A 72,089-nucleotide genomic window follows, 5' to 3' on the forward strand; every position below is an offset into this window, starting at 1 on the left:
ACGGGGCGAAGCAGATGGTTTGGAGAATTCTCAGAATCAGAGCCCTGCCTCAGCAGAAGAGGTTAGCAGGAAACAGAAACAACAGAGGGACCCACCAGCCTGCTGGTTGGGAGGTTGGGGACGGGCAGGAACCCCCTTCTACGCAGCCCCTAGAGACCTGATAGAGTCCTGACGTGGGCAGCAGGTTGAGGGACATTTATGTGCCTGGCATTCAGCATTCATAGAAATCTTATACCTTTTTCACTTTCCCAAACTTCTCTGCAGCCTGCTACACACCATACTAGTTGATGACCTTGCCTCATACTTCATTGAACAAAATAGGTATAATTAAACAGCACCCTCTGTGTTTTCTCACCTCGCAAGTCTCCACATTTTTCTTCATTCTTTCTTTCTTTTGTTTTATTCTTACTTACATAGACAGACACTTCCCCTTTCTGAGAGAGACCAGTGCTCCCTTTTATTTTATCACACTCTGCTACATTAGAAAAGACTTCATATCTTTGGTTAGGTGTCCTTGCTCTTATGTCTTCAACTTCTCTCTGAGAAGTCATTCCCACAAGTATTTGATATTGAAAAACGCTTGATTTTCCTGTCATTAACTCCCATTACCTCTCAGAGCCACGGAAAATCTTCTCAACCGGTTTGTTCAGGTATGCCATATGAGTTTCCTAACTCTCCATTCAGTCCTACTTTTCCGGCGAAACATCTCAAACACGAAGTACAGAGAAGTGTATAACACATGTGGTAACATGCAGCTCAGAGGGTAGTGCCCCATGACTAATTGTCTTCCAACCACATTCCCAGCCAGGCGCTACCTTTTTCTGTTATTTTAAATTTATCCCCAGAAATCAAATCATTTTAATTGTGTGTTTTTCTCTCTATCTAAATTATTAAGATTATTTAAAACACATAACCACAGTATCACTTTCAGATTCAGGTTTCTGACACGGAATTGCGGCCTCAGGCGAGGTACTCCAATGAGTGGAATGCTGCTGTGGCAGGATTAAAACAACTGCAGAGCCCTGGATTCCCAAAGCTTTCTGTACTAACCCACTGAGCTCCACTTACCCTTTTCATCTTGCTCCCTCCAGGTCCAATCAACTCCTCCCACGGGACCAGAGCTTTTTTGTGAGAGACTAATAATTCCATCTTGTTCAAGTCACTAGGCCGGATCTCAGCTTTGACTGGGAATTAAATGCAGAATTCTAATAGATAAGAAAAAAAAATGAATGCACACAGAGAATGGCAGTGATTTGGCAATTGATGGTAAACCACACCTGAGGATATTTATGGGAATGAGCATTGAGGTGGCTCACTTAAGGAAATTTGAACATATTTTAGAAGAGAGTAAATTTGCTGATAGTGCTCCAACCAGAGAGGTTTTATCGGTTCAAATGGCCATGGAGTCTAACAACTTTCTGGGTTGTTACAAAAATTTGCATCTCTCAATGGATCCCATGAATGGAGATTGTCACCCAGAAGTCACCTGGTGTAAAATGAAGGTGGAAATTCCAAGACTTCAGGGATGGGCCTACTGAGTCGTGCCTCCTAGTTATATCCACTGAGAGAACCCAAAAGAAGTTTCTTTTGCCAAAAAAGAAAACTTTGCTATTTGGTAAGGGAATCATATATTTTTCCCTAATAGAAACACAAATAAAAGACAATGGTATTTTTAAAATGTTCTGTGGTCTTAAAGGGGATAGGAAACTTCCAAGCAGTCCACTAAATGTCCTGGAAATTGTGAGGTTTCCCCTCAGGCCAGTGGGAATGAGAACTAATCTGGGTGCTGTTGCTTCAAACCCTGTTGGCTGTTTCTTTCCCCAGCCTCGGGGAACTTCTCCTAAACATGCTGAACAGTATTCTCTGAACACACAACAGGGACCTCCTGCAGGTCTGGGTAGTTCTCCCTTCTCTTGTCCTCTGCCCTGTGGACTCAGGTGCCTTCATCTTTTCTGCCTGGATTCTTCCGCCCGGCTTCTTCCGCCCTGCACAATGGCCTGGAAACTCTCTCAAAGCAATAAACTAGGACCCTGGAAGGGCTCTCTCTCCTCACCCACTTGCCATTTCTGAAAGATCTACTTTCTGTGTTGCCTGCCGGTCACTGTCTTAAAACCTGTTTCATGTATATTGTTACTTTTCTGTTTGTTTCAGGTAAATCGGTCCCTGTTACTCTATCTCAGAAGCAGAAGTTTCCATGGTTTATTTAAAAGTACATCAATCTCCAAATAACTGGAATTTTTCAGACATCTTTGCGTTATTGACTTCTAGTTTAATTACATATTGATCTCTGAACATTATCTATGATTTCACTTAAGTGGTAATGGTTGGCTTTATGGCCCAGGAATTGGAATATGATCTATCTTGGCGAATGTTCCACATGCACCGAAAAGAATGAATAATCTGCTACTGTTGGCTGGAGTGTTTTATAAATGTCAGTGCATTGGCCAGGGCTCTCCAGAGAAAGGTAACATGTACTTTTGGTCTTCAGACTGGCTTGGTACCTCCTCTGCCTCATGGGTATTATTATTAAACAATCATAAAAGAAAAAAGTAAACTCTTTGGTAGTTTTCCCCTACTCAGAGGCAATGATATAATCTTTGATTTCAACTGCCATTCACATCTTAAAGTGTTATAGAGAAGAAATATAGTTTGTTACAGTTTGCCAGTTATATACTTCTGTTATTCTTTTGTTCATTCTGATACTCCAAATTTCACTGTAGTAAATTTCATTTCAGCCTAAAGTACTTCCTTTACATATATACATCAAGGAATTGACTCATACAAATGCGGGCTGGTAAATCTAAATTCACGGGGAAGGCTAGCAGGCTGGAGGTTCCGGCAAGAGTTGATATCACAGTCTTAAGTCCAAAGCCAGTCTGGAGACAGGGCTACCTCCTCTTCAGGGGCCCTTAGTCTTTGCTCTTCGGGTCTTCACTGAATTATAACCCACATGCACTATGGAGGGCAGTCTGCTTTAATCAAAGTCTGCCACTTACATTTTAATCACATCCACACAAAGTCCTGAATAGCAACGTCTAGACTGAGGTTTGATGGAATACCTGGGCACCCTTGCCTGGCCAAACTGATGCATAAATTCAACCATCACAGTCTGTTAGGTCAAATTGGTCAATGATGTCCGGGCTTCTAATCACTTTCTAGTTATCTTCATGTTCCATTCATGTTAATTAATGAGAAAAGGTCTCCAACTATTACTTAATTTTTAATATATTTCTCCTTCAGTTCCACTAGTTTTACTACATGTATTTTGAACTTTTGTTTTTAGGGGTATACACTGAGGATATTTATACACTTTTGGTAAGCATAGTGTTGCAAGATTTTATATCGTCCCTTTTTATCCCTGGTAATGTGGTTTTACTTTTTCTTTTTAATTGAATTTATTGGGGTGACACTGGTTAATAAAATTACATAGGATTTAGGGGTAAAATTCTATAACACATCATCTGTGTGCTGTATTGTGTGGTCATCACCCCAAGTCAAGTCTCCTTCCATCACCATTTATTCCCCCCTTTCCCTCTTTTACTGCCCCCACCCCGCTTTTCCCCTGGTAATCACCACACTGTTCTCTGTGTCTGTGAGTCTTCGTGTTTCTTTTCTTTTTTTTTTTTGCTTAATCCTTTTACATTTTTCACCCAGCCCCCCAATCCCCCTCCCTCTGACAGCTGTCAGTCTGTTCTCACTGTATGAGTCTGTTTCCATTCTGCTGGTTAATTTTGTTCAATTTGGTCTATAAAATTAAAGCAATCTCAATCAAAATTCAAGCAACACATTTTTGTAGATATTGACGTTGTGATTCTAAAACACACTGAAAAGGAAAAAGAAATGAGTAGCCAAAATAATTCTGAACTCATAAAAACTGATTTCAGCATTCAAGCAGAACTCACATTTCCTGACTTAAGCACTTATTATAAAGTTGCACTAATTGAGACAACGTGGTAATTGGAGAAACTGGAGTAAATAAATACATATATAAGTAGATTGGAAGAGAGAGATCAGAAGTAGACTCACAAATGCAGCCAATTTATTTTTGACAAAGATGTGACTGTAATTCAGTGGAGGCAAGACAGTTTTTCAAGCGGCGCCTTAACCGCCAGCCATAGGCCAAACAGAACAAAACCTTGATACATGCCTCATATCATATACAAAATTAACTAAACTATATATTATAGATCTAAAAATAAAATTTAAAACTACCAAAGGTCTAAAAGAATATATAGGAAAAAATTATGTGACCTTGGGTCTGGCATTTCGTTTTTAGATGCAATACCAATGCACGATTCATTTTACATTAGAAACACGTAGCATATTGTAAGACATTGAGGGAAGAATAGCTATGAGATTGTTTCTTAAATCCAGAAATGTTTTGTCAGAGGAAGTAACACTATCCATGGCAAGACCTGTCAATTTATGGGGTGATGTTGAAGAAACGAGAAGGGAAACACCTGATGATAATGGCAATAAAAAATTCCAGTTCAACGCCAAGCAGAAAACAAAGGTTTTGCTCAGCACACTCTGTTCAAAAAGGCATAGCTGCTACATTCAGTACGACTCCCCATAAATTATGGTCCTGATAAGGAAGCAAGCAAGCAAGAAAAACCTTTAGCCCGCCAAAAATTATTGCTAGCAGTCTTCAGCTACATGTCAACTCACATTGCAAGTGAGTTTCTCATCCTCTGGATTGTAAAGATCACGAAGTCACGCTGACAATAGACGTTACAATACTTTTAGAAAGCTACTTTGAGTTGATTTCCTGTGCCATCTATTCAATAGGATGCCTCCTATCAGAGTTTAACTTAGTGGAAAAGCAGAAGCCATCAGATGAATTTCCTCTTACGGCTCAGGGAATGTATTGCTCTGATCGCAGCAAATTGAATGCTTCCTCAAAGACACATCTGTTGGTATTTTTAAACAATATTTTTTTATCTCCATCTTATTCCTGATTACCTTATACCTAATTCTAAGAATTTTGAGAATACACTGGATTGGTAACTTGCATAAATATCACTAAGTAAAAAACATTCATTCCTGAGACTATGAATTGAAAAGAAAAAATGTGAGATGTTTTCTTTCATTCCTGTAGCAAAATGTTTAATTTTCTGTTGCTTTTGAGTTTAATTCATTAATTTTGAAGCTTTAATTGGAAATCAGTTTTGATTCAGAAGGTGGGAGTATTTCTGCTTGGATGATGATTACCACCCAATACGCACAAAAGAAAATTCTTTGCATATTATGTTAAACTCGGGCTTGTTGCTGAAGTGCTGTTCAGTGTTCCTAAGCACATAAGTGTCAGATAAGCTTCTCCAGGCATGACTGATAGCGCTGTTGGCCATAAGTTTAATATTAATGAATCAGCAATATATATTAAATGAGGCATCGTTAAACAGAAACACACATCAAACAAGACTATTTATTGATCAGGTAATAAAAATATCGTCACTAGAAGCTCACAGAAGACCTAACCCTATATTTTCCTTAGCAGAAACGGTTCACGATTCACTAATTCAGTGTTCATGGCAGCTTTATGGATAATAACTACCGTAGATAACAAGACGTGACTTTATATCTAAAGTTAAAATTCAGGTAAGTGCTTTGCAGGAGAGACTTTTAGTATTAGGTGAGTGCTGCTTTTTTCTTTTGTTCATGTGGAGACAGCATGTGTTACGGTAGATGGTCAGAGAAGATGTTCTGGAGGATATGGTGGGGTGTTAAAAATAAACTTTAGAAATAGAATAGGCCCCCGTAAGTGTAAATGAGAGTGGTCCGATGCAACAGGCCTTTTGGTGAGAGAGCAGGGTTTATTCTTGGCCCTGAAGGAAGCCAACACGGCTGGAGCTCAGGACTGACCCATATTCATCACACAAGTTCTAGACTTTGCAAAACTTTATGGATCCTAATTCTAAATACTAGGCCGTCCTTGAAAGAGGCGGATAGTAGCAATGACACAGTCTTTTTCTATCTTCGAGAAAACTACCCAGCAAAAAATACCTAGGAAATACTACATTAGACTTTAGTGGTGGCAGAAGAGATTAAACCTACATTTAAGGCTATCTACGGTAATTAGTAATTGAAAGGCATTTTTCTAAAATCACCTGGAAAGATCTAGGTGGTACATTGCAACTAGACTTCTACAAAAGCACGAAGTAAGGCCAGTAGCTAATTTGACAGTTTGATTATGTAGTGACAAGAGGTCAGGCTACTCTAACCACACGAAAGAGAAGAGAAAATAAACAAAGCTAAATTACTTTTCATGTTATAATCCATTTGGTGAAAAACCCACTTTATATTCATAAAGTGGGAGCTCGTGTTTCTTTTTCCAGGAGAGGAACGAGGAGGGATAATCCACCAGAGAAAAAGCAGCCATCGTCTCAAGGCAGAAAACATTAGTCTCTTTCCATGGATGGCAGTTTTGTAATTTAAAAAGTTGTAAATGTTTAATTTGTTTCCCTAATCATTAGAGCTAGCAGTGATTGTTTGTTAAATCCTCTGTTTTAAGATAGTATAACCATATTATTGCTTGCTTTATATATATTTTTTCAGAAAGGCAAACATCTCCAACACTGCTTTTTCTTAAATTATTGTTTATATATTATATCTTTTAAATAAATATTTACATGATTCAGAATAGATGAATTTTGACTCAAAGACTAAACATCAGAGAATGAATTCTGAGAACTATTAAATTTTTGAACCACAAAATGAACAAGTAAAGAAAATATGGGTGGCCACTAATTACATAAAGCACTTGAAAAATTCAATATGAATTTTAAATTTCTACTTGCAGAAATTTCTGAAGTTTAAATTTCTTATATCAGCCACGCCTGTGATTAGACAAGAAGGCTGCTTTTTGCCCTGGTATGATGGGTGGTGATTTCTCAGAGTGCGGAAGGTAATGCTTTTCAGAGAAGAGACAGTTATTTGCATACTACTCTTTGCCAAGTACTCTGCCTTCCTTTGACTTAAAGAGCACTTCAAATATTGTGCAATTAACTGTTATCAGCTATTGTGTGTGAGTCATTTCGTCTGAAATAAAGATAAAACAAGGACACTGGAAGTTTGTCTGAAACAATTCACAGGTTTGACGTGAATGGAAATTCAAATATCAATCCCGGAGTGACAAGTGAGCATTTAGGCCTTGTCAAATGCAAAAGCTTGTGATTCATAGGAAAAAAGTTATTTCAGAAAAAAAGAAGGAGCACAGGAGAAAGCAGAGAATACTATTTGCTTCAAGGTTACATAGGACACTGTTAAATTTGAGCTTTTTTTTTTTTTTTTTTAACCTCAGAACCTTGAATACCAACATTTTTAAAAAGCCTAAAATTCCGTTTGGAAGAAACATTCAAGTCAAAAAGCATTGCAGTGGCCCTGGCTGGTGTGACTCAGGGGATTGAGCACCAGCCTGCAAACCAAAGGGTTGCTGGTTCAATTCCCAGTCAGGGCACATGCCTGGGTTGCAGGCCAGGTCTCCAATAGGGGGCGCATGTGAAGCAACCACACTCTGATGTTTCTCTCCTCTCTTTCTCCCTCCCTTCCCCTTCCTCTAAAAATAAATAAATAAGATCTTTAAAAAAAAAAAAAAGAAGCATTATAGTGGAGTGTCCTGAGTCCAAAAGCATTTCACATTTAATGTGAAGCTGATAGTTTTCTTTCCTCTTTCTTTTTCAAATGACTTGGCATCTTTACAATGTCGCTAAAGCTTGCTGAGTGCAAGTTCCTTCTGCTCATTCCACTACCATTGTCCCCCAAGCTCTGTTCTTATGCGTGGTCGGAGTATTTGCCACCTCTGTGGTAACATTGGAAAGAACTGGGAAATGTATAGAATCCTAACACCTCCCAAGTAGGTCTGGAGTTTGTATGCTATATTTCACTTTTAGAGACTATCTTTAAGTTTAAAATATTTTCTACATGTTCCATGGCAATGGCTTCAAGGAGAAGAATATATTAATATATTTAATAACTCTAAATAGGATGCACTAATTTATCAACTACTCTTTAAGGAGACATTCAGGGATAAAAGGAACTAAATTATTCCGAACTAATTTTCTCCCCAGATATCACCTCTTCACCTCTAATTTATTGTTCTTAGTGACAGTAATGCAGTCTTGTCTTTTCATCTCTGTTCCTTCTAGACTATAATTGCAGGTTTTTTTCAAATTAACCTATTATTGTGTGTTTTTTCATAGAGATATAGCAAGGAAGGCACTGAAGAAAAACTCCTCCCAGAGTTGTTCATGAAAAATAACATGTCCTCTCTTTAGCAGCAGATATAATTAGGCGAGCTTAACTTTCCTCAAGCTGATACCAGTAGGCATAGCCCACCCCCTAAACCTTTATATTTTATAGAAGTAATTTCTAATTTTTATAATGAGCTTTTCTTCTGAGACTCTGTGGTCTCTTTTGACTCTGTTTAATTAGTTAGAGGTCTTTGGGCTTCATCTGTGGGATATAATCTTTGCGTAAGCAAGACTCTTCAGGTTATTGGATTTATACATTTTCACCATGTTATTTAAACGTTGACTAAAAACAACGAAGTGCACATAACGATGAAATAGCAGAGAAGGATCGATCCGTTAGGAATGTTCACACCTGTGAGTAACACCAAGCCCAGCTGCAGGTGGTTTAAGCCATGAGGGCGTTGCTTGTGTTTCCCCTTCATGCGTTTTGATGGCAGGTGACCACGAGGTCGCGCTGATAACTCCATGGCCTCACTGAGGTTCAGAGTCTCTTCCTCATGTCTCATGTTCATTGGGTTGGTTTTTTATTAAAAGTGATCTTTTTCTGCCTATCCCTAAAAATCCTAGGTAATTTAAGATTAGATATTCTTCCAATGGATTACATAATGTGAAATTGTAAAAATATATCCCTTTACCCCACAAAGAAAAGAGATGAAATCACACTGGCATACAAGACGAGTTCAGGAAATGAAGGAAGCATAATGTGCTAGACTTCCTGGAAATACTTCCACACAGATCATCCTTGCCTCTCCCTATAAAGCAATGTCCTCCACAGTCTGATGAATCAAGAAAACATTTTGATTGTACCTTCTGGATTAGACAAAAAATGATTTGAAAATAAACATATCAGATCATGCCTTAGTGAGTTCTAAATTCCTCCCAATGCTCTAGCTCATCCTGGCCTGGCCCACCTCACGTCTGAGCTTATACCCATTGTTTTCTCTGCTCCACTTTGCTCCAGCCATGCCAGCTTCCCCACTGGACATACTGCATATGCTCGCACCTCGTGTCTTTGGCTGCTTCCTCAGTCTGTAAAGTTCTTCCCATTAATATCCCATCAACTCTCTCCTCACTCCCTTTAGGTCATTGTTTAAATCTTGTTTCTCAGAGAAGCCTGGGCTCACAACCCTTTCTGTACACCCAAGCCCAGCTCTTCCACCGTTCTTCTTGCTTCTACTTTTATCCTTAGGACTCACGTAGCATCCTCTTTGTTTAAATTTTTTATCATCTAGAGCCAAATGCAAGTTCAGTGAAGGCTGAGATTTTTGTCTCTTTGTTCAGTGTGATAACTCTGGCACCAAGAACCGTTCATAATTTGGGAAATTCTCAGGATTTGGGAGAATTGAGCTTTGTTTCAGGGTCTCAGAGAGAGTGCAAGTTGTAAGTGGCATAGCGACTAAGATTGTTGCTAAGACACAAGAGATTTTTTTCTATATGTGGTTTTCCATTTTCTCCCTTTTCAGATGGGACTTTGTATTGATTTTCTAAAATGTTTTCCTTTCTGCTGTTGAATATTATGTGTATTCAAGGAAAACACCCAGACTTAGCTATCCCAGTCACCATCTCGTGAGCCCTTTACTCTGGGGTGGAGGGGAAGGGAGTGTTGGCTTTGCTGCTGCACTTCTCTCTTTCCTATCACCCCACTCAACTTCTGTCATGTCCACGCAAAAGAGGAGCTATCCGAACAAAGCCAGGTTTCTAAATTAATTAAATAATTAAATTTTTAATTGTGGTTTCAAAACAGTCTTAATTGCCATCATCACTGTACAATTGATCCTTTTCACATCTTTTACCCTCCACCCAATTCCCTTCCCCTTGGTAACCACCAGTCAGTTTTCTGTCTCTATAAATTTGTTTTTGTTTTATTTTGTTTATTCATTTGTTTTGTTTTGATATATTCTACATGTAAGTGTAGTCACATGGTACTTCCTCTGTCTGACTTATTTCACATAGCATAATGCCCTCAAGGCCCACCCATGTCGTTACAGATGGTAGCATTTTCTTCTTTTTTATGGCTGAGTTATCAAAAAGACAAAACATAGCAAGTGTTGACGAGGACGTGGAGAAAAGGGAACACTTGTGCACTGCTGATGGGAATGAAAACTGGTGCAGATGCTATGGAACGCTATATGAAATTTCCTCAAAATATTAAAAATAAAACTACCATACGATCCAGCCCTTCCACTTTTGGATAGTTATCTAAAAAATTCATAAAGATATATGGACTCTCATGTTCACTACAGTCTTATTTACCATAGCTAAGATATTAAAACAACTAATAACACCTATGAAACCTAGAGTAGTTGGAGAACAGATAGAAATGAAATATTCTGAGGTATTTTAGATAACATTAGTTCAATGTAACAAAGCATATAAAAAATGGACTTCAGGAACAATTCGCTGATCTAGGCAGAAAGAATGTGAAGAGTGATTCCAGAAATATGGAACTTCAGAGAGTTGAAAAAACCATGAACAGTGGGAAGCAAGATTGAAATAACTTTGAATGGCAAAGATCTTCCCACTCAAGCCTGAATTCTCCAGATTGCAGTTAGAAATGTTGAAAGGAATAGATTAGGCCAAGGTGGCAAAAACAATTTGTGCTTGATAATTATTTCTAGGGGGGAAAACACCTTTAAGTAAACGAAATGGATTAAAAATATACGTAAGGCCTACTCATCAACTGAAGAAATGAGATCAAATTTAAAAAGGCTTGAACCATTCAAGTTCTAGAACAACTTTACACTGTCATATGTGGCAGTAGGAAGCACACGATGAAGGCCACACAGCTCATAAGCAGGACAAAGTCACCAAAACCAACCTCAAATGTACCAACAAAGGAAAATGGATACAAGGAAGCTCAACAGGTGATCCAGGGGTCAATGGACATGAGATGTCCTGAGTTAACATGGGCATGGGATCCTAATTTTTTTCAGGGAGCAGAAATAGAGCAGTTAATGAACTTGGCCTCCTTCAAGGTAGGTATGCTTCAGAAGACTTGCTGAAAGATTTATAAATTCCTATGCCCTGAGACTACTGTGTGTTTCCATTGCTTCCCTTTGATTGTGATATTCTATTGCTGTATCTGTTCTTATTGAGTACATGGGAGGGCTGTGGCCGGGTATTTCCTCATTTTTATTTTATACATTGCTTAACATTGGTCATATCTGGGCATGAGGAAAAGACCACATTGTGTGCAAACCCTATTGGTTCTGTGTCTCTGAACAATGCCGAGTAACACAGATTTCCCCCCTAAGCTGATATCATATCATTCTAGTTGATATGATATGTAAATGGACCACATTACCATCTATCCATTGTTGAACTTCTTATACCAGAGTCCCTTAGATTGAGGTATATTCTGTGCGATTTGATATTCATGCATAAGATAACTCTGTGATAACCTTGACTAGTAAGTGGTACTACACCCAAAAGCTGCAAGCTTTGTAATAATTCCATATAAGGAATATGTATCAGTTCCAGTAAGGAAAAATTGTTGCTGTATATATCAAAAATATTTCTACCATCAAGAAAATAAATGCTTAAATAATGAGATAGATTATGTATTAAAAATAATTCCTTCTTTTGCTCATATGACCACTTCTCCAATTAAAATCCACTGACAGAACATTAACATGAACACTAAAATGTATGCTCTGACTAATGAAAACAATAAAGCACCTCACTGGTTAATTAATTGATGCATGAAATTATCATAACAATATTAACATGGAATTTTAAGCTTCTTAACACATAAGACATAGAAAAGCTGTGTTACATTTTAAATTGCATTAACAGTTTTAAAAGGCCACGGTCACACAGGCATATGGGATGACTGACTGTAAAGTATACATTTGCCAGAAATCACTGAAAGAGGCTCCACCTTGTCAAACACCCAGTGTGCTCATGTACCTAAGATTTTCTGGTAAAAACTTTCCAACTTTCCAAGGCATAGCCCTACAAGATAGTTTTGTGCAAATATTAAAATTTTTTTCAAAAAAATAAATAATATTTATATATGTTAAGCAAAATTTTAGAAAAAAAATTAAAAATTTATTAAATTTATCGGGATGACATTGGTTAATAAATCATACAGATTTCAAGTGTACAATTCTGTAATACATCATCTGTAGATTGTATTGTGACTTCACTACCCAAAGTCAAGTCTTATTCCATTACCATTATCCCCCCCTTTACCCTTTTCTACTTTCCCCCACCCCTCTTTCCCTCTGGTAGTCACCATACTGCTACCTGTGCCTATGAGATTTTGTTTGTTTGTTTATTTGTTTGCTTAATCCCTTCACCTTTTTCTCCCAGCCCTCTTACTCCCCTCCCCCCTGACAGCTGTCAGTCTGTTCTCTGTATCTATGGGAAAGTTTTAATATTTAAATTCTATACTTGTGATGTGGAACATTTTGTTTTATGGAAAGAATCATTTGATAGAGTCCCTATGTTTAATTAAATCAATTTATATCCTCTACCAGAATCAAATAAATATAATAATATAACCATAAATGTAATTATTATTTGATGAGTTATCTGTTAAAAAAAAAAAGAAAAATCTTTGCTAAGAAAGGGTAAGGAGGCCAAAAGATTGTCTGTGGAATTAATTAGCTATAATAGTAATACATTTTATTTGACAAATTTATAACCAAGACTATCTTCTAAGAGAAATTGTTCTCTTTTTATGTCTACTAACATATATAGTGATAATATATTTATTAAGCATATTATGGTCCACTGAGCTGAGTTAATTGAAGTCAGTTCCAAATTCAATAACCATAAAGTGTCTCTTTGAATAAGTGGATATATACTTTCATGAACAACTAAGAAATAATAAGAACATGGTAAATATTATTTAGAAATAACAAAGGGAATATTATTAAAAGCAGACATGAAAAATGAACATTAAAATATGCATACACATCTCCAAAATAATTTTTCACATTATATGTAATGTGCAAATTATCAAAATCAAATGGCTATTTAATGATTGATAAACATGTTATTTGTATGTTTAGAAAAGGTTTTACTTTGCAAATAGTTTTTGAAAAGTATTTTCAAACATCCATACAGATTGTTGGGAGATAATAAAGCTTTTGGCTATTCTTCAACATGTCCTTGTTTGGACAATAAATTTTATAGTTATTAAATGATATCAGTTTTTGAAATAAATCTATATTTCACTATAATTCCAATTACAATTCTATATATATTTTTGTGGAAACTAATTTTCTTTTTTAATATATATAGAATGCTTAAAATGATTTTACTGTATACTATGCTATATCTAATGTACTCAAGGCTATGTGATGGGAGCTCATGAATAGGAAAACATGAATGGAACAGAATCAAGATTCTAGAAATAGAAATATGAATACATGGAGGTATCATGCATAATGAAGCTGGCCTTGCATACCAGGGCGATGTATCAGACAGTAAGTATTTCAGAAACATGGGGAAATTCATGTTGACTTTATCTCCCGCCATCCAGATAAATCAATTCCATGTGAATCAGAGACTTTAACATGTAAAGCAAGCCTTAAAAATTCAGAAACAAACTTGGGGAAGCTAGCTCTGTGACACCAGGGTGGGGAGAAAAATTTAAACTCTCCTTTGTTATACACAAGCTATAAAAGACAAGATTAATGGTTTTTCATAAAGGAAATTATTCATAAGGTCTTCCTCTCATCAAAGCCAACATTAAAAATGTAAAAGAGCAAAGGACAGGGAAAAAGTACTTACAATGCAGTTTCTGAGTATTTAAAGAAAAGAATCATCCTACTCTTCAATTAGAAAAAGACTCAAGGTTATGAATAGGAAATTCACAGAAAGGGGAAAATGCAGCGCAGATTGGGAGCACGTGGCGGAAGTCTGACAGGTCTCAAGGCCTTTAGGAGGCTGAGCAACGAACACTTTTACTGCACTGCCGTGGAGACGTACAGAACTGGGTAGAGCAACTCTGGGGGGAAATCTGGCAGTAGTTAATGCAATTAATTGTGGATACAGCATATGATGCAGCTCTCCTAGTATATGACTTCAAAATCAGGAAAACTACCCTATATTCCCATATATTCCCAAGCCTCTGTGTGTGTGCGTGTATTTCCAGAAGTCTGAAATCGAAGTGTCAGCAGGTGGGTTCCTGCTGAGGACTGTGAGGGAGAGGCTGTCCCACGCCTCTCTTCCAGCGTCTGGTGCTTGCAGGTGAGCTGTGGCATTCCTTGTCCTCATGGAAGTATCACTCCAATCTCCTCCTTCATCTTCACATGGCATGCTGCCATGCGTGCATCTGTCTCCGTGTCCAAATTTCCTCTATTTATGAAAATATCAAGCATTGGATTACAGCCCACCCTAATGATCTTATCTAAACTTGGTTAAATCTGCAATCACTCCAATTCCAAATGAAGTCACATTCTGAGGTCCTGGTGGTGAGGACTTCAACATATCTCCTTTTCTGGGGGAGGGGCCCCAATGCACAGCACCGCCAACAGGGATACAGTGTCGAAAGCATAGAGCATGATTCAAAGGAGGACTAATGTGAATTAAAAATATAACATTGTGCTTAAAATCCTAAAAATTATCAATAGCTAAATAGCACTTAATGTAATTTAAAAGAAATACAACAAAATTATGTTAGACGTTTTGTAAATATGTATTTTGTAACAACCTACGCCATGGCCAATGGACACCCAAAGCATCAGAACAGTACCCAAGGAGCGGCGAGAAATGGGTGAGCAGACTAAGAGTAAATGGAGGAATAAAATAAAACTAAATAATTAAACTAGATAAAAAGTAAAATGTAAAAATAAACCCAACGGAGATTTATGGAATTGATTATAATGTGTATAATATAATAGTATTAATAATTTATATTTTTATCATACCATAATATATTTAGATACACTATCTAAATAGCTAAATCCTATTATAGCATGGAAATATTAATGTAACATTACACTCCTGAATTCTGAAGGTACACCAAATAAATGTGAAAATCAAAAGATTCATGCAAGCATTCTTGTTTATATCTTTTCTTTTTTTCTTTTTAAATTTTTATTTAATGTCTTGAGCTGACATTGGTTAACACAATTTATGTAGGTTTCAGGGGCACAGTTGTATAATCCGGCATCTGTGTATTGTATTGTGTGCTCACCACCCCAAGTCACGTCTCCTTCCATCGCCACGTAGCTCCTTTAACCCTCTTCCACCTCCTCCCACCCCCTTTCCCTCTGGTAACCACCATACTGTTGTCTGTGTTTATGAGTGTTTTTTCTTTGATTAATCCCTTTTTTACCCAGCCTCCCAACCCTTCTCCCCTCACACAGCTTTCCTTTCTTTATCTGTGAGTCTGTTTCTATTTTGTGTCTTAGTTTACTTTGTTCATCAGATTGCATATGTAAGTGAAATCATTTGGTATTTTTCTTTCTCTGAATGGCTTATTTCACTTAGCGTTAATACTCTCCAGGTCCATCCATGCTGTCGCAGAGGGTAAAATTTCCTTCTTTTTTATAGCCCAGTAGCATTCCACTGTGTAAATGTTTAGTAACCACAGTTTTGTAATCTATCTTTTTCTGAAAAACTCAACCCCACACACTGGTACTTTCTTTTGTGACAAGAAAAATGCTGCTCTGTGTAGCAGCTGCACCTTTGAGAAGGGACTTATGGTCTTGCTGTAAATTCAACAGAGCTACACTCAGCCCAGGTGTCAGCTTGACCTACCTGAGAATTTTAGTTTGTGACTTTATTTCAAGCTGTTTAACAGAACAGGTCAGTCTATATAAAGCAATAAAAATTTTGATCTCGACCAGAGTATACTATGTTGAAGGTACTTTCGTGCATTTGGTTTCAGTAATTTTTTAAAAAATTTTATGGTCCAAGGCCTTTGCCTACAATCCTATTATATCCTTTGTAATATTTCCTCCCATTCGGAGTGCATAAGAGAACCTCTCGGTTTGCCTTAACTATTACTAATTTCATTTGCAAACATTTTTTACTGCTCTGTGTTGTACATATAAACATTGGCTACAGTCACTAGTTATTGGGAATAATATCTTATTTTAGAATACAGTAATTTTGCTCATTTGGTATCACACATTTTATTTCTGATCAATAAAACCCAGTCTACCTTCACCTGAATGTCTTATTAAAACTAAATCAAATAATAACAATTCATACTTAATTTTACTAAGCATTGTTGGATTTCTCTCCACAATGGCTGCAGCAGTTAAACTTCCAAGCACAGGACACAATGTCTATTTTCCTATATATCCTCTTCTGACCCATCCTTTCTATGCTACTACTTTTTAAAGTATATAAAATTACCTGCCCATCTCCAATAATTATTTTCAGCAAATGTAATGCACACACCCACACATACACACACACACATTTGAAATCCTTAACATGCTTTATTCTCATAGCACATTTCAATTTGCGATGCTGTTGAATTTGATTTATTGGAAATATTCAAAAAAGACCCAGAGATTGTTACATAAATGGTATTTTATTAGCAGGTCAGCTCTTTAGATTTTGTGAAAACCAGAAAATAAGCCCTTAGGCTTATTATTTTGAGAGTAGTTTAACCAAAATTGCCTATCTTCTTCTAGGGATGAGTAATGAATCACAGTGGTGATATAATTTGAAATCTCACCAAAGTAAAACTGCGTACTTTTATATTTAGAAATAAATGAATCACTAGGAGAGGGAGAAATAATGTTATTAGAATTGAAAAGACAATGGAACTAAAGTTTTTTTCCTCTGTGGGGACAAAATTTAAATGACATCCTTCACAAGTAATTTATAGATTACATTTAATTTAGAAATAGAATTATATGGAAATCCTTAAAATTAACACTATAGAGTCATTAAACGAAAACAAGAATACATGAATGAAGAACACATTCACTTCTAGCTACTACTGACTTAATTTTTATTAAACGTAGAGCTCTTATGAAAAATGGCAGCTCTTCTTGGCTTCACCAGATAACCTAATTTGCTTACAAAATTTTCTTGAAGTAGCTCAGCCATGTAATTTTCTTTTGTGGGTGGGAGGTTAAGATGCATGATACAAGCAGGGCTTGGATGTGTGCTTGTGTGTTTGGACTTGGCCTTGTGTCTGCTATTGCCATGAGACCGGCAGTCCCAGGAGCTGCTGCCCTTCAGCCTGGGTCTCAGAATGGGATGTGGAGCAGACCTGTGATGGCCAAGCCTGAGACTTGCAGCGGACCCACCCTCCCAAGGCTCCCCAACCTCACACACTAGATCAGCCGCTTCCCCACTGACTCCCAGACATGTGCGTGGCCCTAGATCATATTGCTGCACCCAGTGGTTTTGCGGAGGGTTAAGAAGAGATTTCTTACTGCTTTATGCCACTGAGATTTGGGCCTGTGTGTCTAAAGCAAGAGCTGTTAGCTGTGATCTGAATTAGTTCTGGATTTTTTATTTCTAGTTGTACAGTGAGTTCTTTCATTATGCAGTTCCTGATTTTTCTTCATCTCAGGAAAACATTCTTCTATTATTTCTTCAATTATTATCCCTAAGCCACTATTTCTGCTTTCTTCTTAAGGAAATTCAAATGTACTCATGCTGAATTTTTATTATCCTTGTTATTTGTTGTCTCTTCATTGGTCGTATTTTAATCTGAATTCTGAGTTGATTTCCTATATATGTTCTTAACACCATTAAATCAATTTTCTCTAAGAAAGTTTTAGTAAAGTTTTAAATCCTTAGTAGTAAAATTTCTTTTTAACGTTCCATTTATACTTTCTTTTTCTCAATATATTATTCCGACATTTAATTTCTCATTTTTATTTTCCCTTCTTCGGACTGAGAACACCAACTTTTACTTTTATATCTATTTCTGTTTTCCAGAATAAATTCCTATTGGTGCACCCTAATGGTCTCATGGCTGCTATCGAATCCCCCTTTTCAGATGATAAACTGAACATGAGTTCAGCTCCCCCTTCACTGAAATGTGTGACATTTAATTCTTGTATGTATCTGCCACCTTAAGTAGGAAACTCCTAGTTTCTATTATGCTGTTCTATCTGGCTTGTGATGTCCCTTTATGTCCCAAAACACAGGACAAAAGCTTAACACTTCATACAGCAGTTCACGATACTAGCCTAATAATAAACTGTTTAATAAGCAGCTCCCCAAAATTTGAACTTGTCAGTTACCGATGCTCTATCTTTGTGACACATAGTAATTATTTCACAAATGTTTTTAGGTAAATGGATAAATAAATGTCACTGAGTTTTCAATTTAGCTTATGAAATAAAAAGCCATTTTATTTCTCAAAGTTTCTCTGACTGCTTAGCAATCATTTCTCCCAGCAAAACTGTGGTATTTCACCTGCACCCATCACGCCAAATTCTTTGAGAACATTCTATCAGTATCTCCATTCCTTAACCATTCCAGTTCCTTAATGTTTGTCACAAACAAGCTGGAAAATTTATTTTTAACCAACAGGAGCATATTCTGCATGGCGCTGTCTTATGAGAGCCCTAGTCAAGATGAAGTCTTTGATCTCCCCAACAGGATTCTGCTTTAATTATGTTCTGTATTCCTATTTAAAACAACATATACAAATTACTAAACTGAAAATCTTGGCCGAGAGAAAAATGTAGACAGAGTGAATTTTTTCTTTAGATCTGGTCTTTATCCTAACCCTGCTCCACCCCCAGGAAACTGATGGGAGGCAAAGGCCGTAAGGTTAGGGATGGATGAGCCTGAGGGAGAAATAGGTGAACGAACCTTTAAACGTGCTGGACTCTGAGGATTTATACAGGTGGGGCACAGGTAGGTTTACAGTTGTTCGTATGGAAAACAATGCGATCATTAACACGTATCAGAATACACCCTATGTTTCCTGCACTCACCACTGTAAACCTACTTGTGCCCACCCTGCATATTTCCCCAACTCAAACAACTGGAGATGAGAAACCAAGGGAGCAGTTTACTTAACTTGCTCAAGGCCAGAAGATGGACCGCATTGTGAGTTCATATATGTGGAAGAAATACCTATACTTTTAACTTAACATTGAAATGACTGCATCCCCTTCAAGGGTGAAACAAATTACAGGCAGTTGGAAAAACTTATTCAGAATACACAAAAGAGAAATGAGCTAGAGATCTCCATCTAGGAGTCAATAAGAAGTGATCCTTGAACCCATCCAAAGAGATTGGCCAGAAGAAGATGCAGACATTTGTCACACCAGCATTCAGATAAGGTAACAGACTGCAGAAGAACTGACCAGAAAGGAAGGGCCTAGGAATTCACACATCAGAGTGAACGTCGGGAGCAGGAGTCCCATCACGAATATTCAGGTGAAAAAGAGGCCATAGGACACAGGGCATAGAGGATGTGGAGATGTGAGCGACCCAGTTTAATTCTGGAGAACAAAGTACTGTTACAGAGGTCATTTTTAAAAGAGAGATTAATGGAATTTTCCTCCATGCTATTTATCTTCAATGCTGAACCTTAGTATTACTTGTCAAAAGAAATTTGTCAAAAGGAAAGAAGGGGCGGGGTCAGAGCCAACCCTGAGCAAGAGACAAGAGCTATACACTTAAATTCTGAAAAGTCAGTATCTTTTTGAAAATGTAAAAAGGCATTTTCCAGTGAGAAAAGCATGCTGCCTCAGATTTTGTCTCCCTGATTGAAAATGGAGAACTTCTGAATGAAGCTTTAAATCTTTTGAAATATAATTATTACAATAATAATTGAAATTAAACCATTTCTTCTTGATTGCCTTTGAAATGTGCATCTTAGAATAAAATGATCCTGTTATATAAGTTCTCATCTTTCAGGAACCGATGAATTCCATAATTTCTTCTTAGGGAAGTAGGAAAGACAAACTGTAGTAATACAGTAACGACATAATTGTAGTAATACAATTATGAATCTTATGTCAAGAATGGTGTGTGATAATTTCATTTAATGTAACTACTAACAACATTTTGAATACAGTGGGCTTAGCAAGATTGTGTTGTTTGATGTACTATTTAATACAATAACTTTATTTCCATGGAGCTTGTTCTTTGAAGCATTTAGTAATGGGAAGTATTTAATCATCTTAAAACAATGTCATGAAGTCTCCTGAAGTGTGAATTATATGAACATTTATAAGATTTATAAATCACGTTTCCTTCAAACTATCACATTAACATTTTCAAATGAAAAACAAGGATTAAATAGAAAATAATACATTGAAAGATTTAAGTTGTAGAAAATTTGAAAGGAATTATAACTGGAGGTACCAACAAAATAAAAGGAAAAAAATGTGTGAATCGTGGAGAACACTGAGCGGCCTTCTGTGGATTTCCCGGACAGATTTATACAGCGGTGGAGATTTTTATTCCCCTGTTTTCCACAGTCACTGTTTTCTCCTTGGGGAAAATGTTTCTGTTTTTCCTTCTTAACTGAAGTCTCTCACTTCTCCCCTAACTCCCTACTCATTGGACACCAAATATCAGGAAACCACCCCTGGAGTCATTTCCTCTTGTCCTCAGTGGTGTGCCTAGCAGAGTTCTTATCGTGAGCAGCTGGGCGGGATGCAGGGCAGAGATATTTCTGACGGTGAGAGATCTCTTCTCCTGACTGACACTCAATGACCAGAATTGCTTCATACGGATCTGCATTAGCATAATCTGTTCATCAAGCTTTGAGAATCCTAGTGGATATTCAGACTAACCCTGTACCCAAAGAATATGCTTTCAATGTATCTTAATCCCCTCCGTGAACCTCTTTTTTAAAAAACTGTTTTATTTAAGTATAGTTTGTCTACAAGATTATTTAGTTCAGGTGTACAATATTATATTAGTTTTAGGGGTATAATGTACTGATTTGACATTTTTATACCTTACAATGTGATTACCACATTACGTCTATTAATCATCGGTCACCATGAGAACTTATCCCAATATTATTGACTGTATTTCCTTTCATTGTCCACCCTTCCCCCACCCCTTCCCTTCTGGCAACCATCAGTTTGTCTCTGTTACTGTCAAAAAAACAGTTGCATTTATGAATCAATGGAAGAGAAAGGTATGTGTATTATTTGAAAGGATTTAGAGATGCGAGTTCAATGCAAAGATAGTATTCATTTTAAATAACACAAATGGAATAATGGGAAAGACGTATGCCAAATGAATATCTCCACATTTTCCATTAGGGTAAAGAAGCTTTGGCAGATAGGAAGATCTAGAGGAAGTGCAGATGTGAAGAAGGGCGGGCAGCACAGCTTAACGAACCTACAATCACTTTTTTCTTTCTTTTTTTATTGTATCTTCCCCCATTGCCCTTTACACTCTCCTCCCCTGCCACAATTACCACAGTGATGTCCATCCATGAGTCCCTTCACCTTTCTGCTTGACCCCTTTACCCCCGAAAGTCCCCCCAGTCACTTTTCATTGTCGGTCCAACTGTCCTTGATAAAGTTCCCTCAGCATCTCCTCAGAGACCACCTAGGAGCAGGTGGTTTTAAGGCTTGACAAATGGGCTTCAACAAATACAGCTGACCTTTATTATTCCCAGTGGGTTTCCTTTAAGATTTTCTGTGAAGATAGTTTTTCAATACAACTTTAAAAATAATAATAATAATAAAATTGAGAGCCATTTTTTAATTTTCATTTTTTCTTTCCTTTTATATAATTGCACTATTTTATAATATTTTTAATATTTTCAACAGATAAAAAAGAATACTTTGTTGTATTTCCTTCTAAGTTCCACTTATTTAGAACTTCATTTTATCGTGGTTTGCATTTGCATATCATTTACTCTCCTCCATTGATTCTTGTACTGGAAATACATCATTTTGATCATTGTAATTGAAAAATAAGCTACCGATGCAAAGAAAAGCAGAGACATACAGATCACCTTTTGCTGTCCAGTTCCCCTTTCTTAGACACTTAAATTAAAGCAAACATTTTTTCATGTGTTCATTGGCCATTTATATGCCTTTTTGGGAAATATGCCCATTTTTGGATAAGATTATTTGTTTTTTTTGCTATTGAGTTGTATAAGTTCTTTATATATTTTGGATATTAGCCCCTTATCAAATATTTGATGTGCAAATATTTTAAATTTGATTGTTCCTTATTGGGGTGATTATGAATAAAACTACTAGGACCTGTATATGGCTATCTGTGTGAACATGTTTGATGTTTCTAAGGTGAATACATAGGATTATGAGTGCTGTATTCTATAATAAGTATATGTTTAGCTTTATAAGATACTGCCAAATTGTTCCGAAGTACCTATATTATGTTCCTGCATCAGCGATGGATGGCCATTCCAATTGATCTATATTTTGTCAATACTTACTGTTGTCAGATTTAAACAAAATTAAATTAAACCTATTCTAACAGGTGTATAATTGCATAACTTTACAATTTTAATTTACATTTCCGTAGTAACTAATGATGTGGTAGAATCAGTGTACTGAAGATAATTGTGAGGTTATTACAGTCTTATAAATGGGTTGCACATATTTGTAATGACAAAGTCAAGGGTATAACCATGAGTGAATGACTAACAGGCAATGGAAGACATGATCATTGGAGAAGGCATGGGACTGACTGGTCAAGAGTATTGGAAGGAATCAGAAAACTAGATATTGAAATCATTTTGAGAACTGTGATGCTCGTTGTGCTGGAAAGAGTTATAGTGACCCAAAATTAAACGTCTTCAGAGTAAAGTCATGTGGTAGGTGGTGTAGTCCCATGACGTGAGATACAACGATGAGTGCTTTTATAGAGGTGAAAGGAAAAAACGAGCAGTGCAGGCAAGGAGTAGCGAGGAGGACGACGAATTCGCCTCCAGACGAGAATCTGAGAAAGAAAACAGCCACCACTTGAGAGTCACATGAGGACTGAAGGCTCACTTAGAAACACACACTCATGAAATTCTGAGCATGTTCTTGACCACAAAAAGTCTCAATGAATTTGAACAAACTCAGAATATACAAACCATGCAATTCAATAAAGTGGAAATACAATATAATCAAAGTTAGCCTCAAGTTTCTCATATATTTAGAAACTAGAAATCACATTTTATGTTGAGGCTTAGATAAGAAATTATTACAATTATGTAACACATGGACCAGAGCTAAGTCAAATCATCAAACATAAAAGAAAGTGAGATGGAACAATTGTACTTAAAGAAAACATATACTTATGAATGTGTGTATTAAAAAAGAAGAAAGAATAGCATTACTTTCTAAAAAATGTAAGTGCTCCATTAGGCCCACTGTACTTCCTACAAAAATTTCACATTATAGACATTAAGCCCATTTAAAAAAGAAAGCCTAAGTCTCAAAGATACTTAGTAATTCAGTTGCAAAACTACCCATAGACAAAAAATGTATTTGATTTTATACATTTGTTATAATCTGCCACTCATACTGCAAAGGGATGTTGTAACCCTTTACTGATCAGATTACCAATACTTCGGTCCATCAAACTATAGTTTTCCTTTTTCTCTAAGAATGATTTGATCTCAACCTTAAAATCCAGCCTGAAGGTGGGTCTCTGCCCCACTCAGTATTCAGACAGGTATTCTCATGGATTTTATATATATAATTGCTTTCTTTCCTGCATTTTCTCTGACCAAAACTCTTCTGTGATGAAAAATGGAGGACTCCAATCTAATTGGATACCTTTGGTGCACTTAAAATTTAAGAGAGTACATAATGCCTACAAATTCTTCAGAGAAAATAAGTTCAAAACTTTGATTCTGACCATTCTGAGCTGCCGTTTCATGAGAGTTCTAATTTCTTAGTCTCCTGCTGACTAGAATACTACACAACCTGGATTAATTCACCACTTTCTTATCTAAAGTGTATCTCTGCAGCTCCCCTAGCCGCCACGTACCCTGCAGAGAACTCTGGATTTCATAATGTGTTTTGTTTTCAGAGAAACAGTATTTTCGAGGTTTAAAATCATTACTCGGTAAGGAAGAACTTAATGCTTGTTCCATTAAATGATAAATGTGTTTGGCTCAGAAAACTTAATTTTCTTTTCTCTTATTTTAATAATTGGGCAACATATTAGCACTGGCTTCTTATTTTTATTCTCTACAAAACTCTGAGTGTGATTAGGAAATGTGTCTCTCCCCAACCAACTTACGCTTCTCTCTTGCTGTAGTGGAACCCAATGACTAAGAGATAAAAGTGAAAGAAAAACAATAAAAATAACATCGTTTAAATTAAAAAAAAAACAGGACAGGATTAGAATTTGCTTATCAAAAATCTAAAGGCTTCAAAATGGGTATTACCACTTAAATGATTATCAAGTAAAGCAATGCATTTGCATTATCACATTTCTATTTAGGAAGCAAATAAACATGACTTCGTAGAAAAACATGCATATTCCAGAACTACAGATGTTTGTAAAGAAATCATTAAACCAAAATTAATGAAGGCTGAAAATTATTTGGATATTAAACCCTGCTCTGTCTAAAAGGTTGCAAAGTTCAATGCTTTTTAGTCAAATGCAAATTAACTAAACTCATTGCAGTAATCATCTCACAATACATACATATATCCAACCATTATGTTGTACACCGAAAGCATAATAATATTGACAATACTATGTCACATGTATTCTAACTTTAAAAAGACAAACACATTTTTTAAATTATGAAGTGAACACATTGTTGGTGGAAATCAGGCTTTTGCCCTGGATTGTGAGAAAAGCATTCCAAGAACCCACGCATGGCAGATGGTGGTGTGGCAAGATGGTTTATGGGGGTGGAAATCTGTCCCTGGGTTTCCAATGTCCCATCTCCCCCCATCCCACCATGGAAAAAGTGTAACTGTGTTTTCAGCAAAGTCAAAACAACAGCCGAGGTCCAGAGTTTCTGCATCATATTAAAACTTAGTCCTTTGCAGTCAAGGCCATCTGCTGCAGGGCCTGGTAGCGGTCAGACTCCCACAGCTGTGTGCTTCTGGGTGAGAGAGTGTACATGTGAACTCATCTGGGTGAGAGACTGCACACGTGAATCAAGTGGGCACAGGTCACCATAAAGAGAGAGAGAGAGAGACAGCTTCTTTGTTCCACTGGGATTATATTAGCTTGGGTTTGGGATGGACCAGGTGCCTTTCCAAAATGACCAATTAACTTCCTATGATTTCGTGCACTTTTTGATGGGTCGCCCTCCTAGCCAATCGATTGTTCTTCAGGGTAGACTGACAGAGCTCTAGGGTCAAGCACCTGCACCTGCAGCATGTTGACTTCCGTTGTGCCTGTGCCTGCATCCCTCTGCTTCCCCTCTGCTCCCGGCAGCCTTGTACTGGAGAGGGGAAGGGAGGAGTGTTAGTACCCTCGGTGGAGCAATGCTGGGATCCCCTGGGGCTTGCAGCTGTAGCTTCCTGGTGAAGCAAACAGGCTCATGCTCCTCACTTTATTAAACTCAATATCTAATTCCTTTTGCTTTCTTATTAATAATTGGCTAGCTACCTATGGTTACAGGAAGAGTTAAAGAAGCTCTTTTATGAAATGATTAATTAGCACCTGTAACATGCATGACTCATAATGAATAAAAGGGGGATGTTTCCTTTACATGTGCACATGTATTTGATCATGCACTTTTGTTTTTCTTCAGAACATCTTTCAGGACCAGTATTCTAGGGATGCTAGTTTTGGAAATACTAGTTTTTAAACATTAAGATTTCTTAGCTATTTAGAAGCTTTTATGCTATTACCTAGGGTTTTTTTTTTCAACTATTTAATTTACTTTAAACAGGTCAAAATGCATATGTAATGGTTTAAAAGTTTTTTAAACAATAGCAAGTTAACAATAAGTCTCTTTCCACTTAGGAATAATGGTGTCCCAATTTCTTTCTCTAGAGTCAACCACTAGTTCACTTTTGGGGAAGATCATTCTGGAGACATACTAGGTCTGTCTGGAAAAAGTCCAGCCATTGTTAACATAATGAGAATAGTTTGTGTGACATCAATGTGACCTGGCAGCCAAGGAGAGTGGACTGGAATGCACATGTATGAACAATGACGACTTCACTGTGCTAGTCAGTGGGGGTGGTAGACCCTGTTCAGTGAGCACATGTACTGCCTGGCCATAGCATTCAAAATGACTGAGTCAGTAGAGCAACAGATCTGCATCAAATTTTGTGTTAAGCTCGAAAACTCCTCTGCAGAAAATATTTGGATAATTCAAAAGGTTGCAGTTACGGGCAACTGGTGATTAGCAACTTCATCACAACAACACGCCCACTCATGCATCACGTCTCATGCAGAGTATTTTGGCGAAACATCAAATCACCCAGGTAATTCAGCCCCCTTACAGCCCAGACTTGGTGCCCTGTGACTTCTGGCTTTTCCCAAAACTAAAATCACCTTTGGAAGGGAAAAGATTTCAGGCTAATGATAGGATTCAGGAAAACAGGACAGGGTAGCTAATGGTGATGGGAAAACTGTGTGAGGTCCCAAGGTTTGTATTACGAAGGGGACTGAGGTGTAATTGTCCTATGTACGCTGTTTCTTGTATCTTGTATCTTCTTCCATAAATGTCTCTATTTTTCATATTACATTGCTGGATATCTTCTGGACAGATTTTGTATATAATATATTCTTTTGATAGCACACTTCTCTGTGTGTTACTAGTTCTCTTAATAAAATAAGTTAAAGATCATTCTATATTAGTTCAAAGAATAACTGCTTAGTTTCTTACAAATACATGTGATTCCAAATAAGTATGGACCATATTTTATTTAACCTGTCTCTATTGTTTGTTTCAATTACAAAAAATGTAATTTTGTATTCTCTATTACAAAAAATGCTGCCAATAACATACACACATTAAAAAATACAAACATTTTTACATAGGTGTGAGCTATGTAAATACGTCTGAAGTATTAATGATTGTGTTCCAGAAGTATAAGTCAGTAACAATAAGATGAAGCAGAAATGTAAGGCAATGCAATTGCGGATTTGGGGTATAAATGTGTGTGCGTGTGTGTGCACACGTGTATACAATATATACACATATATGTCTGTATACAATAAAAAGTATATGTGTAAGTATATAATATCTGTATATTATATGAACATACATATATATACATATACTTAGTATATATAATTAGTATATAATATACTTAGATGTATGTGTATATATAATGTTATCAGTGCATTATATACCTATATATAGTATAATATAAACATATGTGCATGTAACCAGAAATATATGAATTAAAATGTATGTAGATATGCATACAACACACATGGGTACATGTGTCCATATCTATTTGGTGTATGTGTGTACACATACATAAAAACAAAGTTTTATACGCACACACACACACACAAAGATTTGGATGGGGGAGAGAAAAAATTTTCAGAGTGTAAATGTTGACATTTATAAAACATTTTATAACACCAAAGCATAAATAGTAAAATTAAGAAAAGCAGAGGTTAATATATAACTTGCCCAAAAACTTGATTTGATAGGCTGTTACTTCACAATAATTGGGCAACATATTAGCACTGGCTTTTAATTCTTATCCGAACTCTTATCTTGTATGGTGAGCTTTCTGAAAGTCCATTTATTTATATGTGATGTAGAAAACTACTTGGCCCTTGCCAAGAAGTATTTTAAGAATCTAATAAAGTGCGATTGGCAAAACATTTTTAAAACACTGTGTTTGAATGGGAGGTGTCACACCACTTGTCCTGGCATCGTCTTAGACTATTTACAAATAATCTTTCAACCAGGACAAAAAGTGGGTTTCCTTAGATGAGCTGTCCCCCATCTTGCTCTTGTTAAAATTCTACATGGTCATAAACTCTTTTCTTTTTGTCCTAAATATGTGAAGTAAGAAATCTCGATAGCTTGTTTCACATAAAGTCACCCAATTGCCTTGGGTGTATTTGAAAGGCATTCAATATTGAGATGGGATCACAGGAGTCTCTAACGTTAGTGCACTCTTGGTGTTTTGTTCGATCTTGCATGTTCTCAAAAGAGTAAGAAGGCCTACTCGTCACCTAACGTTCTCTCCAGACCCTAATGTTGCCTTGGGAAATAACACTGACTATTACAATTCAAGGACCACTGCTTTTATCCTTCTTTGGGGTGTCAAGCAGCACCCACAAGGAAAGGACAGTCTGCAGGAAGCCCGTGCACACTGAGCTTATCTATATAGAAGAGAAATGTAAGGCCAATGTTTATCATCATTACCTCTGCTACCCCTGGAACAATTCCACGGGTACTCCATGTGACCGCTGAGCATCAAAGACTAAATTTTGGGTGAGGGCCCTCACCTAGCTGCTAACAGCCCTCTCATTATTGGCCAGCACAAGACCTGACCCCTCTTCCTGCCAGTGATAGTTAAAGACATGACTTCTGGAAAAAGAACTCTTGCATCTGAATCCCAGTATCTCCCCTGTGAGCTGTGCAATCTTGGGCAATACACTTCATTTCTTTGGGCTTTAATTTATTAATCTGTGAATGGTGTGAGAAGTACCAATGGTGTGAATGGGGAGATATCTATATCTATATCTATATCTATATCTATATCTATATCTATATCTATATCTATCTATCTATCTACCTATCTATCTATCTATCTATATATATAATAGACCAATTGTGATAATCAAATCAATTAATGCATAAAGCACCCAAAACATTGTCTGGCATACAGTTAATGCCAAAACAAGTTCAGTATTATGATGATTAAATTGATAATAATATGTGTTACAAATAGACATGGAAAACCAAGGCTTAGTGTAACCAGCAGAAACAAAAAATATTTGCATGTTAAAGCAAAGATGGAAGAATAAATTCTTAAGGAATATGAAGATACCTACACAGATATTTTAGAAAGAGGTGATATAAATCAGGGTGAAGAATTTAAGTAAGTGTGATGAAATACAACCAGAAAAAAAGATTTATTGATTGTTAAAATGACTTAACCCCTTTTTAAGAGTTAATTCTCTTGAAAAGAGAATTATTGTGAATTCTAATGTAATATATAGCTTTCCACCTAGCAGATGGTGCAAAATACAGCATAGTAATTACATATAAATATATTTGTAAATTTTTATGTATAAATTACCTATTATCCAAATAAATACATATTTTAATATTTTCAGATGAAGAATAATTATGAGTTGGCATTTTATAACATTGGATATAATGACTATTTCTAGGATAAATTACTGTATGTGCCCCACCCTTATCACTAGGCTTTATATTATTTCAAGCTCAGAGAAGTTGTTATTTATATATCAATAGCAGTGTTCTAACATAACTATTCTCTTCTGTGTCTGACAGCTTCTCACTCTGAAACATGTGAAAATAAGGATTTGACATTCTGTGATATGAATTTCTTTATTTATGGCCCTGTTTCTGACCAGTATCTCTTTGTCCTTCGTCACAGATAAAATAATCACTCTTTTCTCTGAGACAGTCTGCATTTCATCAGCATTTATTTGTGCCTTAAATGGCTCATTGCACAGTCCTGAACTGGGGCCCAGAATGTTGTCTGTAAGTACAGAAAAGAAAGGGTCTATTGTACTCTAGCTTTCGGAAGCCTTCCCTCTGTCCCCCCACCCCCTTTTTCTGCCAGTGGATAAAAAGTTATAAGGATAACACATGAAAATCATTCCACTTTGTTTTCGAGAGGAAAAAGACAGCAATTTGATCAGAAGTCATTTTCTCATTTTCTCTATTAAATATTAATTTCATATATATACAATCTCAACTTATATACCGATGGGAGTACACAGTTGTATTTAGGATATGACTGGTAATGACCTATTTTGTCAAATATCACAATACTGAAGCATAGAAGTATTTATTACAACAAAATAAAGAAAATGACAGCAATTTGAAAATTTTTGAATAAATTTTGTGATGCATTTGCCTTCAAATTGCCTGTGATTGGCTTTGGAACCTGTTTTAGATTAGCCTTAGAAGGTTTTTAAAACAGCAAAAACAAATCCAAACAAAAACCAACACCAAAAATGAAATCCTTGTGTTATCAACCGGTTCAAATTTATACTTAAAGGATCAAAATGAATTACAGTTATGTTTTTTCTCAAATGCTAAAAGGGATTTTAACTTGAAAGCTGTTATTGATTTTGTTTTTTGAAAGCCAATTGCTTTTTTATTGCTCTTCCATCTTGAAAAATTTTAAGAAAAATATAATTTTCATCTCTTTTGACATTATAAAACCTCAAGAGGTATCTTTAAAGAAACATCAAGGGCAGTAGGTATTAAAAGACTAATAAATAAATATGCTTTCAAAAATTAACTAATAAATGTTATTTTATAATATTAATAATTTCTATTTAAAATAGAAAATAAATCTTATAATTATTATAGGACTACATTACTATAAAATTAGCACTTGTAAATAATTGCATATTCATATACCAGCATTATACCAAATATAACATAATATCCTTCATATCTTTCAAATTTTTAATACAAAATTTCTACAAATATTAATATTATGATTGCATATTTATATTTAAAAAACATTAAGTGCACCTCGGAAAGAACTTTAAATCTAAAGTAAAGTATTTTCTAAATGCAGTGACAATTATTTGGAGTAAAGTTTAACTCCATATATATATACACACATTATATACATAGTTTGCAGTTATGACAATGACTTTTGATTTTCGATGAAAAGAATCTCCATCTCCCTTCCCTAAGTGCAGGGCCTTGGGCAAGTATTTGTGGAAGCCCCTCCCACAAATCACCCTATAGAGAGACCAAAGGCACTATAATAGTCAAACTTAATTGAGCAGGGGCTGACTCACAGCTTCACATAGGAGACTCAAGTCCAAGGTTGACAGTGGACTGCTGGTACCCAGATATCCAGATTTATCTGGTGTCCATTGTGAGTATGTCCATTCTGGTAGCCTAATCTTCCATTCAAGAGATAGAATATCAAACCAGCTAGCAGAAGTGACCCAAACTGCCTTCCTGGAACCAAGACCAGTAAAGAGGCCCCAAAACTGTCCCAAGGGGACAAGTCCTGGAGCTCCTTGGGGCAAACCGTCAACCCTGTATATGTGGGTATAGATTTGGAGAGCTCCACAAAGGACTGAAATAAGGACCTGCACCCCAAGAGTCCCTGCCTGGGATGGTGTTGCAATGCTGTGCAGGTGATTGCGCAGTCCCGGATGATCCTTGGAACCGGGATGGGGACTTAGGGTTATCTGGAGTAAGATACCCCAAAATGTTAGGTCCCCGGACAAGTGGGTCTAAGGCAGGGATTCTGCTTCTCCGAGTCTAGAGTGGTATTATTCTTAAGAGTACAACTTAGGACACAGAAGAAGGAAGAGAGGAGAGCAAGAGGACTTTTTGGTTATATGACAAATAGTTATTTAAGGAAAAAATTAAATGACATGTTTATAGATTTTTCCTAGATAATCCCTTCTTAATTTTTAGTTTCTGCTGAGATGAATAAAGGACAATGATCTTAAAATTCTTAGATGCCCCCTGGGCCAATCGAGAAAAATGGTGCAATTCTATACTTTATCAATCAAAATTCTAACCAGCTGGTCTTTGAGGGACTCGGTGAACCCATAATAAAATGTAAAGTGAAAAAAATAAAATTCCACAAATAGCTAAGTAAATTTTAACAAATAGAGATAGTGGTAAGTTTCCTTAGTAACAACCTTAGTAACCACATTCTAGAAAGCCATAGTAACACAATCACAAAGATATTATTGATATGATACACACAAAAGGAAACTAGACTAATGTGCACATGTGAGCTTGCACAAATACCCAATCCCACCATATATGAAAAGAGAGCATCACAAATTAATTAGAAAAGTTTAGGTTGTAAAACTGAAGAGCTGATTCATTTTATATAAAAAAGTAAAATGAGCTCAATAAAAAGTTGTACTCAAGATAGGTGAAATAATTTAATGTGAAAAGAATTAAAACAGACAGCATAAGAAAAATGTAAGAGAGTGTCTCTATCTTCTAGGAATAGCAGAGGACTTATAAAACAAAACTTAGAAATTACGGGTCCAGGTAGTCCCCGGGACTGAGTGTTCTGGTGGTGAGGATCCCAGGGCTGACCACCAGCCTGTCCCAGAGGCGTCTTATGTTAACCTGCCTGCCATGGCTCTGTGTCACACAGACTCTCCTCTGCACTGTGAGGACGTTGCTATCCCTTGCAACAACAAGGGGGCTCGCTCAGTGGGTCCGATGTGGATGCTGTCCGGGGAAGTTCTGCGCATGCCTGGCACCATCTCCCACGCACACCCGTGGGAGCTCATGCGTGATCTCTACATCTACAGAGATCCCGAAGAAATTGAGAAGGAAGAGAAGGCTGCTGCTGAAAAGGCTGTGATGAAGGAGGAACTTCAGGGTGGATGGACTGCTCTGACTGCCAAGTTCACTGCTGCTCAGCCTGAGGTCGCTGCCTTGTCTGAAGGCGCAGGGGCCCTCTATGCCTTTTCAGCAGCTTGCTCCTCAAGATGGAGCGCTCAGCCCCCACTGAAGACTCCTCTGCAGCCCTCACCGCTCAGGCCACTGAGTGGGTAGGAACAATCACTGAGTGGTCTTAGCTCTTCGTCCACAAACTCTTAAACAGGTTGGAAATAAAGTTGATGGAAAATAAAGTTTCTTAAAAAACACACACAACCCCCTCCCCCCAAGGTAAAAGAATGGTGAATGCAAGCACACAGAATTAATGCTGCCTATTCAGTAAAGAATGCAATGGACGAAGGTAACAGAGACGTGGCAGACAATGGCAGCGTCTGGAAACAGCAAAGAATTATTGTCTAGACAAACAGGGAACTCCAGCAGATCATCAAGTAAAAGTTGGCAACAGAAAATCAGGCAATTTAAGGAAGAGAAAACATTAGAGGCGAACAAATCTATAAAGAAATGCTCCAACTCATTTGAAGCCCAAGATGCAAATTAAAGCGACGCAATGCTATCATTTCACACTGCTTTGCAGGTGATGACACTGTGATAACTTTTCCCATTAACTAATATTCAGAGATCAGCTTCCACATTGTTCTTTTGTATTGTCATTTTCCTTACTTCTTTGTCACAGTGAGTGTAATTACATCTATTATGATTAGCATTTTAACACCTTAGGAGAATTAATACTTACCCTTGCCCCTTCCTTCCTGTAACTTAGAGATCTAACTCTCTCATGAAATTGGTAAAAGTAACTAACTGCCAGTCAAGCCCTTGAGCTGATAATTGGAATGGATATGCCCTTGAGAACTACCTTAATTTTCTCTGTTATTCTTTTTCTCCCCTGTGCTTCATGCACACTGACACTTTCAGATTTTCTCCTGAATAATTAATTCACCAGATAATTTCTAGATTGATCACAGTAGGATTAAGAATTCTGCCCAAGTGTTAGGAAGTCAATGAATTCATTTGCTATCCATAATTATTATTAAGTATAATCCATACGGCTACCACGTAACTGGGTATCAAACAAGATTCCATTGTTTTTGTGTTTATCGCTTATCATGGCAACTGGGACACTGTCAAAGGACACAATACTTTATTACGTCACAAAGGTAGTACAGTCATGGTAAATTCATGCTATATTAAGCACAGTAATTATGTTCGATATGTTTAAGCTCATTGTTTTAGTGACCTGTGGATGACAAGATTATTGATTTGGAATATACTCCAGCTGACAAAAGTAAATTGTAATCTAGGCACGGCTAGAAAGGGAGGACAATGAGGTGCTTATGTTTTGTTTTCAAAGTAAATAAACTATTATGTTATAAGCCTCTTAAAAATGAGGCAATTTTAATCACAAGAAATTATTCATGTCAACTATGATGAATGTTGATGGTTTTATTTAAACCTGACTTTAAAATAAATGTGAAACATTTCCTTTGCATTGGCTAAGAAAGAAGCAATTACTGAAAGGGAATGAATTTGAATTGAATTCCCCTGAAGAAAACAATAAACAGGTAAACAGCTAAAAATTATGAGACTTCTTTATTTCCCATGTGAGTCAAAGCAATTAGATTGCTCCTTCCTCAACTGCCTATAGGATGTAACAAATCGTCCAAGTCGTCAGTATGTTACTGCCCTTTTTTTCTTTCACACTCTGAGAAATTTACATTGCCTGATTTTTTTTGTAATTTAATGTAATTCATGACATTACTAACTTAAAGAGGAAAAACAACTGACGTATCTCATCTATGCAGAAAAAACAGTTCAACCAATTTGTCATTCATTTAGTATAAAAACTAAAAATTTGAGGAAATTTCTTTAACCTGATAAAAGGCATTTAGAAAACAAAATAAGTTGAAACTATACTTAACCTTTGTTATTACTATGAACTATTGTAAGTATGTAAGAATGTAAGTATGTAAGACGTAAGTATGTAAGAAGAGGAAAGAACGAGTAGAGAGATAGAAGATGGAAAACAGAAAAGGAGATACCTATGTTTAAAAACAGAAGATAACAAAGTAAATATATCAGTATGTTAATGTCAACTTATTCATTACAAACTATTTTAAAAGGTAGTTTTTTAAAAAAGAAAGGCTATCTGTATGGTTACCACATAACTAGGTACCAAACAAGATTTCATTGTTTTTGTGTTGATGATTTATTATGGCAAGTGGAACACTGTCAGAGGAAATAATACCTTATTACATCACAGAAAGTTAATTCAACAGCTGGACTAGAAAGACTTTATCTCAAGTTCAGGGGATGCCTGAAAGTCTAGCTTTTGACACTTGGATAAGATAAGGGTAATGAAATCTGTGATGTGCTGATTGAGGTACCAATTACCCTGTGGACTGCCAGGGTTAGTTTCTTATTTAAGCTTTGCATCTGACCTACCTGCTTGGAATAACCTGGCTGGATTCCATGCCTGAAGAGATTGATAAGGATCCCTCACTGGCCGCCTCTCCAAGCTCCCTAAAGCAAGCGTTCCCCTCACAGACCTCCCCAAAGCCAGAGATTTAGCACAACCTCATACATAGTTTGATGTAAGTACATACTTATGTAGCATTCTTTTTAAAAAATATTTTCTTGTTTCTGCTATTACAGTTGTCCCAATTTCCCCACTTTTCCCCAGTAGCATTTGGTAATAACTTTTGCTTATCACCAACGTCAGACAAATCCTTTATTCAGCAAAATACTTATTACATGGCTCAAGTTTGAGAAACCTGCTTTAGAATATTTGCCCATTCACCTTCAGGACAATTTTTTTCCTATTACATTTTGTGAATAGCCTGAGATCAATATCCCTCCCATTCTGAGTGTAAACATTTGAACTCTTGGGATTATCTAAATTAAAAAAGCCAATTTTCTGTTCTGAAATACTAAGATTTTTTAGGAATTCACAATGTGGAGCTGTTTCTGATAAGATAATGAAAATATGATTCAGAAAGGAAAGATCACAAACTTCCTGTAAATCTACAAAAAATTAGGACAAAATGTATTTCATTGAAATGGAATTGAAAATAGATTAATCCTCTTCTCTATGAGATCTCTTAATTTTGCAGGGCAAATGAGTATTTTCTAGTAATACAAAGAGCTTCTTAGCTTTTAATGTGGCAGAAGCAATGAGCAGTGGTCTTAACTATAAAGAATAAGCTTCCATCAATTTTGGAAAATACTTACTTAGTGCATTTCACAAAGTCATCATTTTTTTGTAAGTTAGATGGCATTTTTTATTTGCATAAATTTCCTGGTAGTAGAGAAAAGGGGTGCCGTGTTGTAAAGACCTGTGTTATCTCAAAGTAGGGTGTGATTCCCTTAATCACATCTCTGACTCAGAAGAGAAACAAAACAAAAACATAAATGTGCAGTTTGCCTTCCACTCTAATGCGAGCGAGTGTTGCATTTAGGAAAGAAAAAATAGGTGTCTGCAGTAACTTCAGATCGTGGGAAGGTAAATTAGATGTATTTGACTCCATTCCTCCTGCTAAGTACAAATAAAATTTGTACTCATTATTTTATGTAAAATAAACATAAAATGCCTCTGAATGGTGGAGAGAAGAAGGCATCCCAGCTAGGATCCTGGAGACCCAAGGAATGACATGGCGGCATCCATGGGTTTTTGTTCTGCCTCATACATCCCAGACTTGAGACAAAGATGCACCAGCAACCAGCAACACCAAAGGACCTGGATCAGAAAAAGCCGCAACAAAAGGGTGTTCTGTCTAATGAAACGATTGAGCAAGGACAGTTTTTTAAAAAGATTTTATTTATTTGTTTTAGAGAGAGGTGAAGGAAGGGAGAAAGAGAGATAGAGAAACATCAGTGTGTGAGAGAAACATTGATTGGTAGCCTCTCACACCTTTGCAATTCTCGGCATCCTCCTCATGTTTCCTGAGCACTTCCTCTCTTTTTCTATTTTCTCTTCTCACTGATGGTACAAAGCATATCTTCTATTAATGCAATAATTATGGACACAACTTATAGAAGGAGTCCATCATCCCTGTCCAAGTAACAATCCTTTTTCTTTCTCCTGGAAGTGACTTATTGACAAACCAGTGAGAGATATAATTTCAGGGTATCATATTCTGGCCCTGGGCATGCATTCAATGGTCTGGTCTACATTCTCTTCAAGAAACACCACAGCTATAGATGGAGTCGTTAGTGAAATTACACTCTCTGAAGGCATCCTAGCACATGGTATCTCTCCTAGAGATGACCTCACGCAGAGCAGACATTAGATGACACAGTAGGATTCCATGGAGTTCTGGAACATAGCACCATAACAGGCTCCGCAGCAGCCTGTACACTCACGTCAGCACTCTATCCTGACTCAGGAGGGGGCCACGGGCCTCAGGAGGCCAGATCCAAAACAATGACTTACCAGGCTTAACAACCTCAGGCAAACTCATGCTCATTTGGTTAAATGCCACAGAAGCACTTAGGATGACAAACTGTCTCATCCTCGACTCTTCCCATGCCCTAAGCTTGTGGACTTGATTCAAAAGCGTTCATGAATGTCTCTACCAGACCATGCTGATTTGGCAAGAGGAACACAAAGAGTCCATTGCTAGTCACAACTTTCAGCTCAACATTACCCTTACTTTGTCCCCTGGAAGGAAGTTCCCCCACTTGGGAATTATCACAGAGCTCAAGAACTCAGAAGATGTCAAGTTCACAGGTATGAGTCACATTTTCTCTGCAAATGAGTAACAGAGTGTGAGTGAGAGAACTTACTGGCATCGTCATTTCCTCATTTCCACATTTCCACATTTCCACATTAGGTATCCTAGGTATCGGAGACGCAATACCATATGCTGTTCATTAACTCAATAAGTATACAGTGTTCTTGAAGACAGCCCTCCAGGTCTGCTATTGACTTATCTGAGCTTTCCTCAAATTGTTTTTACCATTATATGATATATTTTTTCAGTAAGGGAATGTTGGAAGTTTGCAAACTGTGTTGCATGGAAATGCAGGTGAGGTGACTGGTGAAACTGAAGATATCAGGTTTAAAGTTTGGTGGAACTTAGTTAGGTGCATACTTCTGAACATGTGCTAACCTTACATCTGAATCATGCCAATAGACGGCAGTTGAGATGACAACCAGAGAGCAAAGTGGTGACATGGATTTTATAATCTTGCCTCACGGACCAAGTAAAAAGAAATTGATCCGAAAGCTTATGTAACTACCCTGAAAGGAACCCTTATCTACTGTAGCACAGGGCTGAAACTGCTGAAACTAAACTCAAAGTCTGAACCTGTGAGTGGCTGAATCACAATTCATAGTGAACTCACAATCACACACGGTCCCTTGTGTTAAAGTTGGAGCATTGACTGGCACACAGGGGATCCTACGAACTGAGATGGAGACATGTGAGTAGGAAAGCCAGATACGGCAAACCCCTGAATACAGCCGGGCTTCCTATGTCAGAAGCAGCAGCCACTTGAAGTTTGACTTCCTTGTCTGAGGAAACTCGAATGGCATCTCCTGAGATAGTTGCCTTCAAAGGGACTGCTGATTCTCCTCGGGACCTGTTTTTGCCACCTGTCATTGCTTCTAGAACTTTAAACAGTCCCAAGTTCAGCAGATCCCAGGAAGTAAGTTCAAAGCATGCAAGTGTGACCCATAAGCATTTTTTAAGCACAATAAAGCTCTTTTATCCAAGTTTGTTTTGCTTACTTTTTCCCTTTTAGATATTATCATTCTCTAGAAAATTTTGTTATTCTATTGGTAACATAAAATTCTTTCACTTTTGGTATTCCATTAAAGGTAAATTTCTAACATTAATAATATGTACAGCAAATGTAAATCAACATAATGTAGCATATAAATTGTGTTATTCAAGTAGTATAACATGTCTGTCTTACCTGCTATTAAATTTCTAGATCAAATCTATTATGGAAGAGAGTATGTACCCAAAGCATATTTATTGACTAAATAATACTATGCCGCTTTGTACCTGAAATTTGTTCTCTCTCCACTTGGATCCTGTTAATTAGAAGGTCACAGAATGAATTACAATTTCTTATTTAACTATCCATAAAAAAGAGAAAATCTATGCCGATGCAATTATTGGCATTATTAATCATACTCTGTCTCGATGTGTTACATGCTGTTGACTCAGCTGTGACCCCTGGTGACTCATATGTGAGGGATGGCCACGGTTCCCATCCCAGACTGCCCCGCTCAGCTCCCGCAGGCTCACGCCCTTGGCTTCTCTCACAAATCGATCTACCTCGTTTTGATCTTTCTCTGTTCTGCAGCCTTCTATTTTTACCCCCCAGCGTTATTGTCTTTTACAAAGAACTTTACCCTGTGAAGTTTTGTCATTTTTGCCTCCAGCAATTTTCGGGCTTAATTTGCTTTAGGATTCCCATTGTTTGTTTTCCTGGAGGTCCAGGGTCAGCGGACCCAGAGTTCACCTCCAACGCTGTATTTCAAATGAATCAATATTCTGCCTGCAGGGAAGAGTGTGAAAGGATGTAAAATGAAGTCAGTTGAGAAGAAAACTGTTGTAAAAGGGAGATTTGATTAGGAGTTTAATTTTCCTTAAAGCTAAACCCACGAAGCTAGAAGATGAAAGGGCTCCAGAGCACAGGAAGGAGAAACGGTAAATTGCAGTGGTGAATTGTGCACCTACAACAAAATGATCTAATAAACTAGTAATTTGCCATATTATCATGAGATAGAAAGACAATTTAATAAAAGCAATTTGGCTTATATTCCTTCTAGTCTACTTGTGTAGCTTCATAATCATCTTTCCTTTTTAAAAGAAGTATAATAATTTAGTCATGGGACCACATTTTTATAAATTAAAATTTATGCTGCTAAAATTGTTATAAGAACTACTTTGGTAATGACCAAGGTTTTAAAGGTTTCCACTCAAATGCCACAATAAATTAAAACATAGTTACAGTCTAGTCACTATTTTAATCTTTCCATATATGCCCTTCTGTTTAGGGAATGGATTTATGTTTTCTAAAATGAGCAGTGAAAGCCAATTTTTATTTTCTCCTCTGCTGGAATTTTTGCAATAATCATTGGCATAAGAACTTTTAAATAAATTCTTCAGTGGCTATTAAGGAATAAATAAATGAAAGGAGATTCTCATGTCCTAAAATTTCAATACTGTTAGTAAGAGTTATTTAAAAGTATTAGAGCATAAAATATCTTCAAACACATATTTTATCTTTTTATTGGGAAAATGAGGCAATTAATTGTAAAAACTTTTACAATTTCATAACATTTTAGTATTAAAATCAAATTTTTATTTTTAAACCACAGAATGACTGAGGTTTGGGTAAGTTAGTTGAGTATGATTGAGATGAATCTTTCCATGAAATTTACAATTCTAAAACTATTTCATTAACTGCAATGCTTTCTCAAAAACATCTACAGGAAGTCTCATACATTATGTGGAAATGTTGAACCCATACTCATAAGTTCACTAATCAGTCAAGGCTGCAACTCCATTTATATTGATATTACAGTAGAAATCCCAGTCTTTGCAGTAAGCCATGCTGGAGCGGGTGTGGAGGAAATGGAGTAAGATTCTGAAAGGGCAAGAAAGTGGAGAAACTGGAATGCTCATAGCTTGCCGGTGCAAATGTAAAAATCTAGCTCTGAAACGCAGAGTAGTTGGAAGCCCTCATTCCTGTTGTAGAAGATAAACCTGGACACACTGAAAATCAACAACTTTTTCGAGACCCATCGAAGAACGGAGGTCCCAGGGCAAACCACCACCCTGAAACCTCCAGAGAAAGGTAAACTCAGAGAGAAACAGCTGAGCTCTGCGTACCTGGAACACAAACTAGTGTAGTCACAAACTGGCAGGATCACACACTGGTAATTGTTTAAAATTATGATAAAATGTAAGTAGCATAAATTTGCTATTTTTGAATGTTTTATGCGCATGCAGTCACTCACTCAGTGTGAAAGTGCGCTTTCACATCGTTGTGGGACCATCACCGCCTCATCTGCAGAACGTCCTCATCCTTTCAAACTGAAACCCGGACGCGTTAAATCCTCAGTTCCCGTCTGCCCTTCATCCCAGGGCCTAGCAGCCACCGCTCTACGTTTTGTCGGAGATTCTGACAACTCCTTGTGTTTCATGTAAGTGGAATCCTGCAATATTCGTCCGTTTGTTTCTGGTCCATATCACTTAACATGCCTTCAAGTTTCATTCATATTGTAGCATGTGTCAGAATTTTCTTTCTCATGTTGAATAAATTCAGTTGTGTGTATAAACCACATGTTTATATTCATTCATCCATATCAGTGGACCTTTGAGTTGCTTCCCTCTTCCGGCTATGGTGGATAATCCTGCCAGGCCCATTGGTGTGAAGATACCTGTTTGAGTACTTGTTCTTAATTCTTTTGGGTATAGATGCAGAGGTAAAATTGCTAAGTCATGGCAATGCCATGTTTAAGTTTTTGAATAACCACCATACTATTTTTTACAATGTCTGCACCATTTTCCATTCCCACTAGCAATTCACAAAGGTTCTGATTTCTCCACATCCTCACTAAAGCTCTTTATTCTCTGTTTTTGATTTCTTTGTTTTATAACAGTCATCCTAATGGATGAGAAGTGGTGTTGCTTTGTCGTTTTAATTTGCATTTCCCTGATGATCACTGATGTTGAGCATCTTTTCATTGCTCACTGGCCATCTGTACTTCTTTGGAGAAATGTCAAAGTTCTTTGCCCATTTTTTAATTGGGTTGTTTTCTTTCTTCATGTTGATAAATGGCAATTTTTATGAATTGCTAGAGACTCAGTGTAAATTAGCATGAGATTTAGGAACTCCTGGGGGCTTCAGTCTTCATGGAGACCTCTATAATGTGGTGGGCTTTACCTTCAGAAAGCTCACCAGGTTCTTGATGAAGATTGGAGTAAGACCAGTGGTGGTTCAGGCAGAAGGACGAGAGAGTGAGCTTTGTGAAGTCCCCCCAGAGCCCTCTCCATAGCAACGGCCTACTCTTCAGCATGAGGCCAGAGCCCTGAGCCAGCTAGGGGAAGAGAGCTCCTCACACTCCAGTTTCCTCTAGACTTTCGTTCTCACATAAAGGAGAAAAAAAGAAGCTTATAGGGATGAGAGCTTTAAGGAAGTAGGTTTGAATGCTGCATTCAGAGAAGAGAAGCTCAGGGGGGAAAAGCTATTCACTGATGAAACATTGTGAACTTCCAATCCAGAGACACAGGCCCATTAAAAGACTGATTCAATGGAAGATTATGGAGTAATCTCCGTATCTCACACATTTTACCTTGGGATTAACAAGGCTCTATCATAATAACAACGTACAGGGTCTGGCACAAACAGCATCCCTTTTTTATTACAAAATCTTTTATTACAAAATCCTTTATTGCAAAATCATCAGCATGTTAATTCTGTAACATAACAATATCACACTCAAACACACCATATGACATTTTAGGTGAAAGGTTCAAATTAAAACTATGAATTATTACACCCATATGATTACCCTGCCAACCACACTCAAGCAGGCCTTACTTTTGGGCACCCCTGTATTATAATTGAAAGAGTTAAAAGACACAGACTTTCTCTGAGGAAGAGAGCCTAGTGAATCCCAAAAGTAAGAAGGCAAACACAGACAAGGACACTAGAGAAAGCTCAAGCTGTGTACATATAGCTATAAGAGACATTAAACACAGCCCAATTCCCAGCCAGATCAACATACATCCTCATCACACAAAGGTTTATTTACCTCACTTCCTATTACCGGATGTAAAGTGTTCTCCTATCAACAAAAAATAGAGGCCATTAAAGAAGGCAAGGAGAAAACAAGTATGAAAAGACAAAACAAGCATCAGGCCCAGATTCATATTCAACACAAATTTTAGCATCTTCAGACAGGAAATTTAAAATAAATATGGTTACTATGTTAAGGATGCTTCATGAAGAAAGCAGAGATCACACAAGAAAGGATAGGCAACTGAAGCAGAAAGACAGAAACTCAAAGGATAAAAAGAAAATGTAAGACATCGATCAAAAACACTGTAATAGTCATAAAAAATGCTCTCAATGGACTATACACAACCATGGGAAGAATCAGCCTGAAGGCTCGTCCATGGAAGTTTTCCATGCTAAATGCAAAGAGAAAATAGAACAAAAAGTAAACAAAACAGAACATCGAAGGATTGTGAGACAATTTCAAAAAAAGTTAACATACGTTTAATTGGAATACCAGACGGAGAAGAAAGGGATAATTGAGCAGGAGACAAATTTGAAGTTACAATGGCCAAGAACTTTTAAAAACGACACAACCACTTTTAAAAACATCCCAGCCGTTCCTCAAAAGGCCAAACATAGAGTCACCATATGACTGAGCAATTTTACTCCTGGGGGTATACCCAGGAGAAGAGGTAATGCGTGTCTGCACAAACATTTGTGCATGAATGTTCTGAGCAGCATTACTCACGAGAAACAAAAAGTGGAGACAACCCAAACCCACAAACGGAAGAATGAGTAAATGAATGTGACAGAGCCACGCAATGGAATGCCACTTGGCGCTGTGACAGAATGAAGTTCTGATATATGCTTCAACATGGGTTGATCTGGAAACCATATGCTGAGTGAAAGAAGCCAGGCACAAAACAAACAAACAGAAAGCTAATGTCGAATGAGTCCACCTAAATGCAATATCCTGTATAGGTAAATCCAAAGATAGATAGTAGCTAAGTGTTTGCTTAGGGCTGGGGGCTGAGAGGAATGGGCACATTCTTTGTGGAATGATGAAAATGTTCTCAAATTAGGTAGTGGTGATGGTTACAAAATTGTGAAAGAATACTGAAAATACAAAATTATATATATTACAAGGGTGTATTTTATGGTATGTGAATTACATACTTGGGGTAGTACATTCCTCTATGGGCAAGATAGATAGAGTTCATTGGTTTGGACACACGGACGATTCTTTAGTATAAACTCTATTATCTCTTCATCCCTGTGGTGAGTACATGCACATTTACTTTTATTTTATAAACTCTACTTACGTGTTCCATACATTCATATTATAACATTACTATTATAATAATATATTACAATTATTTTGTAATATATTTTTACTTTTCAAAAAGAGAAGAAAAATCATAATATGGATGTATTTACAGTTTGAGCCAGAGGTCGAGAGGAATAGTTGCAGGTAAAACAGGGTTGGTTACTACTTCAAGGACTCTCAGAGAAGGATGTTTGGTAGCAATTTTTAAAAATCTTCATTTTTTTAAAAAAGATTGTGATGAGTGCTCAGTGCAGGAGAGATTGTGTTTACCACACCAATTTTATGTAGCAACTGTTCTGCACAGAACGTCTTCAGCTCTTTATTCGTATCTCTGCGGAACAACCAGAATGTGCATCACTGCGTTATCAGATCGTAGTTCCATGCTGAGAGGCAGGAAATAAGCTACCACACACCCAGGTCATTAATGTGATTTGTGATAATGCTGAAGGCTTGAAAGCCAACAAAAATGTGCACATTTCTTCTTCACCTCATTATATTTACAAATGACAGTAATTAAATGTCAGGTAAGGAGTATCTATGGTTATATTGGGTAAACACCTTTCTGCCAATTTTACTGTCTCAGCACACTTTATGTGAAACTTTGCCCTTTATCCAGCCCTAAAAGATGCATTTAGTTTTATAGAAGATCAAGAGCTGAAAACAGTAGCATCTAAATTCATAAGAGTATTCAAATAATGTTATTACCTCTATAAAACCATGGCGTCCTTCTTCTCCACTAAGAGGTTAAGCATGACAGCAAGGATAAAAATGTCATTTCTTAAAACAAACTGAAAATATTCCACCCAACAAAGTCATTAATTAGTTTTGAAACTTTAATATGGTTAGGTTTAGTAAAATATCTTTCTCACTCTTACAACAAAATGAGTCTGATCAATATTCATGTGTATGGAATTTACTAGAGAAGTTTTGAAATCAATATTGATTTTATTGTTATATAAAATTAAGATGCAGTTAGCTCCTCTAGATTTAGACAAACATCCCATTTTCTGTTCTAGGATTTCCTGTAGCCTGAACAAAAAGGGGCAAAATTCATTGCATTGAAGTTAAAGCAAAGCCGTCAATAACTGGCCTGTGTGAGTCTGGTGAGATGCACTACTGCGAGTGAAGGAAGTAATGTGCCGACACCCCATGTGGTCTGTGCATGTCCATGAGTATCATGATAGTGTGGTTAGGGAAAGCCTTTCCAATCTGGCTGCTTCCCACCGGAGCTGGTCTCACCAAGAATAATAATAACTGCCATCTGGCCAAAATGAAGGAACACTAGCCATTCCTCATTTCTCTAATCTTTTCAGAAGATTTGACAGCGCTGGTCATTTTCTATTTCCTGAAACACATTGACATGCTAACGTGTAGCAATGTTCAGGTTCTTCAGGATTTAAAAAAATTTTTTTTATTGTTATTCAATTACAGTTGTGTGCCTTTTCTCCCCATCCCTCCATCCCACCCCAGCTGAACCCACCTCCCTCCCCCACTTTCACCCTCCCCCTTGATTTGGTCCATGTGTCCTTGATAGTAGTTCCTGTAATCCCCTCTCCTCACTGTCCCCTCCCCACTCCCCCCTGCCCATTGTTAGATTGTTCTTAACTTCAATGTCTCTGGTTATATTTTGTTTCCTTTTTTCTTCTATTTATTTTGTTCCAGTTAAAGGTGAGATCATATGGTATTTGTCCCTCACCATCTGGCTTATTTCACTTAGCATAATGCTCTCCAGTTCCATCCATGCTGTTGCAAAGGGTATAAGCTCCTTCTTTCTCTCTGCTGCGTAGAATTCCATTGTGTAAATATACCATAGTTTTATGTACGTTAATTCATTTCACTAGTCTGTTGTTCCAGTTACCAAGGTATAACCTCTCTGCTCCAAATGTTATATATATATGTTGTGATGATAGAATCTCTTTAAGAATCTCTCCTTTAAAGTGAGCATGACATCATGCTTTCTCAGTAAAGGGCACTGGGAGGTCATTGTGTGAAGAAGGGGTTCTCCTGCAGTTTGGGCTGCTGCAGTGTGGGAGGACATCTGTCAGAGCTCTGACCCATCCCTACACCCGGAATGCATAGTCCCCAGTGACTTTGCAACTTTGGCCTGATGAAAACTTTCCTGTGGTCCCCAACACAGAAATAGGTGCCCTGAGAGATTCCTGCTGCTGATAGTACCTGAAACCTCCTGCCTGCTCTTGCATTTCTACTCCCTCTGCATGTCCTAGGCAGCTCAGTGTAGTTCCGAGGGTCCCTACTCCCTCTGCCACGCATGCTCATTGTCTGCTCCCTGCCTGCACTCTGCAGGCTTGCTCCTTGCTTGCTCAGTTTTTGCAGACCTGCTCTAGCTCAAGCAAACCAGGGCACTCTATTACCCCATGCATGAGCTGTACCTGGCAGGGTGAAACATAAAATGACTTCAATATTTGTCATCATGCTCATTAAAACTATGTTTGTGGAAAACGTCTTTTCTTCCCTTGACTGGAATCTCAGGTAGATTTCTTATCTATTTCCTGATAATTCTAAAGTTTCAAAGTATTCTGCTGTAAACTAACATAAACAATTCAGTATAAGGTTAATCTCTTGCCCTAGCTCAGAACTGACTCAAGCAAGGTATCATACCAAAGGGGCGTGGGGGCTATGCCTTCTCCTCTTCCTATTCTTAGGAAACTTCACAGTTGGGTTGTTGAAGATATGGGGGAGTTGGAAGAAAAGATAAAGATCTTTTGCAGGTCTTGAAGATGTAAACAGGCATCAAATATTCAAACACTGGCTGATTCCTCCTGAGGATGGTTTTCACAACTACCAATCACAGTGCCTGGTACAAGCAAGAGAAAAAAAATACCCCTTATGAAGTTACTTTTTAAGCCTTTGATTTCTGGCAGTCCTACTCAGTCATGTTGAATTTACCATTTTCTCTCAGTGAGTCCTCTTAAATAAAACCCCTTTCACACAGAATCTGGTCCTTATGTTTTTAGAAGAATCACATATTACCTATGAAATACATACCCCCTTTACATATAATTGGGCAGAGTACTGAAAAAGGTCTTACCTTAGTGGGAATTAACTTAGCCCTAGAACAAACAGGTATCTGGCCTCATCCAACAAATCTAAAAACCAAACCAGTAGACTCAATATGTTTCCTATTACATTTCATTCCAAAACAAAGCTCAAGAATAGTTATAGGAATACAAATATCTACAGAACCCAACAAGGTAAATTCTAAAATGCCTAGCACCCCATCAAAAAGCATGGGAAAAAAGTAGGGAAATCTGACCCATAATGTGGAGGACAATCATTCAATTAACATTGACTCAGAACTGAGTTAATGTCATGCTATTTTACATATTCAAACTGTTAAGTTGGGCCATGGAAGATATAACAAAAAATAAAGGACTGAATTCAACTTCTGGAGATAAAAAAAATCAAGTCACAGGAAAGTCAACTAGCTTGTGAGAGTTGCACAGCTAGTAATGCTAGGAAGGTTGATCAACATGCCATATCAGACCATAAACAAAATAAAGCCTGGCTTCTTTTCGAGAGGTCCTGCCTGACTCCCAATGCCCAGTAGCTTAGTTTCAATTACATCACTTGAGTGTCAGCTTAACCCCCATCAGTCACTCTCCAGGACGTGAATGCAAGTTTAGGGAGACTGGTGTCATCAATGGCTTCGTGCCCAGTGCTTGGAGCATCAAAACACCAGAATATCCAGGGTGTCAGGGTGAGGGACTCAGAATTTAGTATATTTCCCCAAGATAATATTTGCATAAGAATATGGTTTTAAAATCTCAGAGTTATAAAAAAAAAGAGTTTAGAAATGGAATAAGAGGAAATAAAAGAGAGCTTGAAGCATCAGAAACCTGCAGCAGAAAACACACTGCAGCCACACGTAACACTCTTTGCAGGTATGAATTCCTGGCGTCTGGCTTAATGCTTCGTACGTCCTGCACAGAAACTTTTCTCATGATTTCTACAATGCCTCCTGCTTTATTAAAAACATGCAAATGTCACAGAGCAATGACTTTGAAGTGATGGATACATTTAATACTCTGACACTGGAAGCTCTTTCCAGATGCAGAGTAAATGATGCCTGGAGGCCTTTCCATATCGTTGGAGTTTTAATAACAGAGTCTGGCAATGAGTAATCTGGGAATAAGCGAGGAATCTACACCCACCATTTATTATATGTGCTCTTCCTGTGGCACGTGGGCCTCACATTTCCCATGCGAGAGACTGTTAGTAAGTGGTTTGCAGGGTGATCTGCCGAAACAATGAATTTCATGTCTTAATTCCATAAAAATTATTAAATCAAATTCCTATATCAGTATCTATAATTTTTGTTGCATTTTCTAGTAGGTTTTCTCCGTGGTCTCTCTGTCTCTCTGTCTCTACCTCTGTTTCTCCCTTTCCCTCCTTCTCTCTCCTCACCCCATGCCTCTGCAAGGTGCACGTGTCTGCATGTGTGTGTTTGTGTATACATATGTGTGTGAATATATGAATACCCTAATCGAGTCTTCCAGTGAATTTTATCAGCTTGATTTTGGAGTTTACTGCACATTTCAGGTGATCTCAGGAGTGCCCTGTGTAGGACCTTGAAGTACACAAATGCTCCCAGTAGTAATAAGGGGCCATGAAGCACAGCACAGTGCTTTTCAAAATTAATGTGCATACAAATCACCAGGGGAAGTTGTTAAAATGCAAATGCTGATTCAGTGGGTCTCAGAAAATACTTGAGATTCTGATTTTTCATAACCTCTCGGGTGATGCCAATGCAGCTGATCCATAGATCATACTCAGAGTAGCAAAGGCAAAGGAGACATCACTCAAATCCATGCTCAGCACTTACTGGGTGTGTGACTTCTCTATGTTTGAGGCATCTTTTTTGGTCTCATTGTTTCTATGGTCTCAGGGTTTTTGTTGTGACATTACAGCATTGTGTCTTTACAAGCACCTACTGAATAGACCATGTAGAATGAATGCTGGATGCTTTTCATTCTCTCTCAATGCTGAGGAACATGAGAGATCTATAAATAATGGGACTATCTTAAATGTCCAAGGAAGTGTTTTGTTTTTTTTTTTAGAATGCTACAAAATTTTACTTCATAGGTCTCGCCCATGAGGAATTTTTGGCAATAGTACTTTCTACAAATACTTTCTGGTAACAGAAATGGCTGGACATGGTACCACAGAAACGATTTGTATAAACCTAAGAATTCAAAGAAAAATAACAAGAGTTGTTTTTTGTTTTTTGTTTTTATGATAACACTTAAATTGGAAACGCATTGCTGTATTCACTATGAGGGGCTTTGGTGGGACGCTTGGGACTGGCCTTCAGAAGTGCCTTGTGCCTGCTGTCCGTCTCTTGCCTCTCAGCCCCACATCTACCCTTCATCATTCTGTTTATGATACCCGTGCACTTCTCCTTTGTCAGCTGGAAGGGAGGTTCCTGTTAGTAGAAGCTGCTCACGGGGGGAGGGGGGAGGGAGCCAGGCACTGGAGCAGAAAGGGGCTTTTCTTTTGGATTCTGACGCATGTTTGTTTTCTGCAATGCTTGACAGCTGACCAGGCATTGCGCCTCCCTGTGAACAATCTCCCCAGCACTCCTATCACGGTTGCAGAGAGAGTTCTGAGCTTTGGCACCTACCTGTGATCAGCTTTCCCCATCACTCCCTCTCCTGGCTTTCGAGACTCTTTCCCATAAGGCACCTCAGCAATGTTTTCAGCCATTTGGTGGGTCAAGCAAGCCACACCCTCTCCAAGATAGTCTGGATCCCAGCCCTGGGTTGGGGGCGCCTGCTTCAATAGTCTTTCCGTTTGTGGAGCTAGTAGTTACTTCCTGTTTCTTCCCTTGTCATATTCCTTAGAGTTCTCTTTATCTCTGAGTAGCTTATCCCTCATTATTTCAATCTCCTATAACAATCAATGGTTCTTCATATTTAACTGTACGTGTTCAAATTAATATGTGGTTTCTATCTTCTTGTTAAATCACAATGACTGATAACATGCCTTAACATCTAGTCTGGATATACTCTTACCCAACTTGGATGGCAAGTGTTCCTAAAATACAATATAAAATATTGTTGCAAAGAATAATGAAGACTCAAAAAGTAAGACACAAAGTAATTCAGCCCCTGAGAAGACTGATGCTGGGCCATTTTAGTTGAAAGTCTCACCTAACAGAATCCTTCAATCATTTATGATGTGTCAGGAGGAGAAGATCATCTTTCAAATACAAATCTGCTAAGTTCTCACCAATCTCTCAGAATCCATTTAGATTCTTTTTAGAGCTTTGTAGAAATAATTTATATTCATGTATCCACTGAAGTCATTGTTTCCTTTCTTATTGAATAGTAGCAGTCCGATATTTCAAATGACTGGTGATGGTTTTTGAGCTTGGGGAGAAAAACTTTGGTTTAAGTTCCTACACAGTTGTGCTAATTTTTATGTCCTCTTATGGTCAATATTGAAAAATAACCAATGTGAAGTCATAGCTTCATCTATGTAAAAAGTTTGATAAGTTTATAAAAGTATCCATATGTGTGATACACATAATATCTAAGTATTTTAAAAGATATTTAAAAGATATACTTCATTTTAGTCAGCGTCTGTCTTTTAAATTTGGGAAATAAAATTTAAAATAAACAGTAAGCAAAGGAACACATAATTTTGAGGCATCACATTAATTTTCTTTTATTTACTTAAATATCTACTCATCCAGTGTCATTTAAAAAAAAAAATCACCTGTATTTTAATGACTTGTGAACTTATGTCTCCAACTGAATCCTATCCCCTGAACTTTACATTTTAAAGGAATTGCACCCAATTTAAATATTTGGGTGTTAGGAGAGATGTCCAGAGTTTGAGACATGACTAGCTTTATATTATAACATTACATGCTTTCAAAATTTATGCTTGCCAACATTTCCATATAATTATCTAATAACTATCTCAAAGTGCAAATATCTAAAACTCTGTGCCTAGTCCCCAACCCTACCACCAATAATTTTTAGTAGATTTTTAAAAAATCTCAATTTGCGAATTCTATTCTTCCTCCCACTCAAGCCAAAACACTTAGTGTCATTCCTAGGTGCACTCTTTCTCTTGTATGCCACACCTTGTCAGCCAGCAATTAGTGCTGGCTCTGCCTTTGAAATATGAAAGGTCATCCAGGAACATGTATAAAGGACCCATGGACAAACCAAAGGGGGGTGGGATTGAGGGCAGGACGTGGGGGTCGGTGGGGTGGGGGAGAGCAGTAGGGGGAAACTAGAGACAACTGTACTTGAACAACAATTAATATAAAATAAAATAAAATAAAATAAAATAAAATAAAATAAAATAAATTTATAACACTTCTCACCTCCCCGAAGGCTACTACTCTGGTCCAAACCTCCATACATCATATAATGATTGCATTAGTTTTCTTCTTTTTGCCCCTGGCCACCTGAAGCCTGAGTATTTAGGGGGGAAATTATTTTTAATTTGTTCATACTCATAGAGTCATAGATCACCAGAGTCGGAGTTAAGTCTCTGATCCTTTACTTATTTAACAAAAATAAAAATATTAGGCCCGCAAGATTCTATGATTTCCCGGCAACCGCAAAGGGAGCCAGAAAAGGCCGTAAGTGACCTGCAAGCCCATCAAATGCTTGCACCTACAGACCTCGGAAGGTGGATATGGATTCCCACCCAAGGCGTCTCCTGTTCCTCTTTCTTCTGTTCTCTCCACAATGTCCCACCAAAGCCACACTAGTCCTTAAACATGCAGATACATCAGGGACATTGAACTCAAAGTCCCTTCCCCCACACACTCTCCCATCACTTAGCTCTGTGGCTAGCTTTCCTCCTTCTAGTCTTTTCTCAGCAATCTTCTTCTCTGAGACATTTCCTGGCCACTAATGTTCATCACCTCTCTCCTCTGATGAGTTTTTATCCTCTCCACTGCTTTAGCATTTTCACTCACCCATTCGTGGCATTTTTTATTGCCTAACATCTATTTTGTGCTGTTTATTGCTTAAATATTATAAGAATAATATATAGAGCATAAATAAGAATAAATGTTATTATTTATTCCCTTTTATTCCCCTTAGGCTCAATATAAGGTCCATGGGGAAGGGATTTTCATTGTTGTCTGTTTTATTCATTCCCATATCCATAGCATTTAGCAATTTGTTCAACACATATTAGATGTTTAATCAACACTCGTTGAATTAATAAATGCTATTTTTATTTTGAATCCTTTATTTTACTATATAGAGCTCCTGTTGTAATTCTCATATCCTGAGTAATACTGTCCTCCCCCAGTTATTTTATTTGTTATTTTATTTGTACTATTTACATTGCTCGAATGTTTCTCGTGCACATTTCCATGGGCCTGTGTTCAGTATTGTGTTGTATAGTCCCTACCAACAAACTGTTACAGAAGTATGGTGATATTTGTATTGGTTTAGAAATATTTTCCCAAGGAATAATTTGAAAATAGAATATTTTTATGTGCTAGTAGGTTAGTGTTGTGGAGAAATTGACACAGAGAAAATCAAGAAAAGAAGATAAAATGAAAATGAGCACAATCACATTTAACGTCCTGTGAAGTGAAACCACATCAAAGGACTAATTTCACGCGGTAAAGAGGCCAAGGATGTATTTCCTATGTCGAACTCTTCTCTTCCTTCAGTGTTGCTGGTAGGTGGGGAAAAAATACGTGGAATAATACATTAGCTTTAAAAATAGCTATCTCTCTTTTCTCTTTGCATTTTGCAACCATCCTCTGGGGGAAAATATGATAATTGAGACTATGTAAGAAAAAATACATTTACAATTCTTTTTTAAAAATACATATTTAGGGATCCAGTTTCCATGGAGATACAGACAACAATGAATGTCAAGAGGAAATCTCAATGAATTAAAAATAATAGAAAGCATTTTGCCGCAACTTTTGGATACTTTGTACCTTTTCACACATTATATCATTTAATCCTATTATGTCATCTTAGAGGGAAATTCAGGCTTAAAGAAAAATAAGTTCTTTCCAGGTCACAGAAGAAGTAAATTTCAGAATTTCACTTTAAGCTAAAATCTGTCTGGCTAGATCCTGAGCTAACACCTAGGCCATTTCTTCCAAACTTGTATATATTGCTTTACCCAAGTAACTGTTCGATTTCAGGAGGTTGCTAAGAAAATGCTTATAAAAATGAATAATTTTTACATTTGAAACTTTACTTAATTTACATAGTAGGATTTTTTAAAATCCAAAGATTAAGATGTCACAAAGATAGATGTGACCATTTTGAAAAAACCACCAAGATTTACTGATTATTCTAATATTAATTCAGAAACTACAAAACAAATATATAACACCTTGTATACATCTGTAAAGTGTAGAATGTAATAACAAAAAGCCAGTAACCTTTCATATTCCTCAAATCGTTTCTAATACCCCAAATTTTATACTGGGCCTGAATTCTTCAACTATAGATCTTCAATATTTCCTTTTCCCTGAATTCTCTCTCTTCCTCCCCTCACCTTTTTTTTTTTTACCTATATGAATAAAGTTACTACTTTGACTTTGGTTCATTTTATTACTTTCTCCTATGTTCTATCAAGTTCATTCATAACCATCACACTGGATGCTCTCTTGCCTAACCAGTTTTCAGCAGGTATATCATCTCAACTCAGCAAGGGTATACCAACTTAACATGAGGCCCTCAGCAATTTCTTAAATCCTTGTGGGTTGAAAGTCAATGGCTGCATGCCCGAAAAGCGAGGAAATTAAACAATGATCTTTAAAACCACCGGTGCTTTATTAAGTACTGGGGGAAGTCTCTCTTTATAAACGTGCAGATTCATGGCCCACATACTGCTGGTCCTGGAAGAAACATGAAAATCACTTTGAACCAATTCGCTTTTTCTGTAAATAAGAAAATGTAAAGAGATGGGATGATTTGCTCAAAGTGACCTTGATAAACAGAAAAAGAGTCAAGAAAAAGGTATGGGAAAGCTAAAAGCCCATTGTTTCTCTTTAGAATATAACCTTCTAACACTATCTCTGCCTCTGCTCTTGACCTCTGTTGGCTATTCTCAACCCAGCAGCCCGGGTCACCTGTTCACGATATAAATCACGCCATTCTCCTGGTGAATCCTTTAAAATGGTCTCCAATCTGAGGGTGAAGCCAAAGTCTCAAAATGCCTGTTAAGTTCCTATATGACTGAGTCTCCTTTTCATTCCCTACTTTATACCTATTGCTCATGTTCCTTTAACTGTAATTAGTTCTGGCTGTTCTTCCAACATGACTGTTGACCTTTCACTGTTGCCTCTTCCTGGAAGCCTTCCACGAAATATTCACATAATACACCCTCAAGTTCAAATATTACCTTCTTAATGAACCTTATCTTGACCACCATATTTCAAACTACAATTTCTCCCCAAACCAGCACTTTGAATACTTTTCATATACCTTTGTGTTTTTTTCCCACTGCTTATATATCACCTTCTAACATCTTCTACCATTTATGTACTTATTATAGTTTTTGTTGTTTGTTTTCTCTCTTCCTTTGCTATATTGAAAACTTTCTAGAAAAGAGTAAGTTTGTCAGTTTTGTTTCTGGTATATCCTATGCCCCACTACAGTCCCAAAGACCTAATAAATATTTGATGAATACGTAAATGCATGATAAGGCTATCAACAATTGTTTTAATCTTAATATAAACTTGACCTTAATAAGATTGAAGGCTGGAATACTCCAAGATAAGCCAATGCAATATTATTAATTTTTTTAGAAGCCCACAAGAAAACACATTATTTATTTTACACTATAACAGGAATAGCATCCTAGAATACCATATTTTGCTGTGTATAATGAGCACATTTTTGCCCAAACTTCTGAGGGAAAAATAAGGATGTGCATTATACATGTGTATAGTGATCACATACCATGGGTATAATAATCCCATGTATAATGTGCACAAAAACGTGGGTGTGCATCATACATGGCAAATTACAGTGTATAGTCACAGTGCAGTTTCTTAGGATTTTGAAAAGTGTAATCAGTCTTAACTTTCTTTGGGTTCATACTACAGCTTAGGCATATGATTTTGGAATGAGAAATTGACAATGCTAATCAAATGTGCCTTCAACAGTTAATGTTTAACCACAAACACAGCTCCAAATGTTAGCTTTTCAAACACAGTCTGGTAAAAATGGAAATATTGATTTAGCATTTAAAACTACTAGTTTTCTCTAATTGAAAATGTGGTTTTATGCATTCTGAAGCTTAGAAAGCTCTTTCACATAGAGTTTACCATTTAAGCCTTACACATTTGCAAGATAAACAGAAAAAACCATCCCTTTCCACACACCTGGACTTCTTCCTCACGGACCACCAGACACTCTATGAAGAGGGGCCCAAGGGTTCCACTTCCCTGTGACAGTATGACTCAGTGGAAAAGTAGTTTACAGGGAATTTTATATTGGGAAGGCCTAGCTGCCATTTCTCCACTGATTAAATAGGATTTGTTTTTCCACAAACAAATCAATTGTTATTATGTTTTTTTTATTACTTCTTTCTCAACATTCCCATGGGACTTTGTAGTCCACTATTGGAGAGAGTACCCTCAGGTACACATGATATCATATTCTAGTTGCACTTATTTCTTTTTGTTCTTCCATTAGAACAGACCTTCTTGAGGCCATGGATTATAGAATGGAAACAGCACAGTCTTTGGAGCAAAACAGGCCTGAGCCAAACCCCCAGCTCTGCCACTCACTGAATGAATTCCCTTTGGCACATTCTTGAAGCTCTCCAAACTTTAGTTTCTTACTACATGGTGTATCTGCCTTTTATTTCTGGCTTTTAACTTTTTTCTACATAACAATCTAGCTAGCTGTCAAATGAGTTGGCATTTATTTATTGCCCAGAAGCTCTATTGTATTTCCTACACGTAAAAATCCATGTGTATTGTCAACTCTGGAAAATGTTCAGCTGATTTATATTTAACAGACTCCTCCTCTTAAATCTGTTAGATGTATGGTTTATTAGAGCATTCTTTCTTCACTTCTTTGTCTTGTTTTTTTTGTAACAGACGTCCCTGTATCTATTTGGTTTCCTCTAAGGACATGAAATTGTTTATCTCTTGTCTGCTAATAGCTAAATGCATAATTTAAGACACCAAATTCCCCAGGGACCTTTAGATTGTGGTTAGTGTTAGAAAGCTCAAGAAGTTTTTAACTAGTTTCTGACACAGAGAACAAAAGTGGCACATTATATGGTTAATCATTCAACTTTAAGAGCTTAGTCATTGAGACAAACAGGGAAATTAACAGAAACTCGAAGACCCCAATGTTGGTGCCAGGATGAGAACAGAACATCCTTAGAGGGAAGGTGGTTAGGTACCCTGAGGCGTTGCCCATGACTCCCTGCATCGTTTCAGTGGAAGACACTCCATTAATTTTCCTTTCCTCTCCTTCATCAGCTCTAACATTTTCATGCCATTTTCAATTTTATTTTTATTGCAAATCTTTGTTCATTCAGTTCAATAAAGTTTATATTTTCTCCAAAGTGAAATGTGTTCTGAATACCAGCATGTGTGTATACTTTGCAACACATTATTTGAGATTCAGTTTCTTAGAAGACAGTACACTCCTGCACATGAAAATATTCTAGCAAGCATCCGACTGGAATGCAGAAGTAAGGATGGAATTGTTTTGCTTTCAAATTATTTCCAATACAAATCAACTGGATGGATATAAAAGCCAGCTACTGCATGAAACAAACCTTGCCCTTCTACAGGTGGACCCCTCTCTGGAGTCAACTCCCAGGCTACTCCTGGGAAACACTCAGGTTTATCTAATGCTACCCCAAAAAAGAAGTTGGTGGCATGTGTGTTCCTGGGGCACTGTTTGTAGTGGTATGATGCCTCAAACATGCCCTTCTTTAGACACCTTCCTTAGGTATTTCTAGGATAGCAGAGGACAGACTAAGAAACAGCATTCCTATCTGCTTCTAGTTATGTGTTTGTCTCATTCAAGAGTGAAGCTGGGAGGAATATATGTACGTTGTTTGCTTATTGTCTCAGCTGTGAGGATTATAGAATTCGGACGAGGAACTATCACTTAGTACACATGTACAGACAAAGAATATTACCATAATGGACTTCAAAGTATTCTGTCTCTCCAGGCACTGCAGAGACCTTTTATGAGAACCTGGTAAGTTTTAATGGCTAGATGAAGCAGTCTCAGGCCCTGCCATTATCTTCGGAATAGTTTTGATTAAAAAGCTCATTTTGCATTTACATTTGTCAGTGAATCAACAGTTTCTTTGGAGAGTAAAAATAATACTTTAAATGATATTTCAAGTTTTACTATGATTCTGGGTGCATAATAATATGTATATGTATTTTATTTGAATAAAAATGAGAAAACTCAATCATGGGATCAGATATTGAAGGACTTGGGAAATAAGCTACAGATACTCTGAAGATGATAGCGATGGGGCAAATTTGACGTTAACAGTTGAGAAGGAGATTAAGATCTCTTCAGAAATAAAAAATATGATAACATGTATGTATTCATTGATAACAAATGAGACTACATTGCTAACAAGTGATCAGAAAACAATATGATACTGCTGAAAATCACACTGACAAAGGGAAAAAGAATGTAACGTTCAGGGCAGAGCAGAGAAAGAAACATTTTCAATTATAATACTCCAGAAAAAATAAATGGATCCCCCACGTGGACTATGTAAGTAGTTGCTGTTAAAATTTGCAATCCTCCCAAGACATTATGGTGAACGTGTTTTTATATGCTTATTTACCAATCTTTTGTGAGGAGTCTGTTCAGAACTTTTCCCCATTTTTTAATTTTCTTTTTCTTGAGTTTTGAGAGTTCTTTGCATATTTTGGATACAAATTCTTTATCAGATACGTGTTTTCCCAATAGTTTCCTGCTGTCTATAGTTTGTCTTTTTACTCCCACCGGCATCTTTTGCAGAACAGATGCCTTTAATTTTAATGAATTTCACCTTATTTTTTTGTTATATGGTTCCTGTTGTTAGCTTCGAACCATATGAATTTGTAACTAAAAACTCATCACTAAATTCAAGGCCACCTAAATTTTCTCCTCTGTTACCTTTTACAAGTTTCACAGTTTGAGTTTCACATTTGGGTCTATAATTATAAAAGGTCTAAGGTCTCTGTCTAGATTTTTTTTATGCGGACATCCACTTGTTTTAGCTCCATTAGTTGGAAAAACTGTTTTATTCATTAAATTGCTTTTGTTCTTTTTTTCAAAGATAGTTTGATTAAATATGTGGGTTCATTTCTGACCTCTGGACTGTTCCATTGAAATATTAGTCAGTCCTTTTCACTAATACCACATTGTTTTGATTACTGTAGCTTGACAGAAAGTCTTGAAGTCAGTTAGTAATGTCAACCTATTGCAGTTGGCAATTCTTAGTTGGAGGTGCAGTGAAGGAGTAAACGTTATTCAGTGTAGAACAACTCACGCATGATACCATATAGCTGGAAAAACAGCACAGCTGTGAGGCAGTCGTGGAAGCCAGGCCCCTCTCTGGCTAGACAGCTCTGCCCCTTGCTGGTCTGCTTTGCACTGCATCTGTCTGTTTTGCTGTGCTTCGGTCTGTTCCATTTGGTGCCAGTCTGCTCTGGCCTGTGCTAATCTGCTCCATTCTGCCCTCTGCTTCCATGATACATCTTCCATGTTTCAGCTCAGCCGGGGAAACTCAGTCTTTGGTCTTAAGAAAAAGTATGCTCTCAAACCAGAGAGGGGCTGGCTTATATTAACAGGAGTCCCTGCCCCTGGTTCCTGATGGGTCCCTGACTGGTCCCTGACTGGTCTGTTTTCAGGTAAGTGAGAAATTCATATCCTCGCTATTTGGTTGGTCCAAAACACAATGTGTTAATTGGTCAGAATAGAGTAACTCTGATTGGTTGGAGCTGCATAGCTCCAATTAGATGGGGAAAGCCTCAGTCTTATTGGCTGATACAGCATTCCAGGAAGTCTTTTATAAAGGCTAGCGTAGATGTCAAAACACAGTATAGGCAGGCAGTTTAGTGCAGACGCCAGCAGGTCAGTGTAGGTTTCTGCCTGAAGTGCCCTTTGTGTGAGGCCCCTGTGTATAAATGGCTGCTAGGCTATGTTTCTTTAAAAAAAAAAATTGAGGCCAGTTAGCCACCACCATCCCTTCTAAGTAAGTGTCTTCTTTCTCAGGGTCCACAGTATCAGTTCCCTAATTTTGTTCTTCAAACTCTTTTGGGTCTTATGCTCTGTGATATAAACTTTTGAATTAGTTTTTCAATATTCACAAAATAATTTATTACAATTGTGATTGAAATTGCTTTGAATTGCATAGATCAAATTGGGTAAAACCTATACCTTGGCAATACTGAGTCCTTTACAAAGACTGGAAAACAGTGCTTGCTTGGAAAACAGTCAGCAACTTGGCCATACAAGGGGATTTTTTTTTTATGTATATAAGTTCTTTGGCTTCTCCATTTCCTATACTGTACTTTAGATCCCCATGTCTGTACTGTAACTGTCTATTTGTACTTAATCCCCTCACCTCTTCACCCATTCTCCCTCTCCCCCTCCCATCTGGCAATCTGCTAGTAACTAACTTCTTTTCTCTTGCATATAAGAGTCTCTCCTTATCTTTAACCTTTGGCCTTTTAATTATAATGTGTCCTGGAATGGACCTCTTTTCATCCATCATAATTGGGACTCTGTGCTTCCTGGACTTGCATGTCTATTACCTTCACCAAATTAGGAAAGTTTTATTTCACTATTTTTTCAGATAGATTTCCAATTCCTTGCTCTTTCACTTCAGGCACCCGTTACCAGGCAAATGTTGGACCTTTTAAAGTCCCAGAGGCTGTTTATATGATCTTATTTTTTGTTGTTTTTTTTTCTTCTTGTTCTGCATGTTTGTTTTTTGGTGCTTTATGTTCCAAATCATTGATTTGATTCTCAGCTTCATCCATTCTGCTGTTGCTTCCCTGTAAATTGTCCTTTATTTCAGTTAGTGTATACTTTGTTTCTGACTGGGTCCTCTTTATGCTGCTGAAGTTCTCATTAAATAAATATTTGAGGTCCATGGACTTGTTTTGGGGACCCCTCAGATGACTCTCTCTGACACCTTCATGCAACAGCCCCACCGCACACATACCCCTACACGGACACTTGGCTGCTGAAATCATTACCTCACTTGTTTGCATTTTTTAAGCATCGTGATGCAAAATCAAGGTTTCTCAAAATGTTTAATTAAACTGTAGTTGAAATACAATATTATATTAGTTCCGGGTGTGCAACACAGTGATCTGACATTTATACGCAGTGTGATGTGATCACCACGGTAAGCCCAGTAAGCGACTGCCACCTGCAAAGCTGGTATAATATTATTGACTATACTCCCTGTGCTGTTCATTACATCCCCATGGCTTACATATATTATAACTGGAAGTTTGTGCCTCTTATTCCCTTTCCCCTTTGTCACCCTCCCTGACCCTTCTCCCTTCTGGCAGCCGAGATATGGAAGCAAACTGAGTGCCCATCAGTAGCTAAATGCATAAAGAAGATGTGATACGCATACTAAAATACTACACAGCAATGAAAATGGTCAGTAGATAATACAACAGGATTCACTGTAGTGAGTGACTCTAAAGGGAATGAAAGGGAATGAGGCCCGTGGGGGATGACAAAGAACGTGTCAGATACTGTTGTGATGAGTTATATTAATTACCCTGGTGCAGAAGTCTATGGATATCAATTTAAAAAAATCAAGTGTGCATGTTAATGTATACTGCAAAATCTTGATATATGATATTTCAATTAAAATATTAAATTATGTTGTTTTATAGATTCTAATAAAAACTACTTTTGAAACTCCTAAAATAAAACAACTGACTCTCCCTAAAATATAGGAGAATTTAGGCTAACTCATCTGATATTAAAATATATATAAAATATATGACATTTTATCTGGCAAGATGGATTCTCTGATATACTTTTCCCTCAATTTACCATTTCACAGATGGCTAAATATTTCTTTCAGCATCTCTTTTAACATGTAAAATCCAAACATGAGAGTATTAAAGCTATGGATATTGTCATCACAGTATTTCCAAAAATGTGTTTTATATGGTACTTGTTCTATTAAATGTAAACTGATCAATTAAACATTAATTAAAGAAACTTAAACAGATATTTTTCTGTACACTTATACTCTACAGTATACAAATATGTAACAGAACATAATAGAAAGAACAGGCCGTAAGTTTCATTCACAAGCTTATTTATCTATTTAATCTCTTCTCAAAAAGCATCTCACAGAACAAATGTTCTCCAAACACAGACTGAGATACACACTGGTAAGTTTCAATAATTTGCAATCTCTAGATTTTGCAAAGTGAAATATCAGACATCTCTATCACTATTAACAAAAACCTTTAAAAGAAAGATTAATCACTCTCAGGCTTATGAAGATGATTTCTTCTTTAGTATTTACTCTCAATTTAGTTTTCTTTACCAGTAAGTAAGTAAATACATTCATTATTGATGTTCACATTTTACATCTAGTCTGCCAAAGTGTAGTTGTAGTGTTAAAGATGATATATTACATTTTCAACACTAACTTACCAATTCAATGACGGTTTGTTCTCCATGAACAAATAGTGGTCAACTGGCTATCCAACTAGACTAGAGATTTTATTTTAGCATTATCTCTGTGTATTAAAGTAGCTGTTGTGTTTGAAACCTTACATCAGCTATACATTTTTAAGGAAGATTATCTGACAAGTGGATCAAAGCCTTTTCTATTCTGGTAGGTATTTTATTTACAGGCCTGCATTTTCCCACATCCTGTGACTATCGACCAGCCTGAGCGCACACAGCCATGTGTGCACTCAACTGACACACCGGCCTCATTCTGCATTCACAACGTATCCCCCCAGACAGGATCAGTATGTGGGGTTGTGTTTATATTTCCCGTTATTTGTATGAGTGGAAACATATATAACTTTGCATAGTTGGTATCTTATGACAAACTCTTATACCCACATAAATGAACCGCTATAAACATTAAAAAGCATTGAGCACTAGAGACACACAATTAAAAATTTCAAAACAGAAATATTTTATCTTTTTGCTTTTAAAATGTGCGACATAATACAAAGGAACTTTGAGTTGTTTGCTTTGAGAGATTTAAATATGTTGTCTGTTGCTCAGTCTTTGATAAGTTCTTCACACAGTAGATAGTAAATACCTAATTGTGTTAATTCTAAATTACTCTTTGGCACATTGCCAAGTATACTGTGAGGGCTCGTTTTTGATGGAACAGCATGTTCTGAGCTGGTTTCTGCAAAGGTTGTAATTGACTTTGATGTGAACTGTATCTCCTGTAATTTAGCTCTTAATCAAATAGAAAATATATTGAATTTGAATACAGTTAGGCTGAATTAGTTGTAATGGATTCCAAGACTGTTGATTTAAATATCAAGTAATTCTGATGATGGCTATCAATGTACTTACTATTTAATATATTTAGATTTTGTTGAACCTGAATGTGTTTAAATGTGTTGCAACTCTTCCATTTTTATGCATTATTTTCCACAATAACATAAGAAAACAAAAACACCAAATACCCACAAAGAATATGGAATGTCTATCTTATATTCTTAAACATCACTAAAACCATGACTTTCTCTGAAACTTAACAGTGCAGGAATAAAATAACCAGTGAAATTTCAGACAATGGATATTAATACGTGGCAATTCTTGAATCAAGGTCTGCCTCCTTAATCCTGGATACTTTATCTACATTAGGAACAGTTGGGAAACTATGAGCAACAGAGAGAAATTGAACATTGCCTTTTTTCTCCTCCACTTTCAACTGTAAGATTCTTGCTTCCCTTGAGTCAGAAAACTGTGAGGCCTCCGTGACACTGGTAACAAGTGAGGCAGCGTCTCTCTTGAGAACCAGAAGAGGGAACTGATGAAGAGATAAAACGTAGTAGCCCACACAACGGAATATTAGTCAGCAGCAGGCTGCAACAGGGAGCGACCTTGAAAACAGTATGGTAAGTGAAAGAAGGCAGTCTCAAAAGGTCATGCATCGTGAGATTCTACTTATCAAAACTCACCAGAACAGGCAAAGCAATAGATACAGAAAGTGAAATAGTGGTTTTCTAGGGCTGGGGTAAGAAGAGTGGAGGGTTTGGGGTGATGGCTAAGAGGTGTGGGTACTCCTTTTTGGGGTAATATGAGTACTCTAAAATTGATGGTGGTGATGGCTACACAACTGTGTAAATATAGTGACAATCATTGAAGTTTACACTTTAAATGGGTGAATATGTGGTTTGTGAATTATATCTCATTTGACTGTGGGAGGTGGGAAGTGGGTAGGACAGTAGAGAGTAATGTGGGGAAAATGGGGACAACTGGAATTCAAAACTAAAAAAATCTTTTTAAAAAGCTGTTAAAATAGATAATGTCAAGGTTATTTGTACTTTTGCAGATCCTAGGTACAAAAACAAAGTTTCTCACTTCTTGGCACAACCCAGCTTAAATCTAACATAAAACTTGACAGAGAAAGAATTTAAAAAATAAGTAAAGCTGATAATAAATGATAATATTTAAGTAAAATCCAACTTGTATAAAAAATAACAGAGAAGGGATATTAAAAAGGAGGACAATCAGAAATTCTTTAACCTAACCCATAATCCATAACATCATAAAATTAATGTAGCAAATGATTACTACAATCAGCTTAATTAACACCTCCATCACCTCGTAAAGTCACCTTTTATTATTTTTCATGGTGATAACATTAAGGTCTATTATCTTAGCAAATTCTGAGTGTTCAGCACAGAATTATTAACTATAGTCACCCTCCTGTATAGTAGACCTCCGGAATTATTCATTTTATAACTGAGGGATTGTACCCTTTGACCAGCATCTAATCCTAGTAAACTTTGTATACTTTAAACATATACACTGTAAATTTAAAAAACTATGAACTTCATGTACAATCTTGCCAATTATACCTCAATAAAGCTGAAAAATTCAAGTGAACATATGTCCAAAGTATGTCCAAAGATTTGTACATGAATGTTGATAACAGCTTTATTCATAATGACTCAAAACTGGAAACAATGCAATTGTCTATTTTCAAATATTCAAAAACATTATGGTATATCCTTACATTGGAATACGACTGCTAATAAAAAGCAGACTATTTACACACAAAAGATGTATTGCAAGAAATATGCTGAATAAAAGACACAAGTCAGACGCACGGCAAAATTAATTTACAGTGACACTAAGCGTATTAATGAGTCACCAGGGCAGGGTACGTTTGGGGACACTGACTTCAACAAGGGAACTTTTTGGAAACATAGAAATATTCTGTACATTGATTGGTTATAAAAGTGCATACATTTGCTTAACTTCGTCAAATTGTTCATTCAGAAAGGTGTCCTTTATTATATAGTTTATATCTCAACAAAAAAGGAATCTAAAAAATAGCAACATGCCTTCCATTTACTCCCTATGACTCCCTATATTCTGTAATATGCCTCATTTTTCCAGTAGGTCTAGTCATCATCTAACAGATCATACTTTTTACTTACTCACTTGTAATGTCTCCTACTATAATGTAAGCATCTCAAAGGCAGAGATTTTTATTAGAATGAAACATCAAATCATTCAGTCATCAAGACTAGCCAGGCATTTCTAAATATTTTTAGAATAAATAGCAGTTTAATGAATATGGTTCTCTCTCTTTAATCCTGTTTCCTAAAGGAAGGTAGCATAACATATATCTTAGAACACTAACGTGAAAGTAGTCACAACAATATCTGTACATGATGTTCACGATTTTAAAAACATGAGACACAAAACTTTATGTCTAAAACTAAGAGAACACGGATGGACCTGGAGAGCATTATGCTAAGTGAAACAAGTCAGTCAGAGGAAGACAAATACCGTATGGTCTCACTCATGTGGAATCTAATGAACAAAATGGGCCAACAAACAAAATAGAAACAGACTCATAGATAGAGAGCAGGCTGCCAGCTGTCAGAGGCGACGGAAGTTGGGGAATGAGTGAAAAAAGGTAAAGTGATTAAGCAAAACAACAACAACTCATAGACACAGACAACAGTCCGGTGATTACCAGAGGGAAAGGGGGTTGGGGGAGGTGGGCGAGTCCAGGAGCAATAAATGGTGATGGAAGGAGACTTGATTTGGGGTGGTGAACACACCATATAATACGCAGATGATGTGTTACAGCATTGTACACCTGAGACCTATATAATTTACTAACCAACATCCACCCAATAAATTCAATTAAAAAAGGAAAAATAAAAAGGAAAGAAACCATACTGGTTAGTGATTTTACAACCTCTAATGATTACCAGAGTTTTTAAAGGGAAAAGCGTCGTGAGAATTGAGTGTCACCACCTGCCCTTATCAGGTCCTGCTCACCAGGTAAGCAATGGATAAAACACCAGTATCTGAGAGACGGAAAGTTTTAGCTTGGCTGTCTTCACTGCAACCACACATTAGTTATGTCTGTAGCACTCCTTGCAGAGGGCTTCGGACAGATATGCGTATATGGAGCAGGAGGAAGGCAGCAGAGAATGAGCAAAAGGTGAAGAAAAACAGAAGAAAAATGGGGAAAATGTGCATTTTTAATTTGACGTGGTTAGATTGTGTCAGTAGGAAAGATGAACAAAGCCTAGCATGCTCTCCCTCCGCCTTTATAAAATCCTACTACATTTGAAAGCTTCCACAGCGCATTTCTCCTGTATCTGGTCACTGACACCACCAAGGCCCAGGGTGTTCTAAATACACAGATGATTCCATCTCTGAAAAAGCTTGAGGAAGGTGAGAAGAATAAATACTGCATTTTTAAAAAAACAGCAACAATAAAACCTAAGAGAACATGCAGTTGAGACTTATTTTGATATTTCCTTTCCTTGTTTAAATGCCATCTCAGAAATGTAGTATTTTTATTTGTGGAATCCATTTTAATCTAGAGTCAATTTCACAGTTCAGTTAAAGTTAGCTTTAATAAATGGTAACAAGGTAGTTGATATAAGAACTATGAATATTATTTTTTGGCTCACTGTATTTCACTCTATCAACTCAATCATCTATATTCCTCATTCTATCAGATTTTCAGGATATAATCAGAAAGACATTTCACTCTGAGAGGATAGAAATAGAAAAGTCCTATTGGGAAGGCTTAAGGACAAATTTGTGACTTTCATTTTCAGAAACCTGAAAGGCGAGAGAACCCCAAGATAAATACTTTTCCCCACATTTCCTTTACTAATGGCACCCATTAAAGCACAGAATTGTTTAACCACATAGCAGGATTGCATTTACAGATCACGTAACTCGAAACTATTAAAATGCCTTTGCTAATTCCTGCAGAATCATGAGCCTTGCAAAGAATTATACCTCCAAAGTGCCATTCTCATGCAGAGAGGACCACTGCCCAAAGCCCTGGATTGAGTCATTAGTTTCCAACTACCCATGAAATCAATGGATTGTCGAGTAGAGGTAATGACTTAGGCATTAATTAATGAAAACTAAACAAGACAATTTTTCAGTTTGCTGTGTCTTAAGGGAAATTGATTTTTGATACATACAGTCTAGAGTAATTTAATATAAGAAAACTTGTAATAAAAGAAAAGTAAATGCTCATTTCGGTTAAATGCTTGTTTGTGAGAGGATTCATTATCCTTTCTCATGCTGAAGGCATCTGACATGCCTAGAGATCAATCAAGTAAACGTCTTGGTAAAAATGGATACACTATAAACATAAAACCTACTATAATTACAGATAGAGAGGAGGAGTTTCTATAGTATTTTCAAAATGTAACTTTAATGCTAAAAAAGAAAAATCTTCAACAAAACTGGTGAGGGTGAGTCATCAAATCTCTTGCCTTGAGGTGCTTCTTCCTAAACACCTAGGGAGAAGGGTCTCATGGGGAGTTGCCATGGCCAGCCAGGGACCAAACAAGCCCAGCAGAAGCCCATCTGCAGTGAAGATGTGAGTGTCTGATTTGGACTCTCGGGAGCTGCCTTTTTTTATAGAAGGAGACAGTCGAACAAGAAGAATCCCATGTGAGAATGCCAATGTGTTGCTTCTGTAGAGAAAGAAACCACCTTTTCTTCACTCCCTGAAGAGTTTCCTGTGTTGAATTACATCGCGTGAACAGACATCCTGCCTTCGTCAGAACAACTCTGAATTTTGAAATTCGTCTTGCTTCATTGCATCTACATTTCCTTTGCCACCGAGTCCCACGTCTTTTCCTTTCCCCTTATCTCCTTCTTTGTATTTTCTTATTTTCGCTTTCACTCTCTTAGCTTGTATTGTTACTTACTAAATCCTAGTCTTCCGGCTTATCGGAGCTCTGCTTCGCATCAGAATGTTTATAGCTCATTTTCATCCGATTTTCTGAATTGTTCGTGTTTCTTGGAATTCACGAATTCGACTTGACTGAATTCTCCATCTTCCTGCCTCTAATATAGCAAAGAACCTCACTGATGACTATTCTCTCTCCTCAAGCCACAGAACAAGAAACCTGGTCATTCAAGGTTTTCACATCTGTACTTACACATTTTGTTGAAAAATAATTACAATACCCCCTGCTCCCATATCTTCACAATTGGCAGTAATTACCCATGCATCTGCCTCTACCAACTCATCCCTTTCTCCCAAATAAGTCACATGCTTCTCTCTTCTTTCACAGAATTAGGGTAAGCCTCACCTCTCATTTGGACAGGAAATTTTTTCCCTCTATTTTCATCTCTTCATAATCTTTTACAGTGACCTGAGTGATATTTGTAACATCCCAGTCTTATTTCATTAGCCTTTGTTAAAATGTTAAATGAATGTTTATATTGAGAGGAAATCTCTCAACCTCGGCATCACATCCAAGCTACTTTAAGCCTGGATACTTACTACCCAGTTCCTCTCTTAATTCCACCTGTCACGTGATTCCCAACACACACCTCTCAAACAGCAGAAACCAGGTTAGCTCTCTCAGGCCTTTGTGCTGGTTCTCTTCTCTCTGCCTGGAGTGCTTTGCTCTGCATTATGCCCTCCTTTATACTTCCACTGATCCTTCAAATCCTACCCAAAATAATGCCTCCTCTATGAAGTTTTAGGCTCCAGGAAGAGCCAGAAAAACACTTTCTCACCTGAGTTTCTCACCACCTCTGGATGCAAGGAAGAGAGGAGAGTCTTCACCAAACACAACTTAAATTCAGTTTAAGATGGTTAAGAATAATATTGGAGAACATTCAGTTTTTAAGAGAAAAATTTTCTATTAAGAATATCCTGGAGGTAAATACATACTTATGAAAATCCTAAAGGACCTGAGTGACATTTGGAATTCTGTTTTCTTGTAATTATCAAGTTTCTGATTAATCTACCAGATTTTGTCTGTCTCAAAATACCCAGGAAATGTTAACAGGTCTGTGTCGCCATTCTAGAACATCTTCAATGTAGTTGTGATATTTGCTGTTGGTTTAAATTAGATGTAAGGGCTGGATTGGGTTTCCAGGGTGCTAATGGCATTTTAAGTAGCAGCACCACCCCCACCTTTTAAATGAAAGATCCTACACAAGAAACACGGCGTATACTGTGAATACGCTGTTTGCCCATGGAATTCAAATGCATGTTTGTTCACTGGTAGAGTGTTTCAAACACCTGGATGTCCTTCAGTGGACATGAAGGAAACATGACCTTCAGAAGGAAGGTTGTAAAAGCTCTCAACGAGAAACTGGGAAAGGCCAAGGAAAAACGATCTCTCTTATACTTGGTCTGATGGCAGGTCCCTGAAATGTTAAATAGAAGGTGGGTCACTGATTTTCTAGGTTGATACTAGTACTGGCATCTATAGGACAGCTTTTCCATCCCCATTTCACTGCCACCCCTCCATCCAAACACACATTGATGTGCATATCTACAGGGCTTTTGATTACAAGTTAAATTACTAATTGTATTAATGTTGAAGGCAATGGGAAAACACAGAACTGCTAATGAGCACATGTGAACTTCAGTCAGGGATCCACTATTCACTAGTTCTGTGACCATGACCAAATCAATTACATCTTGGTTTTCTTCATCTCCCAAATGAAGAAGATGAGGTCACTGTTTCTCCCTAGAACTGTTGTGAAGAAGAAATAATAAAAGGTTCCACAATACTTTGCTAATGACAGAGCTTTGCACCAGTGGAAGACATTATTATTTATGTGCCTAGTTAGTTCTCGTCATCTTCCGCCAGCCTCTCCCTCCTCTCTTTTTCCTTCTGTTAGATTAAAGACCTCATTCTCCTTCCATAAGCTCAGGTTGAGAACATGAAGCATTACAGCTCCTCCTTCTCCTTTCTCTCTCTCCATCAATTCAGGCGTCACCCTTTTCAATTAGGCCCAAACAGTCTCTACTAAGCTGTTCCTCTCCCACTTCTTTCTACCCCAGCCCAGTCCCACACCCTGCAAAAATTTTTCAGGCCTCAACATTTACCTGACAGGCTACTGGCTGCTTTTCCTGGTGGCAGTTTCTCTTCTAATTCCATTGTCAAAAGTGGTTGGAATTCTTTTGTACAAATACAGATGTGTCAGACAACATACAAACTTCTCAGGTTGGTATTCAAAGCCCACTGCGGTTTTGCCATTTTCAGCCATTCCTCCTCTATATGTTTTTTATGGGGGTTCAGGAACCAATCCCCCAACCTTCCACCAAACATTCCCACCACAGTTCAAGTTTTCTGCAAACACAGACTATTCAGTCATCCGGGGACACCTGTGCCTCTCTACCACTCATAATTGCCTTTATTTTTTAAGCACTATTTCAACCCCCTTCTCCAAGATTTCTCCCAGCTCTCTAGGTAACAGATTTCTCCTTTTCTTTTTCTTCCAAACGGTCTCGGTATTCATTATCTATTAATGTGTGAAACATAACTCCAAGAATTAGCAGCTTAAAATAGTAAATATTTATGATTTCACACAGCTTCCAAGGGTCAGGCTGCTTCTAGCTCAAGGCCTCTCGTAAAGCCATAGGTCAGTAGTCAGCCAGGGCTGCAGTCATCTCAAGATTTAACTGGGGCTGAATACCTCGCTTCCAATGTAACTCGTGGGGCTGCTGGCATGAGGCTTCCGTGCTTCCTCATATGGGTCCTCCCTGAGGCACATGGATTTTCCCAGAGCCGGTGAGCCAAGGGAACGTGATCCAAGGGGAAGATAAAACAAGCACTCAAGATGAAAGCCTCAGTCTCCTTACCACTTAATCTCCTAAGTGAGATACCATCATTTTTCCTCCATGCTATAGGTCACACAGATTGACCTTAATGTGATGTGGGAGAAGGCTACACTGGGCACGAATGCCAGGGGCTGTGGATCTTTGAAATGTTGGAGGTAGGTTGGCACATGCTCCTAGCACATTACTTTGTGGCAAAATTATTTATACAGGCAAGGTGCCTGCTAAATGTTGATTTGCATGAGTTTAGCACTATCATCTTCAAGGTTTTGAGTTATTTATAGCATTTGTTAGATAGTTGAGGCCTCGAGTTGAATTTGATTTTCTCTAAGGGTTGGTGAGTCATATGCTGAAACTAAACTTGGGAAACCCATGTACCAAATATACATCGATGCTAACAAAACGAGCTGTGAAAAGACATTTGGGTGGCATTCATGTCATTGCCCAATGACAGCATTATTAAAATGTAGTAAAGACCATGTATGCGCTCTGTCAATGTAGTTACAGCGGTTGAATATGTTTACTTGTTTCTATGGGAAAAATGTGGTACGTGACAGCAATAGTACTAATCTCAGTTTCAAAAGACTTTCCAAAATAAACACGCTTTTTGACTTTAAACAATTGCATGTCATCTTCCAACTTCATCACCATGAGAATTTACCTCAACTCTGTATTATAGAATTGTACATCCGAAACCTGTGTAATTTTATTAGTCAGTCACCCCAATAAATTCAATAAAAATAAATAAAATAAAGTTTCTGTCGAATAACTGAAATATCTAGTAAAGATTAGAATAGACAATGTATGTAACATTTCAATGAAAAGATTAAACATTTACTCAAGATAATACTAAGCAAAATTGAATAATTATGTATTCATCATTTGAGACTTTTATATAAATTGAGAGAGGGTAGCTTCTCCCTCATTCTTCTCCATGCTTCCATCTTTCACCAGTAGCTCCAAAAACTGGCTCTGTGTGATTCTGTTTTAACAACCATCCGTTATCCCATCAAGAATGTAGATCTCGTTTGGAACCTGGAAGCTCAGACACGTAAAGGTAAGCTATTTCCGTGGGAGTTAACAGCTGCTGCTTCTTCATCATAAGAAACTCTTCTACACACTAATTAATCTAGGATAATTTTAGAGATAAAATCCCAAGTCCTCCAAAGACCAATTAAGTCAAAATCCCTAGAAGCAGGACCATAATAGCATCATTTTTATAAGATCCAGAGATCTTTTAAACACGGATTCTGACATAAATTCCAATTCTAATGTACATCCATCACTGAGAATCACTGGGGGATGAAATACGGAATGGCAAAGAAGGACATCCAGAAGGCATGAAACAAATGTAATTTCATTTCGTGCTCAGCAAGTGACAGAATTAGAATTTTCCAAAACTCAAAGAGAACTACTAGATTGACTGTGAATCACTGAGTTTTAATATGTAAATGAAACACTCTCTTCTTGAATAGTAAATTCAGAGCTATAATATTTTTGGTCAATCTTTCAATATCAGTGTTTTTCATATTCAAAATGTGCATAATTACAAATAATGGACTTATGTTCTGCTTTTTTTCTTTTATTAGATATTGTACAGTTTCCAAAATGAAAAAGCCATACCCATTTCTTTGGCACTAATTAGCAAAATAAATAGCAGACTTTAGACTAGAATTTATGTACTTAATTTGGTAGCTATGTTTATTTTTTTCCACTATGTAGGAATACTCAGTAACACCATTGGTAATGTAATTTTTGTAGTATAATGCTCTTGGTATAGGTGTGTGCACACACATGCATATGTTTAGTGTGTGGGCTGGGGACCTGGGTCTTCCTACAGAAGAATGGCAGCCAAGAAGATATCAGGATCTAATGGAACTCCTTATAATTAACCATTTTAGAGAATTGCTCTCAGACTGAGAGATCCCCTTACTGGACTCTCTCAGCTCAGTAACCAGTTTTGAAATCATGTCTCTGAAAAACTAAGTTTACTTTCTATCTGTTAAAGGATGCAAAGGAAAAGTGGTCTTGTTTAAAAAGGACTCAATTTTTAGCATCTTTGAAGAGATGCTTCTAATCATTAAAAATAATCTAGAGAAAACCTCATTTTTTGCTT

General features: G+C 37.2%; 1 pseudogene; it reads left to right on the top strand.

Moving 5' to 3' along the window:
* The first annotated feature begins 11,020 nt into the window (after positions 1–11,020).
* Positions 11,021–32,804, top strand: LOC112297283 (small ribosomal subunit protein uS2 pseudogene; annotated as a pseudogene).
* Positions 32,805–72,089: the final 39,285 nt, after the last annotated feature.

The sequence above is a fragment of the Desmodus rotundus genome, chromosome 11 (genome assembly GCF_022682495.2).
Source record: "Desmodus rotundus isolate HL8 chromosome 11, HLdesRot8A.1, whole genome shotgun sequence".
Lineage (NCBI taxonomy): Eukaryota > Metazoa > Chordata > Mammalia > Chiroptera > Phyllostomidae > Desmodus > Desmodus rotundus.